The following is a 72,089-nucleotide window of genomic DNA, read 5'->3' on the forward strand; positions in this document are numbered from 1 at the left end:
TACTAATAATAAAAGGAGTGTTCGTGTAGTTGGAAAGTTGCTTCTAGTCAGTAGACCAGGGGGCCCATCATAATAAACTGTTAAAAAAAATGCCGCCCATTGTGTCTAATAAATAATCATAATCTTAAAAGTTAGAACCCCAAATACTCAAGTACTTTAGTATTTTGTAATTGTTATGATTATTCATGAGATGATACAACATATTATACGATTTTTTTTTATTTTTTTTTATATATAATGCATTCATTACAATGCCTTAGAAATACTTTATAATAGATTATAAATAGGGGCTTCATAGAAAATGTTACCAAGAATTCTGTGCAGAATTTAAATGTTTCTTACTAGATCTGGAAGTGTTTACCCCATCTATACTTTAACAGACTGTTCAGCTTTAAAGATTGTTTCTATAACAATTAACTAAATCTAACCACAAACAGTCATTAAAGATGAATGAAGATTAAACACCAACCTCCTTGTTCCTCCTGTTTTATTCCCAAAGGTTCTGGTTCCTCTTGTTTTATTCTCAAAGGTTGTGGTTCCTCCTGTTTTATGTTCAAAGGTTCTGGTTCCTGTTTTATTTCTAGTTCACTCGTGTTCTCCTCACTCTCCACTTTAACAAACTCCATCTTCACAGCAGCAGATCTCAGTTCAGCTGATACTTCTCCAGATATTCCTGCTCGCTTCAAAACCTAGACACAGCTGTAAGGATGACAGTATTAAAGGTATTTACTGACTGGATTCAAAAACTGTATTTTTTTCTGTTTACAGAAACTACATTTCTCACAGGCTGAACTAAAACAGAATCACAACAAAACAACAGAGAGCAGTGAAACTAATCTTCTTCTTCTTAGGTTTAATGGTGTTTGTCAAACAGAAGTTTGTGTCTTAGTGCCACCCGCTGGACTGGAGTGTGAAGCGCCGAAAGGAGGGAAAATATTACGGGGAAATTACTTTGTGAGTGTACAAGGTGCGCTATTTTTTTCTTTAAAAAAGCCGATCTGCGCAAATAAATGAAAATGACTTCAAATTAAGACTCACATCATGGTATTTGATCAGCATCAACAGTCTTTGTCAGTGAATATTAAAGGAGAAAAAAAGAGAATAATTTGCTTTCCTACAATATACAAAAAAGTATTTAACCCACAATGCCCAAACCTCAGTCTACAGTTTAACCCCAGTTTAGTCCCTACAGGATGGACAAGTACAAAAACATTTGTTTCTAACTTTAGATTGAACAGAAAAATGTGTCTAATCTTGATTTCATTTTCCCATCCTCTCTGCCATTCCTTTATTAAACTTGATTATGATCTTTTCTGCATCTTTAATTGGCAAAGACCATGTCAACATATTTAACTGTTACTCCTCATCTTCCCTTTGAAACAGTGAACAGTTCAGTTAATAAATACAAGATACGTATCTTGTATCTATTGTATTACAATACCTGCTTTACTAGAAACTTAATCTCTAGAAGTGCATTCGTTATATTAGTGTTATGATTTTAGTGAAGTTACAAGTTTTGAAACAAAAATACCAGCAATATCCAGTTAGACCTGTAGTAAACTCAGAAGAGAAGATCAGGAGACTCTTGATTGAGATGTTACTGTGTGTCGCTGCAGTCATCCAGACTGACTAAATCACTCAATCACTGGAGTTTAAGACAGATTTCAGGATCGTCATTAGAAGATAAAATATGCAAAGGATGTAAGCAGTTACAGGAATCTGCCCAGCTTTATAGTGACTCTAATCCAATCAGCAGAACTATAGACTCATTATCACAGAGATCAGGGAAAGTCTCACCTTCAGCCTCTGCATTCATATTTAACTCAGATATTGATCAGAAACAAAGACACCAATTAAAGAAATGAGGCAGAAACATCAACAGCCAATAAAGACAAAAGATGACACTCACCATCATTTCACATTCATATTCACACACTCCTAAAGCTAAATATATTCATTTAAAACAAACTGATCACATCCCTTGAATACTGTGTTTAAGCTTGTGATCTGAGAGCTTTGTCTTCATCTGTAAGAACAGCCTCCTGAAATCTGAATAAAACTCCAGTGATTGAGTGTTTTAGTCAGTCTGGATGACCACAGAGACACACAAGACCAGCTCAAACAAGTCTCCTGATCTTCATTTTCCTGTAGGTGTATTAAAGGTATTTTGTTTTCAAAACGTCTAACTTCACTAAAACCATAACACTAATACAACATGACATATTTGATTTTTTTTTCTGATGAAAGTACTTCTAGTTAAAGTTTCAAAAAAACTGTTTATTGTTTATTATCTTATATTTATTAAACAAACTTTTCAATGTTAACAAAAGAAGATGGAGTAACAGCTGAATATGTTTTTGCCAATTAACGAAACTGAAAAGGTAATAATCAATGGACTATATTCCTTTTAAATTTGCCATAACACAACCTTTGTAAACGTTACACAGCAGCATTGACTAGTTTAATGTGAATTTAATGGCAAGGTATATAAACAGAAAGCATAGTGTTATAAATGAACATTAATAAAATAAAGAATATTATTAATAGATTTACAATGTTAGTAACTTTAGAAAAGCATCATCACATGAGTAAGAAATTCTATTCTATATACAACCCAGATAGCACACATACATTAAACATACAAATACATTTACATTTATCAGATATATTTGTATCAAAAGTGACATACAAATGAGAATCATTCACTCTTTCAAAGATTAACCACAGCATTTGCAGTAAAACCATAGTAAAAACTAAATCAATATTTTTACTACAATAACCGTTTAACAATGACTGTTGCATTAAAACCACAGTAAGTACAAAACTAACCATTACTATAGTATTTGCAGTAAAACCATAGCAACCACATTTATTATGATTTAAAAAAAACTATGGATACTACAGTCATGCTTACCACAGTTTTACTGTAGTATTACTACAATTCAACTATAGTAGAACCATGGCATCAAAACCTTATGAACCCAAAAAAAAAAAAAAACTTGTTTACTACACTTATAGTTGCTACAGTTTTGCTATTGAAAAACCATGGTTAACTGCTCTATAATTATATACACATTTCATAATACTTCTCATTTCAAAGTAGGTTTACAGAAAATGCATTTTTCCAAGGTTACAATGTAAAAAAAAAAAAACTTTAATCAGCCAGAGGTGACTGAGACTTACTGGGAAAGATCTTTTAGCAACAAAGAAATGTCCATATGACAGAATCTCAAAGATAAAGGTAATTATCTATTTTCATTGCCACATCAGAATCTAATCTATCTTCATGGCAAAAACCAATGTACAATATTACAAGAGCTACATGAACACAAAATAAAAACTGAGCAAACACTACAGCAGTTAAAATGTTTTAAGTTATATGATACAAATTTTAAAATCTTTTATGATAAAACATTACTAAAGTCTCCAGTGAAGTGTTCAGTTAAACACAATCATTTAACATTATTAAAGGGTAAGGTCAACAATGTTCAATCCACTTTGTATGTTACAAAGTTGTTAATATATGTAAAAGATTTCTCTGAGATCCCCAGTTTATTTATGAGCAAAACTCTGCTGCATGACGGAAAACGCAGTATTTTGTCATTTTGTTGATGCAAAAAGTGTTTTTGTCAAAATTCATCATTTCATTATGAGTCATCCTGCAGAGTGTTGCTTATAAGTAAAAAGGGATTTATAGGTAAACAGATTTACAGATATTAGAAACACTGCAATAATACAAAGCGGCTTGAAAATGTATACCCTTAAAGGCAATATAAGGATAATATTTCACAGTTTTGTGTGTCCATGTACAGCTGGCATCATCTGAAAACTTGAGTGTTGCCGTCTTCTGAAGTCTTCACAAGTAAGGCTGGATTCGATCTTGAACTGGTGTAACCTCTGGTAACCTTGGGATGGGCATCCAGAGAAAGAAACAGGAAAGCAAAAGGAGAAAGTTTAGCATAGCAGCTTTACATATTATTTCAGACAAAGGATGATTTATTTAAATTACATATAATTGTAGTGCAATGTTTTGAGATGTGTTATGTGAATGCTTGGCTAAAAATGTGTATTTTTATTTAATTTAAACAAAAAGATTGTACCTGACCCCTGGACATTATCAGGAAGACTATTTTAAAGTTAAGGAATAAAATACAAAAAATGTGCTTATATACTTTAGTGGACTTTGATACATTCTCACTATTATCAATAGTCCAGAGTTTTGTAACCTCATTAGAGGCCAAATACTATCGCTGCTGTTGCCCGTATTTGTGTTTATTGTGATCTGGTTTAATCACAATAAGAATTTTTATAGAACCCTTGGTAAATATATTATTTGCCCTCAGTATTCAGGGAACAGACACGGAATGGACTACATATGCCACAGTATAATTTTAAGGGTTAGTTCACCCAAATATGAAAATTCTGTCATTAATTCCTCACTCTCATGTCATTCCAAAACTGTAAGACCTTTGTTCATCTTAAAAACACCAATTAAGATGTTTTGGATGAAATCTGAGAGCTTTCTGACCCTGCATATACAGCAAGGGCCCTGACACGGTCAAGGCACAGAAGGGTAGTAAAAGCATTATTAAAATAGTCCATGTGACATCAGCGATTCAACCTTCATTTTATGATGCTACGAGAGTACCAATTTAGTTTCTTTTGTGCACAAAATTACTCTCAGAGTTTCATAAAACTACAGTTGAACCACAGATGTCACATGGACAATGTCAACAATGTCATTACTACCCGTCTCTGTCTTGGTGGTACCCTTGCTGTCTATGCAGGGTCAGAAAGCTCTTGGATTTTATCAAAAATATCTTAAATTGTGTTCAGAAGATGAAAGGAGGTCTTACGGGTTTGGAACAACATTAGCGTAAGTAATTAATGACAGAATGTTCATTTTTAGGTGAACAAGCCCTATAAGTGGGAGGTACATCATAACTGTAATGTGCACTTCCTTTCAAAAGTTTACGTCTTTGAAATAAGACACTTCTGCTCACCAAGGCTGCATTTATTTGATCAAAAATGAAGTAAAAACAATAATATTGTAAAATATTATTACAAATTAACAGATTTTTGTGAATATATTGTGAACTTAATTTCTTTTTATCAAAGCTGCATTTTCAGCATCTTTACTCCAGTCTTCAGTGTGACATGATCCTTCAGAAATCATTCTAATTTGGTGATTTGCTGCTGAAAAAACATTTTTAATTTCTAATTATCAATGTCTTATCATTATCAATTATCAAAAGTTAAAGGAAACTAAATAAATGCTGTAAATGAAAAAAAAGAAAAAAATATATATATTTTTATTCATCAAAATATCCTCTTGCTTAAACTCAAACACATGATTAATGATTTCTGAAGGATCATGTGACCCTGAAGACCGGAGTAAAGATACTGAAAATGTAGCTTTGCATCACAGAAATAAATTAGTTCTCTAACTATATTAAAATAGAGAACAATCATTTTAAATTATATTAAATTTACAATATTACTGCTTAACTGTATTATTTATCAAAATACACAAAGCTGTGGTGGGCAGAAGAAACTTTACCATACCAAAACTTACGAAACAGTAGTGTATGTTTGATATTTTACTTACTAGATCATTGGTTTACAGTACTTTGGAGAAGAAGGTTCACTCTGAGTCTGCTGATCTGCCACAGGCCATCATCATGGAAGAATCTAGGAACAAAACATGCAATTTGTCACAGAGACCACAATATTTAGTATGCAGTTGCTGGTTTATTAGAAGGTTAAACAAGTTAAAGTACAGGTACAATGCAGAAAAAAAGAATACATAATATACTACAATTATATAACAATATGTTTTTAGTGTTAAGTAGTTACATTTGGATGTGAAAAGCTTCTTAAAATTACTATAATAAATAAATATTAATTTAGCAAAATAATTTAACAGACACATGGTTATATAGGTTAAATATATTGTGTGAAAAATGCATATTAAGTTATTTTTATGAGCTTCTTCGGTTCACCTGTATTTCCTGCTTCTGTCAGCAGCTCTATTCAGACATTTTGAAAACTTGGAGCTTCCCTTCTGTTGTGGAGGCTTTATTTCTGTCCTCCTGAAAGAACATATTTTGTCAGTATGTGTTTACCTTACAAGATCAAGAAGCATTTTCACTTGTTTTCAGCCATTTAGGTTCAATAAATGAGCCTACTTCCAATAACCCACAGACAATCTGTCAGCAAAAAAAATAAATAAATAAAAATAAAAAAAGTTTCATAAGCAAGAGCTCAATCTCTAGAGTTAGCATACCTCATCTGTGAGATGCTAACAAACTTTTTCGAAGACATTAAACCATTTCTACGAAGTAAATATTCAACAGAAACGAGTCAATTACAAGTAAGGAACAGTTATATGTAATACTTGTGTGATTTTAAGCACTAAACTTACCTAAAAGCAGCGACGACGACAACAGCAGCGAGAGACGGAGTTTTGTGTCAGGTGTCTTGCTGCCGCCCCGTTTCCATGGCAACCTCTCCAGCGTAAACTTAGATATTCAACATATTAAAATACGTCAAAGTCACGCAGTATTTACAAAAGTAAACATCTAGAATTGAATCATTACATTATTAATCTAGTTTCATTTAATCATTATCCAATCATGAATTTAAAACAGATTTTTAGTTTAAAAAGGAACCGCAACAATAACGTTAGCATGGCTCACCGTAGAGACGGAGACTTTCTGGCAGCCTGAAACAGTGAAAAACACGATGAAAAACGTTAGTTAGGACAAAGCAGTGTAACACTACTGAAATAAAAACTAAAAACAAACTCTGAACTAAGCTTTTTGCTGCTCAGCGTCTAACGTTAGCTCGTCCCCTCAGAAAAACTACTGGAAACACAGTAATCCGTTAACGTTAGCTTAACAAGTAAAAGTTATTTGGAAATGAGCCCAATTCTCAAGTTGGGCTCAAGGCAAAGTCTTTTTACCTGTACTACAGTGCACCAAGCGCCTTATTAGTTATAAAGTGTCACGGAATTAACAAAATATATTTTTTCCAATTTAACTCAAGTGAAAACTTACCTGAAAGCCACGGATGTCGCCGGAGGTGTAGCCATCTTTCTGGTGGGTTGCTAAGAGACGAATAACCGTACAAATTCAAACAGAAAAGTGCGGCATCGGCCTTTTGTCGTGAGCCGACTCAGAGCCGATGTTTGATGAGCTGGCAAAATAGAGCAGTGACTGAATTACACCCGCCTACGCCTGGCCGATCCTTTTTAGATCTAGAGTTTATGAGGCCGACGTTCTGTTCACGGGCCGACGTCGGCCCGACGTATGTGTGCTGTCTGGGAACATTTCTATGATGTGTTTGTGATTCTAGAGAGCAGTGCACCAATGGGACTTTTATTTTGCTCTGGTGATGTGACGTCATAAATATGCGCTGCACTCCTCATCTGTTGTCAGTCGCTTGAAGAAAGGTTTGTGCTTTTAAAGTTTTTAAACCAATGGACATTGTTGCATCAATTAAAGCGTTTTACAAGCCATGTAAAATAAATGCATCATTATTAAATATAACGTAATGCTTTATCTAGTGTTACTTAAAATTTAGTAACAGAGAAGGTAAGTTTCATTTCGCTTTCTATATCATGAATCAATTGTGTGATGATGAGAGAAACTGAGAATCCGAATCATTTGAATCGAATCATTTGTGAAATGATTCAGTGATTCGATTCAGCGGCACGTGGACTACAAACCACAACAACAAACACAAACAAGTGGAATCACAACCGAGAATGATTTCATTCAAGTTTAATATATTAGATATGATGTACAAATAATTGAATACCAAATATAAATCAAAATAGCTTAAAATTATAATCTAAATATGAACCTTTGATGTTATTTGTATATATTTTATACTTTTTATATACAAGTCTATTAACTCTCTGACTGTCTTTGTAGTGCACTGACTACTAAACTAGGAGCTGATTGAGACACACAGAGATCTAGTTTGCATAGATTTTTCTTTCTAATAATTATTCTCATCTTAAACAGGACACAGTGGACAAACACACAGAAAAACTCCTGGAGAATCAACAGAGATCCATGTGACACACTATTATAAAGATGGAGTTTATTAAAGAGGAGACTGAAGACATGAAGATTGAAGAAACATTCAGAATCAAACATGAAGATACTGAGGAACAAACAGGTTGGTTTTTATTCTCAAAGCTGAACTCATTCATTTGATCCTTATTAAAATTAAAACATATTTGTGTAACATTAAACACAGTATCTACTTTTGATTAGAAAACAATGAAAGCGGTATCTGACAAAAAAACGTTATTTTGCTTGAAGCAAACAATGACACTTCAGTTTTTAACTTGACATTTGTTTTATTAAGTGATTTTTCTGCTATCATCAAAAGTGTGATATTAAAATGTAAATAGCAGTGAATGTTCATTACAACAAGCAATAAATAGTCATATTTCAGAAACACCAGTCTGTAGCTTGTTAACTGAAGATGCAGGACAGCCACCTAGTAGTGCATTACAATAGTCCAGTCTAGACGTCATGAATGCATCAAATAACTGTTCTGCATCTGAAACAGGTAACATGTTCTGTAATAGTTACTCATTTTGTATTTTAAATATGAAATGATGTTACATGTACTTTGTTACTCTCCAACTCTGGAGCCAAACAATAAAATAGAAACCGAAAATCTCTCATCGTAACCTTTGTGAGTTTAATTAGGAAATATTTCTTACTTGAATTCTGCTTTTAAATTCTCTAACGTGAAGATGAACATGGCAGATTATGTGTGGGTTTTTTAAAAGGAGTGTTTTTTTTATCATTATATGGTAGTTGTGATAAAAGCACAACAATATACATGTTACAAATAATTGTTTTTAATTATAGCTATAATTAATGATTAAAATTGGAAGGAAATGTGTTTAATAGAGACAGATCAGTAGCAGTATTTGTCTCAATGAGACTGGTCTTCATAAACAATTGGCTACTTGGTAAAAAGATGCCAATAAGCCACATATTTTAAATGTACAATCTTTATGTTTTCTTACATTAATTTGAAGATTCAATGTGAAATTGTTTATTGTCAAATAGTTTTTTAATTAATTGACAGCATTAGTCTAAGTGTTTTGATGTCTGTTGCTTCGTGCCTTTAAAGGAGAACTCCGGTGTGATTTTGACCTAAAGTGTATTGAATCATGATACCGAGTGTGAACGTACCTTGCATATCTCATCTCGGTTTGTGTCCAGCAGTCCGAAATCTGGGGTCAGTTAGCCGATGCTCACAACAGGTTGTCAATGAGAGTCAACAGGGCATCGGAAAAGCCATGTAAATAAATCACTGTTTTACGCCATTTACGAGGCACAAAGTAGCTCCACACTTCATTGGTAGACTTCCAAGGGCCTTGACATTTAAAACGAGACATTGAGAACTCAGAAAAAGCACCGGTAGTTTATTTACAAGTAGATTTATACAGACATTTTCCACCAGGAACAGACCGGTTGCCGCCATCTTGAATTTAGTCACGATAAGTCGAGTGTCGAGCACGAAGGAAACTACAACCTGATACGTTGATAACCTGATAAATTCCTTGGTGCTCGACACTCGACTTATCGTGACTACATTTAAGATGGCGGCGACCGGTCTGTTCCTGGTGGAAAATGTCTGTATAAATCTACTTGTAAATAAACTACCGGTGCTTTTTCTGAGTTCTCAATGTCTCGTTTTAAATGTCAAGGCCCTTGGAAGTCTACCAATGAAGTGTGGAGCTACTTTGTGCCTCGTAAATGGCGTAAAACAGTGATTTATTTACATGGCTTTTCCGATGCCCTGTTGACTCTCATTGACAACCTGTTGTGAGCATCGGCTAACTGACCCCAGATTTCGGACTGCTGGACACAAACCGAGATGAAATATGCAAGGTACGTTCACACTCGGTTTCATGATTCAATACACTTTAGGTCAATATCACACCGGAGTTCTCCTTTAAACTGCTGTTTACTTACATTTTTCTTATTTGACCTCAGACCTGATGACACTGAAAGAGGAGAGTCAAGAACTCAATGAAACAGAAGAGAAAGATCAAAATGAGAAACATGATTTCAAAACTGAAGAAAGATCAATTAGTTGCTCACAGAATAAAAAAAATCCTCACCAGAAATAAATCAAAAAACACAAAGTACAAACCTTAATTCTAACATGAGAATTCAGACTGGAGAGAGACCTTACAGCTGCCAACAGTGTGGGAAGAGTTTTATCTTAAGTGGACATCTTAACAGTCACGTGAAAATTCACATTGAAAAGAAGCTGGTAATATACCCTCAGTGTGGAAAGAGTTTTACAAAGAAAAAATACCTTACTGTCCACATGAGAATTCACACTGGAGAGAAGCCTTACTCCTGCAAACTCTGTGGGGAGAGTTTCTCACGAAAAGGAGTTCTTGAGACTCACATGATAATTCACACCGAAAAAAAGCCGTTCATATGCCCTCAGTGTGGAAAGAGTTTTACAACGAAAAATAACCTTACTGTTCACGTGAGAACTCACACTGGAGAGAAGCCTTTCATCTGTAAACTGTGTGGGAATAGTTTTACACAGAAACAATACCTTACTGTCCACATGAGAATTCACACTGGAGAGAAGCCTTTCATCTGCAAACAGTGTGGGAAGAGTTTCTCACGAAAAGGTGTTCTTAAGACTCACATGATAATTCATACCGATAAGAAGCCATTCATATGTCCAGAGTGTGGAAAGTGTTTTACACTGAAAGGTACGCTTGATAACCACATGAAAATTCACACTGGAGAGAAACCTTTTACCTGCCCTCAGTGTGGAAAGAGTTTCTCATATAAAACAAGTCTTGATGTTCACTTGAGCATTCACACTGGAGCGAAACCTTACACCTGTGAACAGTGTGGAAAGAGTTTCACGCATAAAGTAAACCTTAAGGTTCACATGACAGTTCACACTGGAGAGAAACCGTACAAGTGTGTTCATTGTGAGAAGAGTTTCACATGTCAGAGCAACATGAAACGTCATTTGCAAACTCATTCTGGAAAGGAAGTGCCATTTTCTTCAATGCAAGAAGTTTAGAAAAAGGAGCAATTTCTAGAATCATTTGCTCATTCATTTTGAAAGACATTCAAGTGTAGTCAAAGTAATAAAAACAAGAGTGTAATGAGAAAAAAGCTGTGTGAAATCAAGGATGTTCACACCAAAGCTAAATGTGGGATACATTTGATCACTTTCATGCATCCTTCATCTCTTTTTGTTTATCATAAGGCTTTTTTTTTGTACTGTGGCCATACCTGATCATCTGCTTTACTGTAATTTCAAATATTAAGTGATTCCAGTAGATTCCCTCAAAGTGTGACTATGACGAGTATGTCACTCAATTCCATGTGTGGATTTCTCTGTATCAAAATATTAGACAAACTTTTACCTTGCTGCATACCTGCAAACTTGTCGCTTTTCGGCGATAATCGCCGTTTTCATTGTCAATTGGGTCATTCACGTGAATCGTGTAGAACCGGAGAGTTTTGGTAGGGAGGGAGGGGGGGGGGGTTGGGCTTGACATCTGGGCCGATCGGAATCTCAACTGAGCTTGCGCCTGTCAAGAGAGGGAGGTGGGGGTGGGCTTGCGTGCCATGTAGGCCATTATTGGACAATTCTTATAAATGACATTTTTCCTGGACCAATCTCAGCGCTTGCTTCAGTATCTTGAAACACACTGCCATCTGTGTTCGCGCCTGTCAAGAGACACCTGACCTAATGTGGAAACTGATGGAATGATGGAAATTGAAATGACCGTATGCACGGAGCGTTCTTTAGAACTTCTGCATGAAGATAAGCAGCTCGTAAACTTCCGCTAAAGCTAATTTTATATGTGCTATATATTAGGTGAACACTCTTGAGACTCATCTACTGCCTCGTTCTTATCAGAAACTGAGAAAAATGATAATTGCAACATTATAAACAATGTTAGCGGCGTGAACATTCAGTTTACTATTATTTAACAACATATCATTTAAATGCGGAGCCTGGTAATCCCGTACTCTCTGTATCTGCATAGTTGTACATTTAAATACTGACAGCTAAACACTGTCATAACGTGTTTAGGCTAACGTTAGCTAGCAAGCCATATTTCTCTTCAAGGACATCTTAATCGTATTCTTGATAATCACTAACTTGCCTTCAAAGTCATGAACACATTTTTAAAATCTTATCACAATATTTTAAAGCCTTTATTATTTTCCAACTCTACAGTTGTGAAATAAAATGTACTTCAAGGACTCATTTTTCATTCATAAAAAACTGCATCGGACAAAATGACTTTTCGCAGAAAACAACTTTTTTTTTTAATAATATGGAATTACCCATATAACCAATAGATGGCAGCAGAGGATTATTTATTATGCAGCTGCCTTTTAAACTCCCTACATTTTTCAAGACAGCTTTCTTTTTTATTTATTATACAATATCTAGTATAATAAATTGTAGTAATTGTGTGTGTGTGTGTGTATATATATATATATATATATATATATATATATATATATATATATATATATATATATTATAGCAAGTGCAGAAAGACATTAAGCTCACACACAAACAGCCTATAAGGGTGAATTATTTAAATACTTATATATAGTTCACTACAAACTACGTTAAATATTGATGGTATAAAAAATAAATAATGCACTCAATGTGAATCGATAATTCCTATATATTGAAATATTTCATATAATTTAATAACTACATCTTTTAAGTTTTATCTTGAACTGTAAAATATATTACATAGTTTGTGAATGTTTTTCAGTTTCCCTCCATGGCGTTTGCGTGCGTGTGTGTGTTTGTGAAACCCTTGTCCAGGCTAAGAAGGAAAAAAAATAATGTTTTTCAGTAAACCCCCCCCCCCCCCCTTCCAGAGACTGTCACCTTTTTTTCTCTGATGAGTTTGCAGGTCTGTTGCTGGGAAAAGCAACAATGTAACTGGAAGATTATAAATTAATTGACATAAACTGAACAAAATGACTTGTTCCCATTGATTTTAAAGGTCCACTGAAGTGCCTTGAAACACGCAGCGTTATTCTATGTGGTGACGTACTTTTAACTGAAACAAAAACATATTGCCCAGCCCCGCCCACTAATTTTGAATAGCCAATAGCGCTCCATTAATATCTGCTCGGGCCAGAGCCGTTGAGCTCGTAAAGCCGCATTTGTAAGCTTATGACAGCCACAGACTAATAAATTACCCCACAAATTCAATATGAAACTTGCTAAAACCAAATAGTGCTCATAATCATGCTGAGGCTGTGTAATTTAATACATGCTGTCCGTACATATGAGCGCATATGATCTCCTCCGGGTTAATGCGTCTCTGTGTAGGGGGCGGGACATTACGGACTCTAGAGAGCATTTGATTGGACAGAACGTTTGATGAGAAACTGAAGTGCACGGTGATATCATCCAAATCCTTGATTCATATTGGAGGAAGTGACAAGACTGTAAGTTTTGACTGTTCATATCTTGTAAACGCGAATTTTGTCTTTGTTTTGCAGCACACTAGTTTATAGATAACCTTAAGGCTAATATATTCATACTAAAAGCCAAAAAACTTTAATTTTGATTTCAGGGGGACTTTAAGTGTATTTTAGCTAATTGTTTAGTTGATCTCAATTTACTGTTGTAATATCTGTTTACGTTTATGGACTTTATCAGAAGCATTGAAATATTATTCTAGGTTTGTGCAGGTCTGTTTTTTAATCTGCACAGTTCATTCTTTGTTGTACTTTCAGTAGCCTGTATGTACAGTAAATATTATTACTATTTCCTTTATAATTCATTTGCTACAATAAACAATCCTAAGCAGTTGGCCTTCATTCATTTTCTTGTTAATTATACATTAAAGAAAGTATTTTTAAAAAATTGATTAATCAGTTGTATTCAGCAGTAACACATTTTCATACCCCTCCTCCATCTATGCACAAATAGCTTCTCATCAGCCGATTTTATTTATTTTCTTTTGGCTACCCAGCCAAGCTACATTATACAACTCATAACTTTAAGCACATACTTCAAACACTTCTCATTCATTCTCATTTGCACAGCATTTTTTTCTGTTGCCAAATTACACAGTTCGGTCATACACTGTTCACACAGTGTGTAAAACTTTTCACTTTTTGCACTTTCAGCCCCTACAATCTCAGTACTTTAAGAACCTATCAGCTCTTGTCTTGATTTCATGATGTGGTCCACTTCTTTTTGTACAGCTTATAGCCTTATATCACTTACCTTCATAGTGTCACGACTATATGCAACACAGAGGTTAGAATTAAATGAAAGTTCTTTAATAAAATCCACAAAGGGTAATCAGGGGAACATATATCCAATACAATATAAAGACATTTAAGACAAACAGTAACAAAGAAAGGTGAAAAATAAGGCAAAATCAGTCCGTAAACTTGATATAACTCCCCTTTCCCAGAGGGTACATCTCACGCAGTAACATAATCAACTGGGGAGGGGGATTGGCCCCCTGGAGGCTGCTAACTGAGGGAGACATAGAAGGTCTCTAGGGCAAATCAAGGACCTCAAAGAGCCATGGCAGATCAGTGAGCTTTGGGAGCCAAGACAAATCAGGGTACTTTAGGGGCCATGGTGGATCAGAGAGCTTGGGGGAGCCATGACAGATCAGCGTACTCAAGGGGCCTTGACAGATCCAGGTGCTGCCCGGGGGGCCATGGTGGATCAGGGTGCTGCTTGGGGGGCCATGGTGGATCAGGGTTCTGCCTGTGGGGCCAGGGTGGATCAGGGTGCTGCTTGCGGGGCCATGGTGGATCAGGGTGCTGCTTGGGGGGCCATGGTGGATCAGGGTGCTGCCTGTGGGGCCAGGGTGGATCAGGGTGCTGCTTGGGGGGCCATGGTGGATCAGGGTGCTGCCTGTGGGGCCAGGGTGGATCAGGGTGTGGCTTGGGGGGCCAGGGTGGATCAGGGTGCTGCTTGGGGGGCCATGGTGGATCAGGGTGCTGCCTGTGGGGCCAGGGTGGATCAGGGTGCTGCTTGCGGGGCCATGGTGGATCAGGGTGCTGCTTGGGGGGCCATGGTGGACCGGGGAGCCATGGTGCATCAGGGAGCTGTACAGACAGTTCGGGGAGCCATTGTTGAATTACAAAAGCTCGGGAAGCCTTGGCGGAGCAAACCGTTTAGGAAGACATGGTGGATCATGAAACTTGGAACGCCATGGTGGAGCAGCCTATATGGCCTTGGCCTCAGCACTCAGCCCGGCCCTTAACCACTTACCAAACTGACATTCAATTCACTTTTAAGGCGAGACACGGCAGGCAAAAACATCGTTTTTTTTTTTATTGGTCAATTTTAAGATTTTTGGATATTTGTCTTCAATAACATGTCTTCTTTTAGACTTGTGGTGAAAAAAAGTCTGAAATACACATTTAGTTCTTTATTTTACTGCACTTTGTCTGTTTGCGTCTGTAGATTTCTCATAAATTCAACAAAAGTTGGCGTTCTAAATCAACATGCTGCTCCGCGATCTCTGCCTGTACCCAGTCATCACGTAAACTGCTGGAAAGCTCTCTCTCTTCTGTACAATGCTGTCGAATCCAAATATGGTCATTTCCTTTTTATCAGCAACCAATCGTGAAAGTACAAGAGGGGATTTAACTCTAAATGCGCAATCTCATTGGCTGAAGATAATTTCTGACAACGTGATTCGTTCAGAATCGTCACATGGTATGCTTTGACACTTCCTTGTTTGGTTTAGCTTTCCGCGGGATCTTTTGAGTGAATGAATGAAAATGACTTTGCGTCAATCCTCGAAAAGAGTACAGCAGTTGTCACTTGCAAGGGGGAAAAGGAAAATTAGTGATGGACTACCTAGTGAAATGCCCTCAGGAAGCGCATCTGAACGTAAGCTGTCGATGGGAAACCAGGGTGGTTTAGATATAAGCCAATCTATAAATAAAGTGCACTCTACACAACAGTGGCTGCTTGTTCATGTTGCACGACTGAATGAGCTGATTGGTGATTTAACTTGTCCGAATTGTGGTATGTCAGGGCTAAAAATTAATATAGATCCACAGAATCAAGGGTTCTGTAGCAGTTTATTGCTCGTGTGACGCGGCAGCAGAGGAATCGAGAGACATTGGATCCATGTGCAACAGTTTATTATAAACAGACAAATCAAACAGGCTTAGGTCAACAACGGCAGACTGGTGTGGTGAAGGTAAATCCAGAAGATAAGTCAAAGTCCATGCAAAGGGGTCGAGGCAGGCTGAGATCAATAGCAATAGTCCGTAGAGAGAGCGTGGGTCGATAAAGGGCAGGCAGAAGAGGTTCACACACAGTAGATACAGTCCGGTTGGCAGCAGTAAGACAGTCCGATGAAAAACGCTCAGGATTGGGTACATAACCGACAAAACTTTGCAATGAAAGAGCTGGCGTGGCACGCTCTTATGGCCGCCATAGAGGAAGTGAACCGGGTACCCCGAACCGGAAGTGAGCGTTCCCAGGTACGGGATTATGGGTAACGTAGTCAATACTCAGGTGAGGGTTCCCGCTGACGCGGGACAGAGGGAGCCACAGAGACCGCGCTTGTGACAGCTCGAGTGCTGTCTGTGTAAAGATGACAAGTACCGCAGGAGCGTGTCATTATGTTGTGTTGCGGTGGTCAGTTTTACTTTTACAGTCCAGATTTCTGTGTGCTGTATCTATAAAAACAAAAATGAACAGTTATTGATACAATACACATTTCATTTTAGTGGCAGAAATTTAGAGAGGTCTTGAGTCACTTCACAGGACAAGGGAGCAGGTCAGGCAGGCCTATGCAGATACTGATGCAGATGTGGCAGAGATGCTGAGAGAGGATGCAGATGCGGTGATAAATATCAGTGTGTCTTTTGATGGCACTTGGCAGAAAAGAGGGTTCACATCACACTATGGGATCGGGGTGGGCATCGATATTTTTACGAGACTGGTGATCGACTTTGAGGTTCTATCCTCCTATTGCCATGCTTGTGCCCTTAAAGAAGCTGCCAGGCATGAGGGAAAGATTACAGATGAGGAAATTGACAGCTGGAGAGAAACGCATGACTGTGCACAAAATTTTAGGGGCTCAAGCAAGGCTATGGAGCAGGAGGCAGCGAAAAGGATGTGTGCCAAGTCCTTGAGTCGCCACCAGCTGAGATACATTCAGATGCTGTCAGATGGGGACAGTGCTGCATTCAGGGAGGTGGTATCCCTCAACCCATACCCTGGGCATGAGGTAGTAAAATTAGAATGCATCAACCATGCCCATAAGCGTATGGGCACAGCACTACGAAAATTAAGTGCTGAACGCAAATTGGGGGGGAAGGGTCTGGGAAAATTAACGGCCAAAAAATGTAAAACATTACAAAATTATTACAGGGGGGCAATTTTAAATAAACAGGGTTCCATAGAGAAAATGAAAAATGAGATCTGGGCTGGTCTCCTCCATAGCATGTCCTGTGACGAAGTCCCCTTGCACACCAGGTGCAACCTGTCCTGGTGTTGGTATAGGAGGGCGGAGGAAATTGGAGAAACTCCAGAGAGCCACAGGCTCCATGCAGGAAACAGGGCCAGAAGCTGATACCTGTATACCACCGCATGTCAAAATGCGAATGAGTGCCTCAACTCCGTCATTTGGGCCCGCTGTCCAAAAACAGTGTTTGTAGGTAAGAGTAGAGTTGAGGCAGCTGCAAGTATGGCCATTTCAGCTTTTAATGAGGGGGCCTCTGCCATGCTTGCCATTATGGATAAGCTTTGGCTGGAAAGCACTGTCGTTACCGTCACCACCATCAGGGAAACCGATATGCTGAGGATCACAAAAGCTGAATCCATCCAGTCTGAGAGTGTAAAACGTTGCAGAAAGACTCTGAGCACAGCTAAAAAGCTGAAAAGGCATCAGCAAGAGAGGGGTAAGGGGCCTACATATGGTGCAGGCACGGTGAGCTAGGCTTTCAACCCTTTAGGTGAACTTTGTGTTCCGATGGACATAGATGACTAGAGTTGCAGTTCTGATGATAAGTTTGTGTCTGTATTTGTGGTTCCCTGTGGTTAGTTGAAGGTCTTGTTTGGCAATGTTTTATTCAGTAGTCATTGTTCCTGGTTTACATTGTTATAAACAATTACTTGGCCAGTTGTTTTGCTTGTTAGCAATGTTTTCGTATAAAAATGTGTGGAATTTTTACAATATAAATCTTTAAAGCCCATTTTCTCAAAATGACTTTTCTCTCATACTCCAAGTCCGAAATCTCCACTTCAGTAGCACCTATATACACCAAACTTTTCAGTCTTGTACCTAGTTATATTATGGAGACAATTACAGAGGAATTTGTAAATATATTATTCCTAGCCTGATTTCTATAACATTTTATTCCAAAAAACATGGCGAAAATACATTTTTTAAGGCTATTGACAGTATATTCTGATTTACAGGATAACAAAAGTAGATATCCATAAATCCCTCTGTAATTTTTTCGCATCTAATATGTGAACACAGTGAAAAAATAATTTTGAACCTGGCTTTATCCAATTCTGAGATTTTGTTTTTTAAAATATAGACAAATTAGCGCATAATTTGCATATTTAAACATAAAATTACAGAAACTTTGTAATACATTTTTTTCTCATCTGAATGTAGGTAATCAACTGGGAAAGTTTCATGATGATATCTGCTAGTTAAAAATTTGACCCTATTCACCTGTAGTGTCTCCCCTTAAGTCAACATAAAAAATTTATTTAGACCTCTTTAACGTGTAATACTAATGTTAGCATTAATAAAACAATTCTTGCGATCAGAATAAAATATTGAAAAAAAAAGGCATAACAACAGTATATTAAATTAAATAAAGTTTATTTAACATCCACAAACATTCCTAAACTGAAGGTTTCACACTTGCTTTTGCTGCACTCCTGCTAACGGAAATGGTCTTCCACATGATAAACAATCAAGTTAATAATATAAAAAACTCATAAGCTCACTAAAAGAGCCCCCCCTGTGGTAGTGCAGACTTTCCACCATCAGTGATGAATGCTTACAACAAAATATAAATAAAGTAATAAATAAAAACTGTGTTTTACTTTTCAGATAAGTTGTTTGCTCCGAATAAATCAAAGAAAATGTTTTCAATTGACAAAACACAGAATATAAATGACAAGATACCATGAAATAAAAATGTAAGATACTCTAAAATACAGATTTGTTTAAAGGAAATTTACACTGACCCTCCATTTATATGACCTACCAATGCAATGACACACTGATGCTCCATTTATGTGAACTACCAATGCAATGACATGTTTTCGTGTCACAACACTGATACCCCATAGCGTAAGCTCCCAGTATTGTAACATTTTACATTGACAACCCATAGCGTAAACTCCCAATATTTCTAGGTAGTATACTTTTGACACAAATGTCTCTTCATAGCAATTATTCTGTTGTGCACAAAGTACTTCACTGCTATCCAGTCTCTGTCGTTATTCTTTAGAGATTGGTTTTTATTTAGGAATCTTTCGCAGTCATTTTTTCCAGGGACTTTCATCTTCTTTAGGAAGTTTTTGAAGTGGTGTTCAATCATTTTACTCTCCACTTCTGTCCAGGCTTTTCTGGATTTTCCTATTAAAATAAATAAGATTAAGTGGACAAATTATTAATAATAATTAAATAATTTACATATTTCAAAAGTAAAAAGGACAGTAATTACATGATAAATGTGGATGATATTCATTATTATTAGTTGAATAATATACTCTTTTGATTTAGTGGCAGTGGTGGTTTCCTCAAGTATGCAGATGCTTCCCCTGATACAGTCTTTCTTGAAGTGGCAGTCCCTTTTTCGAGATAATTATCCTTTGCCATCCTTTTATTAGATTCAGCATCCTCCAATTCGGAATCACTGGTGCCCTCTTCAACTGTAACAAAACAATCAAACACATTTTTAAAACTGAAAGTAGATTTTTACAAATCATTGACACTTTGAATTGTTTAAAAAGACAGGTACATACAAATAACTGACTTACAGTTGATGTTTGGTGTTATGTCCTCTAGGGATTTTCCTTTAAATTGGCCTATTCCACTTTGCAGCACAAAAAGAATTCTGCCAACTTTTGCCATTTGCAAAGTTTCTTCTGGCAGTCTGTAAAATTCTCTATGGACCTCAATGTCATGTCCCATGAAAGTTGCTAGTTGGTCTAGGTCATGGGTTTGTAAATTTAGTAGCTGAGAAACTGTGGCTACATGTTTTCGCAACTTTGTGGATGTAATGTTTTCAGGATTTTTAGCCCCACAGCTTTCTGCATAGCGTTTTAGGCAGTCACAACCACGGATGCTTTCCTGTGATCCATAAAATGGACGGGCAAATATGTAGGGATTACTAGAGGAAATCCCAACATGTTCCCTAGTTTTAATTAAAAGGTCCACAGATTCCTTCACATTTGCTTGCAATAGTATTGGCACTTTACGTCCTCTTTTTCCCCGTACCTCTACTCTGGTTAGGTTCTCACATAGTTTTTTCTCAAATGCTGACAGGCTCTCCAAAATTTCATCCTGCATCTGGTAGTTGTTTCTCTGCAGGTAGGTTTGGATTTCCATCCTGGAAACCTCACCTTCACGTCGACGATTGAATAATATCAGCTGTGTTAAAGTCACCTGGGAGAGATCACTCCATGATCTTTGTGATGGGTGGTCAGTGAGTGCTTCTTTGTTTGTCTCCTCAAGACACTTTAGGTGATCCTGGAGCTTTTTAATGTCTTCTGCTAAAGGCAGCATTTGTGGGCTGTTCCACTTTTTCTGATATAATGTTTTCAATGCATTTGATGAAACATGGATTGTCCATTCCAGTTCAATTAATTTACTGAAGTGCTCAGCTCGGCTCTTTAAGGCATCGTCCTCTTGACGTAAAGCTTCTCCCTGCAAAATATGTGACACTTTCACAAGGGAGTGTCGCAGTTTTAGGGCTGTTGATGGAACAGAGAAACGGTTCGTCGACCTATCAAATCCAGTCATGATTTTTACTGCCTCCAGTACTGTGTTAAACTTTCCTGGATTTATCAAGTCCTTTAAAGTAACAATGCCTTTGTCAAATTTTCTTGCCGTCATAAGAAGTCTGGCAAGTTCTCTCATCTTATTTCTAATGTCTGCCCGGTACCGTGGAACTTCTCCATTTCTGAGGAACATCCTTTCACCAAGTGAGAGAATCAGCTGGTCAGATTTCACCACTTGAGTTACTGCATCATTTGTCATGTCTTCAATCATTTTTCTTAATCCACTGGAAACTGTACAGTCCATGGGTAACAACAGGGAACAACTTGCTTGAACTTTTCGATTTACTGGCATACAGTCTTTAACTTGTAACTTGCAACGTTTGTGATGTCTCCAAAGGTCTGTTTTGACATACATAGCATAGCAAAACTTGCACGGCAGATAATCATGTGATGTTGAATGAAAAGTTGCTTGCCTTTTTGGTACAATTACCCCTTTCCCAGTGGAAAGGACTGAAATGTTATGATGGTAGTTTCCCATGTTTCTGATCTTGGTTAACAAAAGATTACGCATCGCTGAGCCTTTCCTTTGTGCCAGTGCCTTTGCAACTTCAACTTTTCCAGAATGTCTCTGTGTAAGATGTCTTGCAATTTTTACATAGGCCTTCTCACAGTAAAGACAGTAATTCTTTTTGTCATAGATACGTTGATGTGCAGTGTTTGAGGATGTTTTTACTGTGATATTTTGTTGGTGAGAGCTACAGCCAGCATCTTCATCCATTTTCCTCTGAAGTGATTTTCCTTGGATAACTTCTGCTACTTGTCCTTTAGCTTGAGCTTCATACATTTCTTCTTTTGACACTTCTTCTTCTGAAATGATGTCTTCTTACACTTCTTCTGAAATGTCTTCTTCTGACACTTCTTCTTCTGACATTTCTTCTTTTGACACTTCTTCTTCTGAAATGTCTTCTTCTGACACTTCTTCATCTGAAATGTCTTCTTCTGACACTTCTTCATCTGAAATGTCTTCTTCTGACACTTACACTTACTTACAACATACAATACCTTTTATCAACGATGTGAAGAGAAAAGGAAAGTTTTTGCACATACATGTAATAGACTCCAGGCATTCCTAAATGGAGGGACGTTCTTGAATCGTTTTAGACAGCATTCTACGTATAACTTGTGTTTGTCTTGACCATATTTCTTCACATTGAAGAGTGAAGTTACCCATTCTGACATTTTGGGAAAGCCCAACTGGATCCTTGGAGTAGGGTAAACATGTCTGAAATGGGTGTTGCCCATCTGTCAGGATGTAATGCACCAAGCATCCTGCTACCTACAATACAGAAAGCTCATTTCAAACACTGTCCAGTAATGACCACCTAATTGAAATGTACAGAATGAATAAAACATAATTCAGTGAATTCCTGTTGTGGTCATATAACATATAATTTCATTTTCCCTTTCACTGCACAATTGCACACTGGTTTAAACTTTGAACTAGTTTAAATAAAGAACACTTTAATGGGATATCATCCTCATCCAGGTTAATAGGTTTTAACTTTTTTTTTAAACCTAACTTACCTGGATATCAGATTCTTTCTTGTACTTGTATTGCATGCCTCCAACATCTTCATAACTTGACCAAGAAAATTATCCAGCCATTTGAGAGTGCAATGTGGCTTGGGCCAGATCCAGTTTCCTGCTTGCTCCAAAGTCTGCGATGTATAGTTTATTGGAGATATCTGTAGAAAAGTACAAATGTTCATAAAAACCCACATCATCATATGCTCACGTATTTTAAATGCAAATACCTGCTTATAAATCTATATTATAGGATAATCACCGCTACGCCACAGACAGCTCTTACCAAATAAAATGTTTTCAGGCTTCAGATCTCTGTGCAAAATTCCACATAAATGCAGTTCCTGAAGTCCTTTTAGCAATTGCTGGCAGATCTCTAGTCTTCGGCTGTCTGTCAAGCATTTTCTTTCAGGAAAATCCTTGTTTTCAATCAGCTCCATCAAACTGTATTCACAAAGAGGGGAGACAAAATAAGCAAAGTAAGAGTCTTCCAACACTTTAATAGGTTGTAAAAGATGTTTTGCTTGTAAAATATTTGAACAAAGGAAATTAGCCATTTCTATTTCAGTTTTGGCAACATGTTTTGCCACTCGTTTCACTGCAACTTTTTTTTTGCAAAAGAGTCCTGTGAATATCTCTGCAGCATTGCATCCATTTGCAATCTTCATGTCTGTGTTGATGAAAAGGTCATCAATTTGCATCACGCCAGGCTTTGAGTCCAGGTTTTCAAATGATCCCATCCATCGTGATTCCTGTAAAATGCATAAAAGCATAATGGGAAAATAATATAATATCATATTTAACGGTAAAATGAACAGACAGTGTATTCCTTAGACAAATCAATTAATGAAACAGACATCTGTATATATATTTACCTTATTTGCATGTTTCTCTCCGCATGAGGAGGTTTTCTGGGAAACAATCTATTAAAAGCATTGATATTTAGAGTGTCAATGCATTTATCATGGTTACAGTAATTAGTTAACAAACTGACAATTAACTACTTCAACAGCATGTATTTGTCTTAGTAAGTAAATAATAATTTGTTATCATACTTATGGATTATAAATTAACATAAAAATATTTTTAATAACATTAACAAAAATGAACAAATACTGTAACAATAGTATTGTGTTAGTTCCTCACTAATTTATATTTTAAAAACTAAATAAAATTTGCACAGCAGTATTGCAGAGGATAAGAGATTACTGGCAATTTGATGAAAATTATAATATTAGAAGACGTGGTACATACATGTCTCCGTGGGCAGTCAGGATCTCCGTAGTGATACATAATTTCTTGTCCTGCATTTATTGTTGTTATGGCAAATGCACACAGATGTGGTCTTTTCTCTTCATCCATTACCTATTGGTCAAAAAATCACATAGACACTTACAAGTTACATATTTTGTAATCATGTAAAAATCATGTTACATTCGAGATGGGATTGTATAAAAGAAAACAGGGAAAAGTATAAGAAAATACTTATAGACTTACTATTTTAATTTTGCTATTTGGCTTTATGTGATCATCATTTATAAATCTTCCAAGTCTGTCTGTATCCTGGCTGCCATCAACACTGTGTGGTCAAATGTTTTTAGAAACAATGTTGAATTTTTAAAATGCATAATTATCTTTAATTATCTCATTAATTAGTTCATTAATGTCTTACCAGTAAGACTGTCCCTGTAAGGAGTAGAAATACAAAAATACTGCATCTTCAGCTGAGTACTCTTTGAAAAGATCCTCTCCTTTAGATCCAGTGATATGTTTTCCAGCATACTCCAACAGGAATTCTCCTGGCTCAATGTTCTTGGTGGCAAATACCCCAAAACCTAGTAAAGAGAGTATTCATAAGATTAACATAAAAGCATTGATTTAAATAAACTGGCTAATGTTTTTAAATATTAGGTAAATCATTTAAAATAATTTATCATTAATCTTTTTACATGTGCAAAACTCATATACACTGTGTATTATGTTACTAAATATCCAACAACCGTATTGTTAAACAGTCCATTTTCTTTCCAATTGAGAACTACGTGAAAAAATAAAAAGAACAAAAACACACCTACACAACAGATATTAAAGTAGAGACATCAGCATCTTATCTTAACATAAATCCTGGCATGCGGTTAAAGCCTAGTTCAGACTGCATGATTTTAGCCCCGATTTTGACTCGCCGACAGGTTTTGAGAAATCGCCGACAAATGCCCGAAATCACAGGCAGCTCGGTGCTCGTTCACGCGAGTGACAATCACACAGTGTGAACTATCAAAGACGCGATCTGAGAGAATCGCCGACGTGTCGCCGACACCCGTGAGATATTTGGCATGCTAAATATCTGGACCTGTCGGCGATTCAAAATCATGCCGTGTGAAAGGTGATCTGACTGAAAATCACATCGGCGATTACCTACAGCCATTGAGACAGCAACATCCAGGCCAGCGGGAAGTTGGGGGAGGAGTTACGAAGGTATAGACCACAGTATCAACAAGAATATCTTCGGCTTCTTTTCTTTTCACTGCAAATGAGTACAAATGCTATTTGTATGACAAGCTTCTTGCAGGCTACCATTTTTTTATAATAATACCAGTCTCATGTGAGAACTTGCACGCCTGACCTCGCGTTGTTTCCATGTCACTTCTCGCGTGTGTTTGGTTGACAAAGTTGTCGGTGATTCTTTCTTATTGTAAAGTCATGCAGTGTGAAACCCCCTGTCGCCGATCCGTCGTGCAGTGTGAACACAGCAGCGACAGAATGCTACCCCAGATAGTCATGCAGTGTGAAAACATCTGTGACGCGATTGCTTTGAAAATCGTGCAGTCTGAACTCGGCTTAACAGATAGCTAAAACCATTGAAAACACTATGAAGTGTCAGAGCAATTTTTGGTTTAATGATTTTACTACACAAAGAGACACCAGTTCCCTGTTATAAAAAGAAAAAATAATCACAATGACACTAAAACATCAGCTTTAGCCATCCAAAAATCTCTATAAAAGATGTTGAAGGTATAAACTCAAAGCTTTATGTTGACTGTTGTATTAAATATCTTTAGTTGAATTAAAGTATCAATGTTATGATGTTATTCAATTCACAAAATATAATGAAACAAACTTACAATATTTTATACATTAAGTCAACATAAAAGTTTAAGTTTAAACCTTAGTAATCTTTAGTGAAAGTAAGAAATGACAAAGCAAACTAAAAACACATCGCAATTCACCATCCAACAGGGGACCAAAGTAAAGTTGTTCATCAAAGTCATTATTTCATGATATTTGCATATACAGTCCACTTTTCTCCAACTGAAAACTACTACAAAACATAAAAACATACAACACACCTACACAACAGATATTAAGTAGAAACATCAGCGTCTTATCTTAACATGTAACACTGGCAGGGGGTTAACCGATAGCTAAAACCTCTTCACCATCCAACATTCATTAGCTACTAAACTGAGTTTTTGATTTAGTTTTGCAAAGCCATGTAGTATTGAGGGTAGAATCGCAACTTACCTTTTTCTTGACTGATTAATCTTTTTTCAAATGAGTCTTTATCCTTCCCAGAAGCAATGAAGTGCAAAGCTTCCTTTTCAGGACAAACTCTTCCAGGTCTCATTTTCTAAAAAATTGAAGAATATTTTATAAAAGATCTGCAAATGGCAAGGATTAAATATCATAATATAAAGAATGTGCAACTTACCTTTTACTTTGTAGAGAAAAAGATGAGATAAGAAATGACTTAGAAAAGCACTATTTTTCCTATGTAGTCCCTTGTAGGGAACACAGTGTAGATTAACAAATGAACTAGATTAACAAAATGAATTTTAAATTCTGAATGTAGGCAATGTAGGAAACAATATAGCAGAAGCTTATAGACTTCCAAAGTTGTGGTCTTCCAAATAGGAAAGGAGAGGAGTCTGTGAGGACCACAGATATTTATACACTGTATCTGGGCAATGATTGGTCCTTTGGAAAGGCCAGAATTGGCCTCATTTTTTGGTATAGTAATGCAAATTTTTTTCTGTAACTGAAATGAAACAGGCGTTGAAATAAGACTAATGGGTGGGACTAATGTTGAGTTTCAGCTGTAAATGTGAAAATTCTGTCATCACTTACTGACCTTTGAGTGTATACATTTATTTGTTCAGTTGAACACACAAAAAAAGTTATTTTGAAGAATGTAGAAAAGTTCTGGGGCACTTTTGACTACCATTGTCATTTTCCTAATATGGTAGTCAATGTTTGGTTGAAAAAAAGGAAAATTATTTAAAAGAATGCTTGTAATAGCAACAGTTCTTGGACCAGGAAAATTCATTTTCCTCACTTAGTATGACAAACTTACATTTGTGAGTATAATTACATTTGTCTATGCAGTTTAATACAGATAAACACAGCCTTTAAAGGTAAACAGACCTTTAACAATTGCAGACAAGTATTTCATAATGTCATATAGATTACATCTAAACAAATCTGAAGACTGCTGTGCTTTTTGTAAAAAGAAAATTAAACAGAGCTCTTCCATTGACTTGCTTGTGTTTATAGAGTCTTGTTAGTAATGTACAAATAAATAACCTCTAAAAAAACTGTAATACATTGGTGGTAAATGGTTGTAGAAATGCAGTGAAGCTGAAACATGTCTGGTTGTTTCAGAGGATGATGTTTTTAAGAGTCTAATATATTTATATATACCAGTTATATGTTTCTTTTAATGTCACTCTGCTAATTTCCAACAAGTTACACATCACAATCTATGATATTATTAATGTTTTTACTTAAAACCCACTTTAAACCATCAACAGCTTGTAACAACTTCCAGCGGGAACTATCAATAGCCGCTTTTCCACTGTCGGGCCAGTGTGAGCCAGTGCTAAGAGCGTGCCGGGCGGGGCCAATGGCCTCGAGTCGCAAGCACCAAGACCAAAAGTAAGTTGCGTTTCCACTATCGAGCCAGTAGCCTCGCTGCGCAAACCTAAAGCCCGCCCTTTACACACCTCCTTGAATCAAACGTCACGAAACCCCTCCCCTTTCAGCGGGGAGATTGAAAGTAAGTCACCGTAGTGTGATTATCGAAGGAAGAGAGCCGAAGCGGCTGTTTGCTCCTTTCGGTGTTTTCTTGGTGGAAGATGAGGCAGCGAAACCAAGATGCGAAGGCAGAGGCTCAGCAGCGTTTACGGCGAAAGCTTATATTAGCTGCAAGGCGAAAAAGAACAATAAAGCGACGTGGAAGCCGGATACAGCGAATGCAGAAACGTCTTGTAATGTTGGTGATGTCTGTTCTGATGCAAGAAGTGCTCTGCAACAGTTGTTTATGCAGCAGCAATATTTGTAATATGTTACATTAATAAATCACGTGGAAAGAAGCTTTGTTTTTATGACCTACACACAAATCTTTTGTCTAACTTGGTATTACATTAAACTAAATGTTGCATATTATCTACACACTACTGCAAAAAATAACTACACAGTTGTACTTCTAGTATAATTTTTTATGCTTTTATTTAGGTACAGGTACAGTGTATGTTAACAATTTATCAAGGTGTGTTGGTGAGTTTCTGTGGGGTTTTTTGGACGATGTAAAAAAACTTATACATCAGATCTCATTTTTATAGGATCGTATTTGCATTTTTCCAAATTTAAATACGAGTAGATACTAATCAGACATGCATTTGAATGTTTTCATCACATAGTTGTCTGTAACAACATTTAATAGTGTAACTATTACTGAATAGGACCTGATTTACACAGGACACAAAAGGTGCCCCATCAGATAACCATTTAAGTAATGTGCCTATCAAAACTGCATTTCCATATAATATATATATATACTTATATACTTATATAATCCAAATACATAGAAGAGTCCTGTATAAGTAATACAGCGAAATGCGCATCTTACAGCAGACACACTCCGCCTTTCATTTTGACCACGCCTCAAGCCCCGGCTGGCCCGCTTTGGCCCAAGGTTTTCGTCGGGCCGAAAAACCCGGGCCATTGGCCCTGAGGAAGCACCGACGAGGCCCGATCAGGCCCCGGAAGTGACAGTGGAAACGCGACTGGCTCTGGCACGCACTAGCATGCCCGCTTTTGGCCCGACAGTGGAAACGCGGCTACTAACAACTGAATGCACATTTTGTACTCCTCACAGTGATCAGATTTTGAAGCCAAAGGCTTTAGTCCTCATACAGATGAATTTGCATCCCCATTCACCTTCTTGTCTAAGGTCTGCAGCTGCAAAATGGCCCTTTTGCATTTCTTGCAAGGTCCCTAAGCAAACCTTTCACACATCCAAGGAGTGTGAGACGTAATCCTCATGATTCTTTTATTATCATTCCTTTGTTTGATTTAGCCATTTTCTCCTAATCTGGCATTTTAGTGTTGCTAATTCCCCTAGGTCACATTTTATTTTATTTCTTTTACAAGCATTGTTTCTTCAGCATTAAAACTTTAATGGACATAATATGTAACTATTTAAAACTCTTGTGATTTTACTTAGCTGCTATAATTGTGCAATCATGGTTATTGTTAAAAAAGAAATGTTAGTGTGATATAAAATGACAATGTTTTTGTTTAAAATAGCAGGCAGATATTTTAGCAAAGGCAACTATGGTTCATATGTAGTGGAAAACGTCACAGAGACAGAACTAAAGTTCTAGAACCGTGCTATTGTGTATATTTAGACACTAGATTGTATTCATTTGTTGTTGGCATAATGCTTAAAACTATTTCTTTGGAATGTGTGTGTTATGAAGCAGACGGGACAACAAGGTAAGTATAGTACAAATGGTGTTTTATTTATACAAGCAGCAGTGCCGGAGGTGAATGGTGAGTTCGTGAAGGTGAGTAAGACTTGAAGTGATGAATTCAGAGCTGGATGGAAACGTGAAGAGAGTAACAGGTCCTTTCCGTTACAGGTGGCGAGACTGGAGGATTCCAAGAACGAAAGCCAGAGGGGCACAGAGAGTTCGGGGATCCGCCACCCTCCGCTGACGCGGAAGTCAGCTTACGGCCACACACCACTGACGACTGGATACTGTGAAGACACAGAGGACTGGCGCTTGGAAGACTGGAACGAGACAGAGATCAGGTAAGTACAATTGGGTAAGTAATCTTGATAGTGATACTCGCTAAGAGACACTGGAAGTCCGCTTTCTCTAGAACGAGCCCGGACAATGAGTGGTGTGTGGAGAGTGGCTTTTGTGTGCTGGTGATGATTGAGTGCAGGTGTCCATTAATCAGTATTCAGGTGAAGGTGATCTGGGAGTGATTGTGGGTGCAGAACCTGACCAATCCGTGACAGTGTGGTTAATGATTTCAGGCAAGGTAAATTTGTGTTTTCATAGGATAATCAGAGTTGATTGACAGTGTTTTTTTTTTATTTAATGCCTGAGATAGACATCCAAATGGCATTTGTATTGTACCGCTAGATGTGAAATTTTTGGACCTGTGAAAGATGGACAAGATGTGTATATTTGATTTACATTGCATAATTGTGTACAACACTGGGCCTTGTAAATATTTTCAGAATTTTCACTACAGAGTGCAATTGCTAAATAAAACATTTAAACTTTATAATAGTTTTCTAGTGTTATTCGAAATCTAAAAAATGAATAACAAAAGTATTGTTTATCTTCAATAGTATGTATTTACACATATATGGTCAGTGATGTAAAAGGATTTTGAACAATCCAGAAATACAAAGAAACTTATGGAATTGCCCAAACAATGTGATGTAATAGTGTAATCTTCTTCTTCTTTTTTTTTTTTTTAGAAAATGTAGTTAATTAAAAGAAATTTCCAGAAAAAGCAATTATGGCTATGGTTAGACAGTCGCACCACATAATATTTTGACACTTTACATAATAAAAAAGGACATAAAAGTACACCAGGCGATTTTTTTTCTAAAAGTAAAAGTGGGAAATTGTACTATATCTCAGTACAATCAATATCAATATAAGTATAACACATGTTGTACCCACACACATATATAACATTATTATTAATTATCTGCTCTCTCTCTATGTATGTGTGTGTGTGTGTGTGTGTGTGTGTGTGTGTGTGTGTGTGTGTGTGTGTGTGTGTTTGTATGACTATCTTTGTGAGGACCTTCGTGAGTTTTTAACCTTTGGAGTGAGGACATTTTTGCAAAGTGAGGACATTTTGGCCGGTCCTCACTTTTTTTTCACTGTAATGGCCTCTAGAGGCTGTAAATAGGCTTCTCTCAAAGTTTCAGGGAGGTCCTCGAACAGATAGTAAACTGAGAAAAAAGTGTGTGAATTTACCCCGGGCGTACACACACATTTTGCTCTCTAGCGCCCCCCCGGTCTCGCCACAAGTACTGCATTTTGCTCTCTAGCGCCCCCACTGTCTTTTCACGCGTACTGCATTTTCCATATATTTCAATGCATTATAATAGGAAGTTCTTCACATTTGCCACAGATCTTCACAAACTGAAAGATAAACTGAACAGGTTTTGGTTCAAGGTCAAGATTACTTTAACCACATGTTCTTCCTATTCTTGTGAATGTGTTATATCACGGAATGAATTTATTTAATTTAGATGTCCAGTTTCACTTACAAAATACTTTTAGGCCATAAATTAAGAATTGATTTGCTAATTTTGACCACATTTAAAAAAGGGAAGGCTTTAAGCGAGCATGGGACAAAAAACATTATTGTCTCTACTGCAGTAAAGCACAATCCAAGATCTCCAGACATTTGGAAAGAAAACATATGGATATTAAAGATGTTGGATATGCCTTTAGTTTTCCATTAGGTTCCAAAGAAAGAAAAGTTCTTTTGGAACAGTTAAGAAACAAAGGCGATTTCAGACACAATACAGATGTTTTAGAGAAAGGATCAGGACAAATAGTAACTTGGAAACAGCCTTCAGCTGATGCTTCTATTAAGGATTACCTGCCATGTCCTTTCTGTTTTGGGATGTTCAGAAAGAAAGATCTGTGGAGACATCAGTCGTCGTGCAAAACAAAACAATCCTGTTTGAAAGATCAAGATGATAACCAAAAAAACACACGAGGAAGAGTGCAAAGCCGTGCTGCATCCCTGCTTCCAATCGCAGCATCCTCTGATGGGTGTCAGAAGATCATCAACACAATGAGACAAGATGATGTGTCGTTTCACATCAGAAATGATTCTTTAATTTGCAAGTATGGAGAATCGCTGTATGGAAAACATGGTCGAGTCAGATCGAGGCACCAGTACATTGCACAAAGAATGAGGGAGCTTGGCCGATTCATGCTGGTTGCTAAAGAAATGGACAACACTGTCAGAGGTCTTGAAGATTTGTGTGCACCTGCAAGATTTCAGTTTGTTGTTAATGTTGCCAAGCGTCTTACCCAATTTAGTCCAGGCAAGAATGAGTATGGAAAACCTTCAACAGCAGTCAAAATTGGATTCTGTTTGAAAGGGGCTGTAGAGGTCCTGATTGGGCAGGCTCTTATGAATGAAGATGATCTTTCAGAGAAGAAAGCAAAAAAATTCTTTGAACTTTTGGAGAAAAACTGGAGGAACAGTGTTTCTATCACCGCTCACCAAACCATTCAAGAAAAAAGATGGAATAAAGAAGATGACATCCCCCTCACCAAAAATGTGATTGCTCTGAGAGACCATCTCAGGATGGTAGAAGATGAAGCAAGAGCAAAAATCACACATCAAATGAATTTACGAGCATACAAGGCATTAAATGAGACCGTTCTAGCACAAGTTATTATTTTCAACAAGCGTCGTGAAGGCGAAGCATCGTGCTTAACTCTCGACACCTACAAGAAAGCGAGCACAAATGCCATTAATGAGGATATCTACAGTACTTTGTCACCGCTGGAAAAGGAGTTGAGCAAGATACTAACTCGCATAGAAATCAGGGGCAAAAGAGGAAAAAAAGTTCCCGTTTTCTTGACCGAGAGAATGAAGGAGTCAATTAATTTGTTGGTCCAAAGGAGAGAAGAAGCTGGCGTACCTGCTGAAAATCCTTACCTGTTTGCAAGACCTGGTGCGATGACAAACATACGTGGATGTGACTGCCTGCGAAAATATGCAAAAGAAAGTAAAACAGAAAACCCTGAACTCCTAAGATCAACTAAATTAAGAAAACAGGTCGCCACACTCTGCCAACTCTTGGACCTTACTGAACAAGAGCTGGAGCAAGTTGCGAGGTTCATGGGTCATGACATCAGAGTTCACTGTGACTTTTACAGACAGACGGACAAAACATTCCAAATTGCCAAAATAAGTAAGCTTCTGTTTGCAATGGAGCAAGGCACTGAAACCCTAAGAAGGAACCTTGACACACTACGTCCTTCTGTAAACGGTATGTATGCACTATGTATGTTTATTGCTACTGCAGTTGGATGTTGTACCCTACATCTGTTTAAATACTGGCTCTGGCCATTGGAGTCATTAAAAGAACACTGTTTACTTTTGGGGGGTAACACTTGTTTAAACTGTCATAGAAATGTACTTTCACATAGACCAAGGGCTGGTCACAGACAGAGCTTAGCAAAAGTCAGGCCATAGTTCAATTAGGACATTTGAGTAATTTTTTATAAACATGCTTAGGAAAAACATCACTGGTGTGCATCTTAAGACAAAACAAAGGCACTGGAATGTTTTAAGATTAGTCAGTGCAAGTTGTTTTCAGTTGAATCAGCTCGGATTTACATTTTAGTCTAGGACTAGGCTTAAATCTTGTCTGTGAAATCAGGGGAAAACGTGTTACTTATACATGTAGCTCACTTAATCAAAGTTATGAGTTTTGGACCAAGATCAAACACTAGTATTAGATTTTTTTTTATCTTTTATAGGTGAAAGTCCCGCATCAACTTCTGTCTCACAGAGACAAACAAAAAAAGGAAGGCCGAAGAGAGGAAAAGAGGCAGATGAAGGTATAATTTCAATTTTAAATTGAATACTTGTCTGTATAAACAGTAAACTTGTCCAGTAAACGTGACATTAATTGGAAGCACCTCTTGTAAAATGACATTCAATACAAAACCACCACTGTCACCTACAGCGTAAATAGTGGTTCTCATGAAATGAAAAACATTAAGCCACTGAAATAAAGCCATGAAGCTTATAGTTTGGGAAAAGTCTAACTAGTAAAATGTGTATACGTCACGTCACAGTAACTACTAACATGAATAATCTTACTCCTATAAATGATCTCCTCCACTGCATCAGGCCGCATCATGTTCTTCATGTCACTTTTTGTTTTTCAGACACATGTTCTGAGGGCTTCTCTCCTCAGAAAGCCCATGAGAGATGCAGTGAAGATGAGGGTTCAGATACAGCAGGTGAGTTGGTGTTTGTGATGAAGTCCAGGTAACCATAAACACTTGAGTGTTGTCAGCTTTCACTTTCAGTGCTTCAGTAGTGAACATCCCACAATCCCTGAGCTTCACAGCTGGTCTGACACTAACAGGAGCTTCACTGTTTGTCTGTTTCAGGTCGAGAACAGGCCAAGAAGTCCTCCTCACCAAAGAAGAGGAAAAGAGTGGCTGAGCTCTTTTCTCCTCAGAAAGCCCCTGAGAGATGCAGTGAAGATGAGGGTTCAGATACAGCAGGTGAGTTAAAGTTTCTCCAGTCTCTGTGTACAGTGCAGAACCACACTAGATTCTGAACACAAACTCATTTCCACTAGATTCTAAGCCACAACTGTAGTCTTAGACTAAAATATAGGCACAAAGTCTGAGCTGTTTGAACTGAAAGAAACTTGCACTGACTGACCTTTTAAAATATGCCTGTGCCTTTGTTTTTGTCTCAAAAAGCACACCAGTAATTGTTTTTTTTTTTACTTTAATTTTTTTCTAAGCATGTTTATAAAAACTACTTAATTGTCCTAATTGAACTATGGCATTATCCTGGCTCAGTCTAAGCCCTGTCTGTGAAAGCAGGCCTAAATGTTAAGAGGAACAAAGCAGTTTTTCTGCTAGGGCTGGGTGATTATGAAGAAAAAAAATTGTCTTAAAAATACTGTGATATTCACCTGAGCTAAATTACTACTTATGTTATCACTATTGCATTTAAATTACCTTTCTAATTACTCTGTCTGACAAGCAATTTAGATACTCTATTTAAACTGTTAATAACATCTTAAACTCCCTATAAACCTTAAAGCATACTTTTTTATTGTCTAACTCTTTATTATTTCAAAATGGGAACAGGGAATAGTCTTTTTTTTTTAAACAAAAAAAACAACAACACTAAAACTTAAACATTTTAATAAAAAAAAGTAACAATCTTTGGTTAACAAATAAACTTTTAAATTTTGAGTAATTCTAACATTAAATGTGTCAAGCTGTAAGCATTGAGCTTTTCCGAGTAATGAGTATCATTTCATTTCATACGCACTGATATACTGTACATGTATTAGCAGACATTAATAATTTACCTACTCTTAAAAAAATGATAATAACATTTTTGTACTGTCATTCATGCAAACATTCTTTTTTATTAGCACACAGTACATAAATAATATTCCAATGTTTTATAAACTAATTTCTTATTGCCTAGCTTATTATAAGCATCAACATCTGATCTAAAAATTTCTAGACGTTCATTCAGTGCTTTACATCTAGATTATTCATCATATTTAAATATAGGAGAGCAAAAACAGTCACATTTAAGATAAATGCAAAAAAAGTTACCTAAATGTCTGAATGTACATCATATTTAGCATATTCCACTCATTAGCTCACATTTCAGTTGTTCAGGGAAAGCTCAACTAATAAAATCTATTAGTAAACATGTTTTCACAAACTTTTATAAAGTAAGAATACATTACAGAAATAATATCCCTGCTGAATAAGGCCACGTCAGATCATGTTGCTCTTCAGAGATAAATTCCGGCTTATTCCTCATTGCAGTTCCTCAAAAAACTATGAAAATTAGATGAAACTAGAATTTTTTTTCTCTCTTTTTAGTAACACATTACACCCAACACTGGTGAAGAGCACTGTCGAATTGAACAAAAGTATTTTTAAGTTCATGGTGAAGGTAAACATTCTAGTGGTGACTGTAAGACTGTCATACAGCAATATCTTGACCTCTTCTTTTTGGTATTGTCATTCAAGAAGACCCATTTCATGATGATAAATTCTATTTTCTTAATTATAAAGTGTAGTGCTGTTTTTAAACTTGTAGTCAATCTATAATGTATTTGTCAATCATTGATTCAAAATAAGTTGGTTCATTCTGTACTTTTCTCCTGTTTTTAGAGGTCCAAGGTGTCCTAATAGAATTTAGAAATTGTGTAAATAAATGTAATTAAAAATGTATCTATCTAATCTTGATGTCAGGCAGTGTTAGGTTTGATATGATGTTTGAATGAGGCTCAGGCGTGATCTGAACCGCTTCATTAGACCAGTTCAAAAACATCTTAGAATACTCCACAGATAATGCTCATAGAGACTGGAGTCTGAGGTTTATCTGTAGTGATGCTCCGATTGATCGGCCACCGATCATGATCGGCCGATATTGGCTAAAAATAGCTTGATCGGTGAACCCCAAAAGCACCGATCAAAAAAGCCGATCACTTGAGGCAAATTACTCGCGCAACTTTTTCACACTAGCTATGCCTATTAGAAGCTAAGAACGCACTGATTCAAATGTTATGTTTTTACAATGCATCACACAAACAACTTAGACACTATGACCAAAAATCTCATCTTTAAAAAAATTTCTTTTTTACCAAGAAAATGATTTTGGGTAGAAGGAATGATCACATGTGACTGATTTCTTCCAGGAAGTATGAGGGGCCAATAAAGCATGTGCAGTATGAATATCATCTCTGTATCTTATTCCTGCTTGAAGAAATAAGCAATGTTGCAACTGTCCCCACTCTCCCCTAATCCTTACATCATCTTAAAAAGCAGCTACAAATAACAAGCAAAGAACATTTACAATATCAAAGAACTTCATCACTAACTAGTGTAGCCTAGTCTAGTGCGAGGTGCACTTTTTTTTCAACATAGTTAATTTAGAGTTCGTTTCATTTCTACAAATGGTGCAAACTCTGCTAGATTATAGATAAAAGATTCCCATTCCCCTGCCATTCTGTGATCGGCAGTAATCGGCAATCGTCAGATCATGATCTTGGTGATCGGTAATTGGTGATCGGCCCCAAAAATGCTGATCGGAGCATCTCTATTTATCTGTGTACACTCACAATAAAAACTAAAATAGTGTTAGTAAAAAAAGCAGCTAGCACTTTCTGCTGTCTCTCCTCTTCTTCTGTGAACTTATTTGTGCTGGAGAGAGCATTGTAAATATAAATCAAAACTATATAGGCTGAACACTGTTTTATTTCATTTGTTAATCTGTTACTTGAGTAAAATATATCTCATGTATTTTTGTGATTTTGTGCATGAAGTCTGTTTACAGAAAGTCTGCTCTTTAAGGACTGTTAATCACTCAGTGCTTCAGTAGTGAACATCCCACAATCCCTGAGCATCACTGTTTGTTCTGTTTCAGGTCAAGAACAGGCCAAGAAGTCCTCCTCACCAAAGAAGAGGAAAAGAGTGGCTGAGCTCTTCTCTCCTCAGAAAGCCATTGAGAGATGCAGTGAAGATGAGCGTTCAGATGCAGCAGGTGAGTTGGTGTATCTGATGAAGTCCAGGTAACCATAAACACTAGGGGTGGGACGAGACGAGCAGTTTCCTATCGGAGATTCGTTGCGCCGTATCATACCACTATTGGGAGGATATCGCCAAGTTCTTGCAAGACACATCGCATCTGGTGAGAACTTGGCGATATCCTCGCGATAGTGGTATGATGCGGCGCAACAAATCTCCGACAGGAAACTGCTGACAGGAATTTCAAATGGTTTTCAACGGTCGCTTTATCGCGTCCAGTGTAGGGCAGACTTAAGGCCGCGTCCACACAGCTTTCAAAGTAAACTCAATCACGGATTAGTGTGGACGGACAAGCTCGATACATGTGCAGTGCTACCGATTGACTTGCCCTCTTTCAGCATTCTTCTCGCGCATACACCGGACAGTCCGTGCGGTCTCAAAAACTTGCCTGCACGCAGACAGGGTGCGCGGGGGTCTGCAAGCCCTCCTGATGATGAAAATGACGTAATGCAGACGGCCGAAGTATACTTTGGTCTTTAAGCTGGTGCGCCGTTTGCTGTAGGCAAGTTTGTTTAGGTATTCGGCCCGACTCTGTTTTCTGAAGCTTTTTTTTTAAAAATCGCTTGTTATTTGTTTTTATTTATACTATTATTTATTGTTAATTACTTGCCTGTCAGTTTGTGGCAAAATATTTTGCAGTGTTCACATGTTGTTTATTACTGCATGTAATTTATTAAAATGGTTTAATTTCAAAAAGTTGATTTCAAAATGCACCTACATTTTTTTTGGAATGTTTTTGTTGAATAATATAAAATTTTTCCCAATATATTTTATCATTGAGGCTTTATTTAAAAAAAGTCTAAAAAAATCTTGTCTCGTCTCGTGGGATAAGTGTCTAGTCACACCCCTAATAAACACTTGAGTGTTGTCAGCTTTCACTATCAGTGCTTCAGTAGTGAACATCCCACAATCCCTGAGCTTCACAGCTGGTCTGACACTAACAGGAGCTTCACTGTTTGTCTGTTTCAGGTCGAGAACAGGCCAAGAAGTCCTCCTCACCAAAGAAGAGGAAAAGAGTGGCTGAGCCCTTCTCTCCTCAGAAAGCCCCTGAGAGATGCAGTGAAGATGAGGGTTCAGATACAGCAGGTGAGTTGGTGTTTGTGATGAAGTCCAGGTAACCATAAACACTTGAGTGTTGTCAGCTTTCACTTTCAGTGCTTCAGTAGTGAACATCCCACAATCCCTGAGCTTCACAGCTGGTCTGACACTAACAGGAGCTTCACTGTTTGTCTGTTTCAGATCAAGAGCAGGCCAAGAAGTCCTCCTCACCAAAGAAGAAAAGAGAGGGAAAAAGGGCTAAAGGGAAAGCTAAGGGTACGTTTTTACTAAATCTTTGCACCTAATAATTTTGATAACTGATGGATCTAAAGATTATTAGAACAATTATTTGTCTTTACAGCACCCCTGCCCTCCACATTTTGTATCTCTTCCTTAACAGATACACCCAATTCAGGTCTTGCAGTCTCTACTAATGAGCTGATGAGTTAATGATTCGTAATGATGCATTGATTATAAAAGTGTTGACCACTTCCATAATGTCTTTTCATGGCAGGCTTTTCATTTTACTTGGAGTTTAAAACTATTAAAATTGGCCCACAGTTTGTGTATTTTCTTCAAAATAATCTATAGTTTAAATGTATTATTTTAATTGTTTTTATATTACTAATAACATTTAGTTCAACCAAAAAACAAGACACTCCTAAAGTGTCATGTTTATAAAAAAAACAAAAACAAAAAAAACAACAACAATGAATATGACTAGTCTACAGCAGTGTTTCTCAACTGGTGGGTCGTGGAGTGTACAGTCCAAAAAAAAAAAGAACATCAACAAGAAAAACGTAAACGTTGTTTTTAATACACTCATGGTGGACTTACAAATTTTCCAATGCAGTGTTTTGTGAGTACATCCCCTATTTACACTACTGTAGAAGTTTGGTAAGATTACGTCCACGTTTAGTGGTGCAATTTACGAGATACATCACATGTACCATGTACAGCTGTAGCAAGCCATTCGACGAGCTTGAATATCTCCGTCAATGTTCGACTAAGGAAAAAAAAAACTTCGGATGGGGCATTTAGCTTCGGAGTGCATAGCAATGTAGTCAAATCTACTCTGAACCATCGCTTTAACAGTTATAGGCCTACTCCCCATGATAACGGTTGTTTATGTAACAAAAAAAATAAATTTCACTTTGTGTCATTTTTGTATATGTTTTGGTGGCTCATACCAACTTAATTGTATTAACATAAACTAGTTTGGGACTGCTATTTAATAGCTTTATTGAAAAGCCTTTTTTAATAGCCTTACCTGTTTATGCAGTACTAGTCACATCATTTACAGTCTTAACTTAATTTCCGTGAAATCAGAAATGTAACAAATCAGAAATATATCAAATTTTTATCTATCTATCTATCTATCTATCTATCTATATGTGTATATGTGTATATATATATATATATATATATATATATATATATATATATAAAATACACATACTGTATAATGGGTCGCAGCTTGGTGACCATGGGAAAATGTGGGTCCCGGGGCCAATCCAGTTGAGAACCACTGCTCTATAGTATTCCTGAACTGCAATCATTAAGTTTGCCATTTTTCAGTGTTTCTTCAAAAATCAAGATGACTGATAATAGGCTAGTTTTATGTTGATTTAGTTTCATTTATTTTTTTTTTATGGTTCAGCAATTTTAAGTTCAATTCTTAGGTGACTTTTTTTTTTTCATTATTTTTTTTTTGCAAAAAAATTCAAAAGTACAAACCTCTTTACTTGTTTATGACCATTTGTTCACTTCATATTTGTTAATGTTTATGACTAATCCTGTTAATCTACATGTGCGTTAATTATTTATTATTGTTATCATGTGGAATGCTGGCTTGTGGGGTGTGCGTGCCATTTAAAATCTCCCCAGGTCAGCAGTCCCTGGTGTCCAGTGTAGGCAGAAGAGACTGAACGCCAGTGGGCGGGGCCTGTGGTGCGGTGATTTATAGCTATTGGTTGATGTCTTGCTCTAGAGGCGGTCATGTGCAGATATATTTGCCCATGTAATGTCATCAATGCCAAAATATCCAAACAAGCTGCTTTTGGAGCTTGATTAATTAAATGCTTTTGTTTGTAATGAGGAGGGCATCTTAAGCTATGAAACTTGCAGAATGTTTTAATGGTACAAAGACCTTTTTTGTTTTGTTAGTACTGATGTATACTTAAATTGAATGAATTGAAACAAATATTATTCTGAGGATAAAATTAGGACAAAATACATTCTGTGACTGTGGACAAGTAAAAGCAGTTAAAGAAAGCTACATTTTGGTCTGTTTTTATAGTTCTGCAATCTGTATTGTCTTTGTCATTTGTAGAGATATCCGGAATAACACTGAGGAGACCATGGAGTGAAGCAGAGAGAAGGGCGGTAAACAAACATCTAGCAAGGTTTGTGGCAGAACAAAGAGTTCCTGGAAAAGCAGACTGCATGAAGTGCCTAGAAGAAGAGAAGGTCCTGAAGGAACGATCTTGGAGAGATGTTAAGAACTTTGTTTACAACACAATTGTTACGGTGAAACGGAGGTCTGCTTCACGAATCCTTATGTTTTAAAAACTTTAAATCATGTCTGTGTTCATTTCAATGTTCATTTCTGTGTTAAATGAACAAAACAGAGCAGTTCACTCTGGTTCATCTGTTTCGGGCAAATGACACAAATAAAACAGTCTAACAAACGTTTAAGTAGACTTTTTTTTTTTTTAATCAATTTTTTTTTGCATTCCTCTAGTAGCTTTATGGTGACCAACAGTAAAATGCTTAATAACTTTTATTTATATAGCGCTTTAAACAATGCAGATTGTAGCAAAGCACTGAACATTATCAAATAGGAGATTAGAGTGACGGTAATGTATAATAACCAGATTAAACAATTTCTATACTAAAAAATCTTAATGCAAATAGAAATTAAAAATATACTCTGAGTCATTACTGAACTCATGTTTGTTCAGTTAAGTTCAATAATAACTTGGAGGTGTTCATACTAAAACAAATAAATAGATAAAAATAATGTACTTAAAATAACTAAATCAGAAACGGACTCAATAGCGCCCCCATGAAAATGTCCTCACTCGGCTGGTAAAAAACTGCTTCTTTTCCTTTGTTTTTTAAAGAATTTGAGGTGATAATGTGAATCACAGAGACATCTAGTGTTGAAATCTAGTAAACATTTACCTGTAGATGCAGCAGAAATGGTGGTCCTCAGTTTACAGGTTAATTTACCCGGACCTCACTATGACTGTCAAACAGGAATGTGTGTGTGTGTGTGTGTGTCTGTGTATATATATGACCTGTTTTGAATTTAGAAAAAAAATTATTTCTTAAACATGTTTTAAACAAGTTCTTAATAGATTTCACTGTTGCACATTTACAGTCTTTTTTTTTTACAGTAATGTGTATTTTGCAGTTTGTTTACATGGTGTACAATGGATGCACATATTTATGACTTTGTCACGTTGTAGTAAGGAGATCTGGGTCCAAAATGCAAGGAGTATATTTAATAACAATAAACACAAATAAACAGAACAAAACAAAACCAAAAGGCCAACACGGCACACACGACTGGATCTGGGCAGGAGCAGGATTAACATAAAACTTGAAACAGAGACAGGAACAAACCATACGGTAGACAGTACAGGAGACAATGCAGCCAGGATGAGTAGTGGGAAATGAGTGTTCTTATAGACCAAACAATTGTGGACAGATGTGAGTGTAATCAGTGCTAATGACTAGACATGAGTGTACAATTAGGGATGTGGAGTGCAGGGAAGGGAAAACAGCGACCTCAGGAGGCTGAGGGGTAGGGATGGGAATTGATAAGATTTTTACGATTCCAATTCCATTTTCGATTCTGCTTAACGATTCGATTCTTTATCGATTACCTTATCGATTCTCATCTGGAAGAAAAGGGACAACAAATTGTTGATTAGCATAGTTAAACTGTCTCTGTTTGGGGCTTTGTACTTAGGGCTGAGAATCTTTGTCATCTCCCTAGAAAATATATAATGGGAATGAATGAGTCCTGCAGCTTTATTAGCCGAGGACATGCTAACGTTGTTGTTGCTGCTGCTGCCGCTGCTGGGTTGAGAACTGTTAGTCCGGAGCGGATCGAAAACGCAACATTCTTTTATTGTTATTGCATGCTGCGTGCGCAAATGTTTTAGCATGTTAGTGGTATTTCCTCCCTTTGAGGAAATATCTACGCTGCGAGTATTGCAAGTTGCCCTATTTTCGTCTTTTTTGGTGAAATACTACCAGACTTTTGAGCGTTTGTTCCGCTTAGGCGCCAGTGCTTATTGACTGAGCGTAAGCTACGCAATGCGCGTGATGACGTCATTCGTGCCCACTGGAATCGTAAAGGGAATCGTTTGCAAATTTTGCAAACGATTCGATGGAATTGAAACACTGGGAACCGGTTCTCAACAAGAACCGGTTTTCGATTCCCATCCCTACTGAGGGGAGACCCACAGCCCAGATCATGACATTACCCCCCCTCTAGGGAACGGCTTCCAGACGTTTCCAACGAAAAACAAAAAAAACAAAAACAAACCATCTGGAGGGAGGAGGAACGGTGGAAGGTGAATCAGGGGGAGGGATGGCGGGCCAGGCCCGTGCAGCGGAGGAACGTGAGTTGGCTTCGCCGCCAGAGGAACGCCAGCGGCCAGAGGAACGTGAGCTGGCATAGCTGCCAGAGGAACGTCAGTCGCCAGAGGAACGTGAGCTGGCATAGCTGCCAGAGGAATGTCAGCGGGCATAGCTGCCAGAGGAATGTCAGCGGGCACCGCTGCCAGAGGAACGTGAGCCGGCATAGCCGCCAGAGGAACGTGAGCTGGCATAGCCGCCAGAGGAACGCCAGCAGCCACCGCCGCGTCCGGCACAGAGAAAGCGGTCACCGCCGCGTCCGGAACAGAGAGCGCGGTCACCGCCGCGTCCGGAACAGAGAGCGCGGTCACCGCCGCGTCCGGAGCAGAGAGAGCGGTCACTTCCGCCTTCCCACGGAAGAGCCACTCCACCCCCACTGCAAAGCGGGAACGCCGTCGCGCCGACTCGGCCCTACAGGCCTCCATCTCGGCCAGTTGAAGGTGAATGACCTCCTCGAACCGAGCGGTCGCCGCCTCAAACGCCGCCGCCTCCTCAGAAGAAAAAAAAATATTCCTCCCCGCTGGACCCATCGTTGCTGGCTGCATTCTGTCACGTTGTAGTAAGGAGATCTGGGTCCAAAATGCAAGGAGTATATTTAATAACAATAAACACAAATAAACAGAACAAAACAAAACAAAACCAAAAGGCCAACACGGCACACACGACTGGATCTGGGCAGGAGCAGGATTAACATAAAACTTGAAACAGAGACAGGAACAAACCATACGGTAGACAGTACAGGAGACAATGCAGCCAGGATGAGTAGTGGGAAATGAGTGTTCTTATAGACCAAACAATTGTGGACAGATGTGAGTGTAATCAGTGCTAATGACTAGACATGAGTGTACAATTAGGGATGTGGAGTGCAGGGAAGGGAAAACAGCGACCTCAGGAGGCTGAGGGGAGACCCACAGCCCAGATCATGACAGACTTCTTGTTACAGTTCATTTAAAATAAAAGTTGTTTAAAATAAACAACAGTGTGCACCCTATTATTAATGTAGATGTGTATTTCAGTAATAAACTTAAGTAGGAGAGTTTCAGTTACCAGCATTTATATCAAAATATGGATCCCATGTCTGCAAAACTAACATTTTAAATTAAATATTGATAGCTAATCGATATCGAATCGAATCGAATCGAAACCATAAAAATAAGAATCGAATCGAATCGCTGAATTGGTCACAATACCCAGCACTAATTTACACAGGGATCAAACACACTTTATTTGTTTTTGTTTATGCTACTTTTTACAGGCTTATTTCTGTATTGATTTTATTTGGCACAGTGTGATTTGTGTGTCGTTTCTAGCGTCTTTCTAATGAAGTAAACATTAAGTGCAGCAGCAACAAACACCTGAGGAAAAAAGTTTGAGATCTGTGAAGAGAATTGATGGGAATCGTTTTGAGCTTTTATTTCTACTCTTTTGACATCTTTAGGGCCGATTTTGTTAGTTATATTATATGGTAAAACAGGTCAAACTGAGCTTATAATGAGTCACGTGAAACATTATTATATATATGTGTATGTTAATGTAGTTGAATAGTTTGGTGTATATTGTTGGTTTCTGCACACAAAACTTATTGCAATGAATAAAATTATTAGAAAATAAAGCTATATTTAGATTAATATGAACATCCTGCTTTAGTTATTTAGCTGTGGTAGTAATGAATAAGAATAATGTTTGTTTTCGTTTTATTTGTCATATTGAGATTAATAATTGTATTATCTTTAAGTATAACTCTTTTAGCATATATCCAGGTCAAATGATCTCTTTCTAACAGCAAACACTTAGAATAAATTGAGATGATCCTTTGACTCTAAATGTTGTTGAATGAGGCTCATCAGTATTAACAGCTACTGGAAAGACTCTTTTATTTCATGTCAATAGCTCCTGTTCTCACCTCATTTCTTATGCTGATGTCTTCAGATCTTCTGTAAATTGCCACTTAATGCTAATTTCATTGGTGTCAACAGAAGGTAGGCTATTGATTGGCAAATATTTACATTTATTTGTGTCTATGCTTTCCAAATGCTTTTCATACAGTTCTTTACTACTTTTATAGCCATTAATTAAGAAACACAATGTTAAAATTAAAAATAAAAATGTGTGAATTAGCATCTGTTACTTTATGATACACAGACTTAAATGCTTACATCTGTCCATTAGTATTCAGGTCAAAGGCAAAAATGGGTTTATATAACAAAAACTAAATGTGTGTGTATATATACATAGTGAGAGAGAGAGAACAAGAATCATTCAATAACACATTTAAACACTATTTAAGAAGCACAGTGCAGCCCAAAAATACTCATTAATTGACTTCTTTTATCTTTATACTATTGACAATGTCTTTTGGACCACTAGGGTATACTCAATTGTCTGCAAGAAATATTTAATCTATGTACTATATGATTTACTGTACAGAATAACTATGCTTTTTGATTAAAAAAAAAAAAATATATATATATATATTAGGGGTGGAGCCGAACCCGAATACGGTATTCGGAAAGGCACAAATAGCGTGTTTTTTACGAATACTTATTTCGAACAAATACTTAAAAAAAATATTTGTATTCGGGAACAAGAAAACTTTATATCAAAAAGCTGCGTTTCCTCATGAGACCGCAGTCAGTGTATGCCCGCATGAGTGAGTGACATTCAGGAGTCGGGGGGTGGGGTTAAAAGAGGTGACTGACACAGGCTGCTTCACACAGCAACAGAGAAGACTCGGCTGGGTGAAAAAAGACTTCACTGCATCACTATTTTTGTTGAATAGATTTTTGTACCTTAACTGGGTTCTGGACGCAATTTATAGCTTTTGGGGAAGCAGAGTTTGATCGGGAGATTATTCCATTAGGGGCCGTTCACATGCGCGCTCAAGTTTGTTTTTTCACATGTAGACGCGCGGTATGCACGCTCATAATGGAAGCGACGCGGACACGGTGCTACGCGCTTGTTTTTTCCAGGCGCGTCCGCATCCAGATAAATACATCTCAACTTTTCAGAATTCCACAAGCGCAGCGCAGGTCATGTGACCAGAACCAACCAATCAGCTTCACCCTTTCCCTTAATAACATTGAAAAACAGTTGGAGGAACAGCTTATCATATCTGTACAGGAATAACCATTTTAAAATAAATTTAATAGCAGAGCTACTGCAAGTGATTTTTAATGCTGGAAATCCATTTAAGCTTTGCTGAAGCTTCCGAGTCTTCATTGAGAGATCCGGTCATGGTTGCTTAGCAACGGCAGATGCCACGGGAAAGAAGTTCATTCAGAAAAAGAACGGTTCTTTTAAGTATTATTTGTTTTTATTCTGTCTGTTCAGCGTCCTCCAACAAGGATGGGTGGTGGTGGGGTTCATAATGTTCGCTATGGTATTTTATTAGTTGTTGGTTTAACCATGGATGAGGTAAAGGCTGTTATGTTATTTTCTTTTCAATGGCATTCCTTGTTACATGTTCAAAAACATCAACCAATATTGCATATACATAATTATTATAATGGATATAATTAAAGAGTAAAGTGTAACGCACAAAAAAAACAGGATTTTACACCTATTTTGAATTTTACTCGAATACAAATACAAATACAAATACTTTTCCCCCTCAACAAATACAAATACAGATACAAATACCGGCTGCTTTGCACACCCCTATATATATATATATATATATATATATATATATATTGCAGACACTAATTTTACATCTGGTTTTTCACACTATAAAAACAAACTCCGTAACGGCTATATTTTTTATTTTGGCAGTTTAGCTCCTCCCACACTGGAATTCATCATCAGTGAAGCTCCTCCCATTGCAGTTCAGCTATAAATGCTGGAAGATTCCCATCAGTTCAAAAGTGAAGACGAGCATCAAAGCATCAGGAAGAGCTGAAATCTGTACAGATTTATCCAGTCATCCAGAACACTGCAGAATGAAACACACTGAAGAACAAACAGGTTAGTGTTTATTCTTCGTTCATGATAAGTGATGCAAAATTCTGGGAATTTTCAAAGTTGAAAAACTTCCATTAGAATTAAAAGGAATAAACTGGTTAGGTTATGTTATGTTAGCTTATAACAGGAAAATTAACTGTAGTTTTGCAGCATGAACTTAAAACAACCAGATTTAATGCAAAGAAAACTGACCATGTGCATATATATATATATATATATATATATAAAATAATTTTTATTTTTTTTAATAATATTGGTGGCTAGTTGCTGGGCCCCATTGATGTCCATAGTATGAAAAAAATACTATGGGAGTCAATGGAGGAACAGACATTTTTGGTTATGAACATTCTTCAAATTATCTTTTGTGTTAAGGAGAACAAATAAATTCATATGGGTTTAGAACAACATAATAGATGACAGAATTTTAATATTTGGGGTAACTGTTCCCTTAACTTGCTGCTAGCCTTTATCTCAAAAATAATTTAACTTCTCTAGTCATTTAGCAACTGGTCCTAAAGTCATAGTGTATGAAATCTATTCAGTAATTTATTTTTATTGCCAAATTTCCCATTAATTCCCTTTAATTCCTGTAAATTCTGTCCAACTTAAAATATTTCTAAAATTAAGTTCATCTGGAAATTTTCCACCCCTTTGCAACCATAATCATGATGCTGAAGAACATTCATGTTAGAAAGCATTGAGCACTTAAACACATTCAGATAAAGCTAAAATATTTTAATATATATAATATAATAATTATAATTAAATAATTAAATAACATAATTTTTTGTTAAATTTCGTACACAAAATGTATAACCAATCCCCTCCAGTTTTTTGCGATTCTGCGATCGCTGAATTTAACACAAAATCAACATAATGTCACATTTTTTTGCAATCCTGCATAATTCGTAATTTAACCGCAAAATAGTCGCAAAAATTTTTTTAAACAAATATTTAAATAATAATATATATATATATATATATATATATATATATATATATATATATATATATATAGATATAGATATTTGATCGACATTTAGACTACTATTTGATTTTCTATATTTAAAAAAAAAAATTAAAAAAGCTTTTTTATTTTGTGCTAGTTAAATTAATTTTTGGGATACCAAAATCTGAAGAGTACCTGCCTAAAGGGCTACCAGAGATTTTGACATTTTGCGAGCCCTGGACAGAAATGGCGAACGCGTGTTTCTATTTATTTTCCACTGATTTAGGTGATTTAATTAGCTTAACCCTTTGAGCAGTACGGTCCCACATATGGGATTCTAATTTCTGTGCCCCTGGGAGTACGGTCCCACATATGGGATTTAGAACGTTCGGTGACGTCACGCAACTGACAAATTCAAAATGCGCTTTGGCGCGATGGCTGGCGCTGAGCCAGAGAAGGACGAGCTCTACACTTGTCATACAATCACAACTATGCAGTGTTTTTAACCACATAACGCTTATTTTAGGTTTCAGACATTTAAATACACATAAGTACTAGTAAAACGAGACATTAAGAGTTTGTAAAATACACACATAGGTCTATGGAAGCAGCAAATAACCATCTATTCAAATATAATTTGCCAATGTGTTTTATTTCTATCACATACACATAGACAAAGTAACTAAAAGGTTCACTCTGTTCCTCTTCTAGTTCACCAGCCACTTACTTGCATGTATTTCGGGAGAAACGGATGAATGTACGTGATGTAAACGCGGCTGACAGGACTCTCTGAACTGCAGCGCGAACAAACATGGCCGCGCCCATCTCACGTTTCAAATCACGATCCAGATCATTTACATAGGGTTTTAAACGACGAATCATACTAATTCACACATATTTGTGAATCGGAATATTAGATAGTTCATGGCATGGTAAGCAAGTGTGTTAGTATTCTGGATAAAAAAGGAAAAACGAAATTAAAGCGATCTATCTGTCATACAGTGTTATTGTGGCTGTGTTGTGTCACGTGACAAGCATGACGCGTCGCCATGGAAACAATAAGGACGAACGTTCTAAAATAACGGTCGCTTAAAAAAAACTCACTCTCGGGGGTCCACTAGAATATTTTAAACTCACCACTGAAAGGGTTAAATGATAGTTCTCACACACAAAAATTTAATTTGTTTCTCAGTCATGCACTTATTTTATAAAAAAAAATACACTGCAGTGATCCATGTTTTACAGCAGCTGTCTTATGTCTGTTATTACACTAGGACTTCCTTTCATATTTTGCTCTTTAAAATGTTTTTTTTTTAAGACCTGATGGAAGAGAGTGAGGAGAGTGAAGAACTGAGTGAATTGGAGGAGGAGCATCATGTCAAACCAGAAAAAAAAACTTTGAGTCACTCAAAGACTAAAAAGACATTTTTAAAGAAAAGAACAGCCAAGAAATCTGTCTGCACTCAGTGTGGAAAGAGTTTCACAGACAAACATAGTCTTGAGCGTCACATGAGAGTTCACACTGGAGAGAAGCCGTTCACATGTGATCAGTGCGATAAGAGTTTAACATCCAAACATAGTCTCAAGCGTCACATGAAAGTTCATACTAGAGTGAAACCGTTCACATGTGATCTGTGTGGATTTGAATTTGCAGAAAAAGGAAACCTTAAAAAACACATGACAATCCACACAGGAGAAAAGCCATTTACATGTGATCAGTGTGGGAAGAGTTTCGCAACCAAACATTATCTTGAGTTTCACATGAGAGTTCATACCGGAGAGAAGCCGTTCACATGTGATCAGTGTGGGATAAGTTTTGCACAACAAGGAAACCTTAGCGGACACATGAGAGTTCACACAGGAGAGAAGCCGTTTCCATGTGATCAGTGCACAAAGAGTTTCTCACACAAACAAAGTCTTGAGCGTCACATGAGAGTTCACACTGGAGAGAAGCCATTCACATGTAATCAATGCGGAAATCAATTCAAAGAAAAAGGATCCCTTGAAAAGCACATGAAAATCCACACTGGAGAGAAGCCGTTTTCATGTGATCAGTGCGGGAAGAGTTTCTCAGACAAACCCTGTCTTGAGCTTCACATGAGAGTTCACACCGGAGAGAAGCCGTTTCCGTGTGATCACTGTGGTAAAAGTTTCAGACAATCATCAAACCTTACAGTACACATGCGAATTCACACAGGGGAGAAGCCGTACAAGTGTGATCTATGTGAAAAGAGATTCGCACACAAAAATGCTCTTGAGGGTCACATGAGGATCCACACCGGAGTGAAGCCGTTCATGTGCGATCGGTGTGAAATGAGATTCTCAAATAAAGATAGTCTTGAGTGTCACATCAGAGTTCACACTGGAGAGAAGCCATTCACTTGTGATCAATGCGGAAAGAGCTTCACGCAAAGAGCACATCTTAAAACACACTTGAAAGTTCACACTGGAGAAAAGCCACACACGTGTGATCAGTGCGGGACGAGTTTCCCATACAAAAACGGTCTTACTGTTCACATGAGGATCCACACAGGAGAGAAGCCATTCAAGTGTGATCAGTGTGGCAAAACATTTCATACGTCATCAAATTTGAAAACTCACCTGGTAGTTCATACGAATGAGAAGCCACATTCCTGTTCTGTATGTGGAAAGACATTTTCACAGCTGAGGAATTTACTTTTACATCAGAAAACTCTGCATACTGGTGTGAGAGAGCACTTGTGCTTTGAGTGTGGGAAGACTTTCACTACAGCGAAACATTTAAGACTACACCTGAGAGTTCACACTGGAGAAAAACCTCACAAGTGTTCATACTGTGACAAGACATTCAGTCAGTTAGGAAATATGAAAACACATGAGAAGATGCACAGCAGAGAGAAGCGTCATACCAGGTGTGATCAGTGTGGGAAGAGTTTCTCTTCTAAAAGTCGCCTGAAGCTACACATGAGGATCCACACAGTGGAGTAACCACATCTATTTGGGCAAAGGTTTGTCCAGTTACTTTCTTTATTCACACATATTTCTTTGAATTTTCCATAGCATAGTGGCCAATGAACTTGTGCCATATAGGAAAGAATTTTCCTTTTCACACGGAGCTTTTATTCCAATAACGTGATATTTAGCCCCTGGAATGCAAATTTTACTAGGGTAACCAAGCCAAAAACATGTATTTCATGTCCCCGGGGGACCCCCACTTTCGAAACACCTTTGGGCAATTTTTGAGTAGCAATTGGGTGGGTTTTGTTGTGAAAACCTTGCAACCCTGATCCTGACTTGCCATCTACTCATTGGATGCACCTTTAAAGTGTTTTGTTTTCGATCTGAATTACTTGGTTTTAAAGTGAAGTAATGATTTAGAGCTTTCTATAGATATTTCGTGTATGTGAGGCAATTAGCTGGGGGTCGGTTCATTTTTGTGCAGCGCTCCTGTTCAACAACAAGACATCAGAAAGCGCATTCTGTTTGTTTTCTTTATTTTACAAAAACACATTTTGTTGATACTGTGAGTGCACACAAACTAAGGTAGACCCTTCACAGTTCCAGATGATATACAGTGCTCAGCATGAATAAGTACACCCTCTTTGAAAAGTAATTTCAATGAACAAAAAACAATTTACAAAATGTTGACAAGACAAAGTTTTATATAACATTTGTTTAACTTATAACATGAAAGTAAGGTAATTAATATAACTTGCAGAGAACAAAATTTTCAGTTTTACTCAAATTAGGGTGATGCAAACATGAATATACCCCACTAAAAATATCTGAATCAAAGCTAAATTTTAGAGTACAAATGTCTAATTTAACAAGAATTCAACCATAGTTGAGTCTAACTATTCATTACGCAGGTGTCCAGCAAACAGTTGACTATAGAAGTGTGTTACTTAAAGAAAACCCCTTCACATCTCATTCTGTCAGCAATGGCACCACATGGAAGAGAAATGTCAAAACTATTTCTTTACACCAGAAAGGTGAAGGCCGCAAGATCAGCCTATCGTTACTCATCAACCAGAATACTGTAGCAAAAGTGGTACAACATTTTTTTAAAAGATGAAACTGCAACCATCTCGTCCAGGTGGTCCACGGAAGTTAACACCTGAGCAGGTGCATCTTCTGACGAGAAGGGTTGAATAAAAATGCATGCAAGTTAACTGCAGGTATCTAAAAAAGTAGAAAGCCACACAATACAGCGTAAACTGCAGAGGAATGGCCCACCTAGACATGTTATATATAACTTTTCATAGTTCCTAGAACTATTGGCAGAAGTTACTGCTTTTTTTGTGTATTCGCACAACAGGAACTAGGAACTCAGTTTGCGGGAACTGATTTCCCAGATAACAAGATAGATCTCCCAGATAGATCTGGAAAGCAGACGTCTGTAGGATGTCAGTTTTACATACATTTTAATTAATAAACACCGTAAAAACTTCTTATAGATGTCTGTTTGACATCTGATAGGAAATGTCCAATAGATGTATTGCAGATGAGCAAACTATGTTTTGCAGATGTAAATGCAGACATCAAATATAGTCCAAATACGTCTCTGAGATGTACGTGCGCTATCAGGGTTAGCTCCAACTTTTTTAAACAGTTTTAAACAGTTCTATAGGAACTACCAGTGATCCAGTGTATGCTGATTGGCCAAACAGGCACAAAACACTGGTTACTTGGCTTTTTTTAAAAACCATGTAAACATTTACTCCATGAACATGAAAAACAGGGGTAATGGCATTTACCTGTTCTCTGCAGCATTGTGTTTCTTTCTCAGCCTCTGTGATATGTAACAGAATTTCATGCTGTCTGAATCATGTCAATTGTGCATTCACTAGTTCGCTTTTGCATATAATAAACAGCGTAAAGTTAAGCGTGTTTGGCATGCTGTCCGGGAGAGGGCTCCGAGCTCGGTAGTCATTCCCGAGCCCGGGGCACTCCCCCTGCCCAGGGAGAGGGGTCCGAGCTCAGCCTTTGGCCCGAACCCAATAGCGCTCCCCCCCTGGCTGGAGGTGAGGAGAAAATAAGCAGGGGGGGTGGGAGGGATGCTGGAATCAGAGATAGCTGAAGGTAGGACTGCTTGGTTATTTAAAGGGACTGTAGTAATGGGATAGGGAGAGTGATTGGATAGGGAGTGATTGCTGATGGTGAATTGGCCGTGTTAATTATCTGCGCGAGCTCCTCCTGAAATTTGTTAATGAAACATCACTTCACTAGTTCGCTTTTGCATATAATAAACAGCGTAAAGTTAAGCGTGTTTGGCATGCTGTCCGGGAGAGGGCTCCGAGCTCGGTAGTCATTCCCGAGCCCGGGGCACTCCCCCTGCCCAGGGAGAGGGGTCCGAGCTCGGCCTTTGGCCCGAACCCAATAGCGCTCCCCCAAAGTGCAAAATAACTGCAGGACAGCAGCCAGGTGGCCCCCCAAAAAGCTTAACTTGAGCTGGAGGGATGCTGGCCGATTAGCGGCGGGGAAGCGCGGGAGGAGCTGCTGCGGGCACTGCTAGGGAAGGAAAAGCAAAGAGAACCTTATGTGGGGTGGCAATTAGGGGGAATGAAGAATGGCGTTTTCTTGGGGGTGGGTCCTGCTGTGGCGTAGGGGAAACATGCTAGGTGCTCTAGGATGTGTGGGCTTTGCTGCGCTAAAGGGGACTGAGCGGGGGCTGCCGCGTGAAAGGGGGAATAAGCGGGGCGCTCTAGACAGAGCGGGCATTGTTGCGGCATGGGGAAATAAGCAGGGCGTTCTAGTGTGAGCGGGCATTGCTGCGTGAAAAGGGGAATAAGCGGGGCGCTCTAGTCAGAGCGGGCATTGTTGCGGCATGGGGAAATAAGCGGGGCGCTCTAGTCAGAGCGGGCATTGCTGCGGCATGGGGAAATAAGCGGGGCGCTCTAGTCAGAGCGGGCATTGCTGCAGTGTGGGAAAGTAAGCAGGGGCTGCGGCGAGAGCGGGCATTGCAGTGCGTGCGGGCACTGCTGTGGCATGGGGGAATAAGCGGGGCGCTCTAGCAAGAGCGGGCACTGCTGTGGCATGGGGGAATAAGCGGGGCGCTCTAGCAAGAGCGGACATTGCTGCGGCATGGGGGAATAAGCGGGACGCTCTAGCGAGAGCGGGCAATGCAGCGGCGTGGGGAAACGAGCAGGGGCTGCGGTGAGAGCGGGCATTGCAGTGCGTAAAGGGAATGAGCGGGGCGTTCTAGAATGAGCAGGTGTTGCTGCGGCATGGGGGGAGCGAGCGGGGTGGCTTTAGCATGAGCGGGCGTTGCTGTTCTGTAAGGGGAATAAGCGGGGGCTTGAACAGGAGCCATGCGATGTTGAGCGTGACGGGAAAAGCGGGGCGAGCACTGCTGTGCGTAAGGGGGGCTCCAGCGGGGGCGCGCATTGCTGCGTGTATAGGGGATAAGCGGGGGCTTGAACAGGAGCCATGCGATGTTGAGCGTGATGGGAAAAGCGGGGCGAGCACTGCTGTGCGTAAGGGGGGCTCCAGCGGGGGCGTGCATTGCTGCGCGTATAGGGGGATAAGCGGGGGCTTGAACAGGAGCCATGCGATGTTGAGCGTGACGGGAAAAGCGGGGCGAGCACTGCTGTGCGTAAGGGGGGCTCCAGCGGGGGCGTGCATTGCTGCGCGTATAGGGGATAAGCGGGGGCTTGAACAGGAGCCATGCGATGTTGAGCGTGACGGGAAAAGCGGGGCGAGCACTGTTGTGCGTAAGGGGAATAAGCTGGGGTTTTAACGAAGGCAGGATGTCCCAAGGAAAAGGGACGCAGAGGGGGTGGTTGAAGCGGCTAGAGATGGCGTGGACGGGGGTGGGCTGGCGGTAGAACGGGTTGGCCGATTAGGGTTTGGTGTGTTTCCCTGATAAAAGAGCGATCTGCTCGAATGTAGCTCTTGAAAGCTTCAGATGACCAGCGGCCAAGCGCTTGGATCTGCTGTTGGGAGAGACCTTTTTTTTTTTTTTTTTGGCGGCTGTAGGTGCTGCCTATGCGAAATGAATGGCTGGAGAAGTTATCGGCTGGGGTACCAGAGAGAAGCAAGACAGACTTCAGGTGCTTTTGGAACCAGAAGCGTGTGGCAGGGCGGTTGGTATCATCAGTAAAGAGGGGTCAGAGGGGAGGGAGGATTGGGATTTCCTGTGGCAAAGGAAGGCTAGGAGGGTTTGGAATGGTTGGAGGGGAGTTTGGAGGTTAAAAATATAAATGAAATGGCCCTTCTTTATTTGGTCTGTCTTGCTTTGTTTAATAAAAGTAAGAGATGGTATCGCCGTCTAGCACGGTTAGGTCGGAGATGGTGGGGTGAATGGCTGGGTTAAAACTGGATGTAATGGCGAGCTCAGAGCATCTGAGGAAACCGAAAAAAGCCAGGATGAACATGGCGTCCAGTGTGCGGGCAGTGTGGATGGAATGGTAGCCTTTGCGGAGGGAGGAGATGCATTTGGTCAAAATATTTAAAGTGATAGGTTGTCTGGGGTCTGGGCGGTTGGGCTGGGTTTTTTGGATGCCTTTGATGAGAAGGGAGGTCTGGGAATTAGCTATATGAGGGGAAGGCGAGCCGTGAAACAGTTTATGAAAAAACTGAATACCGCTAAGGTATGCTTTGATGGAGCTAGCTTGGAGGTTTTTATGGGAATTGAGGTGGGAGATAAATGAGGTGACAGTGAGCAGGGAAAAATCGGGGAAAGGTAAGCTGTAGGCGGCGTGGAAAGTTTTAAAGCATTTCCACGCTGTAAGGTAGGATTGGAGAGTCCTGAGGGAGACTGCTTGGAGAATGGAGTCGATGGATGCTTCGAGAAGAGGCCTTAGGGGGAGGGTTATGGGAATATCAGTTCTGAATAAGGAGGGACTGGGGTTGGGAGCGGGTCCGCTTCTGGAGCCAGCGATCTGAATTTCTGAAAAACAAAACGAGAGAGAGAGTCAGCGATTTGATTCTTTGACCCGGGGATGTGTTTTGCAGTTATGATAAATTGGTCACGAGCTGAAATCCAAATCAAACATCTGAGCAAAGGCATGAGTACGGGGGAGTAGGAACGGCCTTTGTTAATGCAGTGCACGGTAGCTGCGTTGTCGTATTGGACGACGATGCTGGTGGCAGACCATTCTTTGCCCCATAGGGAAGCTGCGGCCACTAATGGGTAAAGCTCAAATAGTGCTGAGGATGATAGCTGGAGGGGTAAATTTGCCAACTCTGGGGGCCAGGTAGAAGCGAACCAGCGGCCCCGGAGGAAACCTCCAAAGCCGACGGAGAGGGCGGCGTCGGTATATAATTCGATATCAATTGGGGAAGAAACCAAATTGCTGTAAAAGAACGATAGCTGTTCCACTGTTTAAGGAAGGAAATCCATAAGCTGAGCTCCTTGCGGCAAGAATCAGTTATGGAAATGCGGTCCTCAAGGGCGTGGGCGGAGGAGGAGAGGGAGAGGAGATGGGAGATAAAGGGGCGGCCTTGTGGGATGATGCGCATCGCGGCATTTAGATAACCCAGAATGGATAGCAGCTCGCGTTTTGTACAGCTACAGTTTGTTAACAAAGTGGAAGCTACTAGAATTGTTCTGTCAATCTTTTCTTTGGGCAGGGAAGCCAGGAATTTTTGGGAATCTAAATTGATGCCCAAAAATTCGATGGAAGTGCTAGGACCCTCGGTTTTGTCTTGGGCGAGGGGAATCCCGAGCTCTGAGAAAAGCTTTGGGATGTCAAGAGGTGTGCGGCTGGGACGGAATCTGGGGGTGAGATGATTAAGAAATCGTCTAAAAGATGAATCAGATAGGGTAAACTGTAATTGTTGGAGAGGATCCAGCAAATTGCCTCCGACGGCGTGTCGAAGATTTTTTTTTGGATTGCTTTTGCAACCAAATGTGAGGCGGACGGCGAAATAGAATTCGTTTTCCCAGCAAATGCCAAATAAGTGCCAGAAATCTGGGTGGATGGGCATAACTTTGAAAGCAGAAGTAATATCGACTTTGGCCAACCAAGCGCCGCGACCTGCTTTTTTAATCAAGGTAGTGGCTTGGTCGACGTCGTGATAGTGAAGAGAAAACTCTTCGAGTGGAATGAGGCTGTTAATGCTAGGGAATGGGGAATTATGCGGAGATAAAAGATCAATGATGAGGCGTTTTTGCCTGAGAATTTTTCTGGTGGCAACGCCGATGGGGCTGACTCGATAGATACTAAAGGGAGGAACAGAAAAGGGGCCTATCATGAAATTTGAGTCTATTTCTTTTTAATTAGGCCGTCCACTATTTCGGGTTCGGTGAGAGCGGAGTGGAGATTTGGGCAGATGAGGTTTTGGGAGGGGAGGCTCAGGACGCCGGGGTGGAATCCATGTGTGAGACCTGCTAGTATCTGGGTCCTGATGGAGTTGGAAACTGGGGGAGGTTCCTGCGCTAAAGCGTTTGGCGGGGCTGGAAGGGGTGTGGCTGAGGCCAATGAGAAGGGAGGACGGGCCTGAGGAGGAGGGAAAGTGGCTACCGGGACCGGTAGTGGCGGTAAACCTGAGCTGCGGCCGTCTCCTGGGACGGAAAAGAAGGGGGGAAAGAGAGGGGGAATGGCGTGCGTTGGAGCCTGCGAGGGTAAAGGCATGCTCGCGCTGGGGACGGCTCCTGGGGCGGAGGAAACAGAAGGGAAGAGAGGGGGAATGGGGAGTGCCGGTGCTTGTGGCATGAGCGGGGGAAGGCTCGTGCTATGAGCGGAAGGCGGTGCTGCGGGCCATGAGAAGGGGAGAGAAAGGAGGGGCAAGGGTTGCGGACGGGAATCGGCTGCTGGAGTGGGCGAGCTCGTGCTGCTGCGGCGGCTTGTGGAGGCGATGGCCGGCTCTCTGACAGCATGAGCAGCGAGCTCCCGCTTCGAGCGGGATGGGCGTGGCTGGAGACTGCGGTGTCCGGGGCGTGGCCCAAGCTCGGTGACGGCCTTCTGCTGCGTCCTGACGTGGAGTAGGGGGCTCTGCGGCCCGAGCGCGCTCTGCCTGAGGCCCTTGTAGAGCTTGGCTACGGTCCATTTTCCCTTGGCTGGGGCGCAGGAGAAGGCTGAAGCGTAAGAAGACGCTGGGGAAGATGCCCGACGTCTGGAAGATGGTGGAGACGGCGTAAGCTGGCGTCTCGGAGCAGTGTTGTTTTTTGACAACCATCTTAGATTTAGTCTTATGGACTAAATGCTTGTTAGTTTTTTGTCCAATTTTAGTCGACGAAAGCCAAAAGGTTTTAGTCTAGTTTTAGTCTAAAAAGGGGAAAAAATCTTTTAACAAATTAATGTAGGTCGATAAGTATTTGCTGTTGGGTAGTGTCACAAGTTCTGAAAATAGCAGATCTAGTTCAACACGATGTGAGCTTCCGGATCGACTATTTTCACCAATAATTGCAATAAGGAAAGTTTTAAAACATAAAAGAAAAACAAGGATGGAATGCTAAAACGGCTTGCCATACTAGTATGGCAAAGAGTATTTAATGCTAAAACGGCTTGCCATAGCGGCATCAAAATGTTTAAGGTTTTGATTGGCATGCACAATAAGCAGAAATGTCATGCATTTTAAACGTCTGACGGACCACCCGTCTCATCAACGAAAACTCACGCACGTCTCGTCATGTTTTAGTCATCAACGAGCCATTTTTATCTCGTCATCGTCTCGTTATCGTCATGAAAAGTGGCGTCAACGAAATGATTTTGCCATCGTTGACTAAAACAACACTGCTCGGAGTGCGAGCAGCAGCGGTGCGTGAGGGCCTGCGGCCCCGTGATGCAGCGGCGGGCTCGATTAGTGGATCCTGCGGAGCGCTGGTGGCCTGAGCGGCGACCTGGATGAAGGCTGGATGAGCTGCAGGTTTGTCTGTATCAGAGGAATAATCCTCGGAGGACGAGTGAATCTCGGACATGTTGCGGTGATTGGGAGTGCCAATGCTGGAATCAGAGATAGCTGAAGGTAGGACTGCTTGGTTATTTAAAGGGACTGTAGTAATGGGATAGGGAGAGTGATTGGATAGGGAGTGATTGCTGATGGTGAATTGGCCGTGTTAATTATCTGCGCGAGCTCCTCCTGAAATTTGTTAATGAAACATCACTTAACGTAAGGTCTTCGTAATCATGATACCCATGACACACAGTAAAAATCAATGTGTCCTCCAGGTCTTAGAACTCAGTTCCTGGAAATATATGGTGTGAAAGCATCATTTCTGGAATCTCTGTGAAAGGGGCTAAAGTAGATCATAATGGTGCACAGTAGCTGTCGACCAGATTTGATGGTATTAAAATGACTATTGAGCTCATCAGTAATCTTGACTTTCTGCTGTACTTTACATTTCTTATTTGTCTCTCACTTGAAATGTCACTTGATTTAATATCTCTTCTAGACCTGATGAAATGGCTGAAGATTAATATGAGAGTTCACACTGGTAGAAAGTTGCTCAGGCATTCGAACTGAGAAAGTAACTGATAAGTTTCAGCTCATCTTGTGCTGGATTTTACCTGTTTGGCACCATTTGGTTAAATTGCACTTTTTTGAGTTCTTGACATTTCTAATGTTTTTTTGTTGTTGTAAGAAATGAACGATTACTTTGTCTTTTCCTTATAGCAAAGTCTGATTTGTCTGTAAGCATATTTTGGCATCTTTGTATAGTCTCACCCAACACAATTTGTATTTCAGTTCTACACTTTTAATAAATAAGTCTGATCAAATCTAAAACTTAATAGGTTCAGTACAACAATGGTTTATTGATTTATATGATCAAATTACTTTTGACCTAAATTGTTTGTCACATTGATTTAAATAGGATAATCTTGTACAATAATAATGTGAACATACAAAGAGTGAGAAAATATATTCCTTTCACTGTAATTAACAACATGAAGTGCATTAAACATGATATTACATCAAGGTTTCCTAAACTGGGGTTTGCAAAGCAACTGTAGGGGTTTTGTGAGTTTAATAAAAGGCTAACAAGTAATTAATCTTTTAAGTTTTAATCATAAAAATATAAAATTAAAAAAATCATTTTAAAATAACAATCAGCTCAGTGCCACCTTGCGGTCCAGAGATGGCTGTTTTTGCATGTAATTTCCTAAGTTTGTCTAGAACTCATTAGAACATTTTTCCCAGTTAAAAGATATTTTCATATCAACCATTTTGGCCGACAGCTAGTCTGAAATTTTGTTGTAAAAGACTATATTTTTGTGAATGCATTTGTTATACCCCTGGAAAAGGGGAGAGAATTAATCATTCACACTCGACGATGCTTCTCCACTGCCAACTTTATGCATAATGTCTTTTGATAACAATTAACAATTAACTATTTTTCAAAACAGTGCTGTTTCCATTTTCTTCTTAATTCACAATTGGTACAATAAGTGGTTGATAAGATATGTTATTTGGTTATCTATAAATCAACAATACCTCAGTGAATTAATACATATTTAATGGAATTTCAGAATTATCTGAAAACCTACACCGCGTTCCAAATTATTATGCAAATGATATCTTTCTCTGGTTTTCATAATTAGTCAATGCAAATGACAGTCAGTATAATTTTTAAGTCATCAACCATTAGGGTATAATTCGAATTTTATTGAACAAACCTCCTAATGATAACAGTATTTATTTCAAAAATAAAAAACTGAAAATGCACTGTTCCACATTATTATGCACAACAGAGTTAAAACATTGTATAGGTTGTAAAGAACTGAAAATGGGCATTTGCTGAATTTGCAGCATTAGGTGGTCATATTTACTGAAATCAAAAGCTATTTCAATCAAAAACATCCTAACTGGGCAAGTTACATCTTACCATAGGACCCCTTCTTTGATATCGCTATCACAATTCTTGCATCCATTGAATTTGTGAGTTTTTGGAGAGTTTCTGATTGAATTTGTTTGCAGGATGCCAGAATAGCCTCCCAGAGCTGCTGTTTTGATGTGAACTGCCTCCCACCCTCATAGATCTTTTGCTTGAGGATGCTCCAAAGGTTCTCAATCTGGTTGAGGTCAGGGGAGGATGGTGGCCACACCATGAGTTTCTCATCTCTTATGCAGATAGCAGCCAATGACACAGAGGTATTATTTGCAGCATGAGATGGTGCATTGTCATGCATGAAGATGATTTTGCTACGGAAGGCACAGTTCTTCTTTTTGTACCATGAAAAAAGTGGTCAGTCAAAAACTCTACATACTTTGCCGAGGTCATTTTTATACCTTTAGGGACCCTAAAGGCGCCAACCAGCTCTCTCCCTATGATTCCGGCCAAAAACGCCACCTCCTTGTTGTGGTCGCAGCCTTGTTGGGACATGTTCCATCCACTACTCCATCCATCTGGACCATCCAAAGATGCACGACACTCATCAGTAAACAAGACTGTTTGAAAATTAGTCTTCATGTATGTCTGGGCCCACTGCAACCATTTCTGCTTGTGAGCATTGGTTAGGAGTGGCCAAATAGTAGGTTTATGCACAACTGCAAGCCTCTGGAGGATCCTACACCTTGATGTTTGCGGGACTCTAGAGGCACCAGCAGCTTCAAAAACCTGTTTGCTACTTTGTAATGGCATTTTAGTAGCTGCTCTCTTAATCTGATTAATTTGTCTGGCAGAAACTTTCCTCATTCTGCCTTTACCTGCACAAACCTGTCTGTGCTCTGAATCAGCCTTAAATCTCTTCACAGTACAATGATCACGCTTACGTTTTCGTGAAATATCTAATGTTTTCATACCTTGTCCAAGGCATTGCACTATTTGACGCTTTTCGGCAGCAGAGAGACCTTTTTCTTTCCCATATTGCTTGAAACCTGTGGCCTGCTTAATAATGTGGAACATCCTTCTTAAGTACTTTTCCTTTAATTGGGCTCACTTGGCAAACTATTTATCACAGGTGTCTGAGATTCGTTTCAGTGATCCAAAGAGCCATGAGACACAATACCATCCATGAGTTTAATTGAAAAACAAAAAACTGTATGTTTATGACACTTACATCCAATTTGCATAATAATTTGGAATAAAGAGAAGAAAAGCAGAAAAACTGCAGCTAGTGAGCAACGTCCAGAGCTCTGAACGAACGGTCTTTATATGCGTGTATATATATATATATATACACAAAACAGAAGTTTTAACCGGAAACGCAGACACGCAAGACCATCAAACGCAATTTATGCCTGCTACCCTACATGTTTGTTTAACATAGTATTAAAACAACCTGACAGCACTGACAACTGTGACTAATAATCAAACACTTTAAAGCATGAGCAAAATATTTAATCATACCTTTAGCCTCAGTAGAGCTGCAATCTTCTCTTCGATGAGTGAAACCTCCTCAGCAGTAACTCTTTCCATTCTTCTCTGAACTTTCTACTAAAGTCATTTTCGAATGCCAACTTGATCAGATGCGCTTTTCGTCCATGCAACATGCTGCGTCGGTGCTCAGAAAATACATCCTTCAACGTTGAGAAAGAGTTCTCGCACATAGCAGTCAAGCCCCAAATGTTAGTGCGTGTTTTAGGGCAGTCAGCACCACTGGCATGGCTTGGAAAACGCTGGAGTAATTTGAAAGAAGTTTGACCAAAGTCATTTTCTTGTCCTTGTCTTTGCACAATGTGTGCCAAAACTGGCGGGCAACGGTGAACTGAGACTCTACAATTTCGGTGTTCGTTAAATCTAGTAGTGGTTTCAAGTTTATCCAAAGCTGACATGTACTGGCTATTACGTTCGCTGAAACGCACGGACATTTCTCCGAGAATAGAGTCAATAATGTTAAAAAACAGCCGCATGCACTCCTGTTCAATGTTCGATTCACGCTGACCATCACTTCATTTTACAATATAGTCCTGCAGAGACTTGCTGGCCTGTCGCTGCCGTTTTAGAGCAGTAGGAACCGCATCATCTGAACTTTTGATGCTTTCAGCCCACAGTTAACTGTTCTTTTTTCAAAATTGAGTAAATAGCTTTTCATTGATGTATGGTTTGTTATAGGACAATGTTTGTCTGTGATACAACTATTTGAAAACCTGGAAGCTGAGGGTACAAAACAATCTTAATTTTGAGAAAATCGCCTTAAAAGTTGTCCAAATGAAGTTCTCAGCAATGCATATTACTAGTTTATAGTATATTTATGGTAGGAAATTAAAAAAATATCCTTATGGAACATGATCATTACTTAATATCCTAATGATTTTGGCATAAAAGAAAAATCTATAATTTTGACCCATACAATGTATTTTTGGCTATTGCTACAAATATTCCTGTGCTACTTAAGACAGGACAGGGTCACATTTATGTATTATTACAGTGGCCCATGCTGTGAAGCAGTTTTAAGGAAGAAACAGAAAATAAAAGACCATTTTAATGTTCAAAAGATAAAAAATATTTTCCTTGGACCTATTCATTTTGATTAGAAATTGTTGTGTATTAAATTGTGAAACCTAAAGATTTTCTTCTCTCTGTTAAATACAATAATAAAGAACAGCTGTTATGTTAAACTCTGAGTGGTCACTATTGAAACTATATGTGGCCCCTGATGTATTGTATTGTAAGATTGTAGACAACAGGCTTTACTGCAGAGTATAGAAATAAAACAAACATATTAAGGAAGGAATTTTATTTCACTATTTTAAATATTTTAAATATCAATTTAAGGCAATTTTTGACCCTTTTTAAGATCCGCAGAAGTAAAATGAACAGTAGAAAATGAGTAGGATTTGACAATGTACGGTAGAATATTAAGGCATAGAATGACATGATTTATAATTCAGATACAGCGTTACACAAAACAACATTTCTTATACAATGGAATTTCAGCCTTTATAACATTAAAAGGGATAAATCGAGTTTATCATTTATTATATTTATTTAAAACATAAATATTACTGTCTTATTTGTTTATATTTTTAGAAGGCACATTAACTTCTTTCACATTTACAACTCTGTGTTTGCTGCATAACAACGTAGGTCGATAATTGCAATAATTTGACCATAAAGAGCTGAAAAAATGTAGAAAAGAAAAATTCATTCTCTGTCACGAGGGGGCCTTTAAGAGCGCTGAAATACTACGGTATCCATAGGAACGGCTCTATACAAATCAACATTAACGCTGTTTTATCAGGCAATAAATGAAAATGACAACCAAACGTTTCTGAGGACAGTCGGTTCCCCTCAGATACATTCATACAGAGACATCCGTGCCGCATTTTGACTTTGAAACGTGCAGTGCACATATTTATTCATTGACATCATTGCCTTTTGAAGTTTAATCCAGCCCTATCGCGATTATCATCTTTCCGTCCCCAAACGTACGACCTCCTAAATTATAATGAAGTATTTCTAATACTATATTTGAACCTTTTTATGGCCTTAAATTTGATTGATTTGACTAACTAAATTGCAGAGTATTTTAAGGACCTGCAGGTGCCCTCTCCTTTATAATACCCCGTCGGGCAGCCGGTGAAACTTTCTGGTCGCCCGACTGGAAAACACAATAGCCCCAGGACGTCGGGCTAGCGATTTTGCGAGCCCTGCATTACATAAAAAAAATACCAGGTGCTGTAAGCTTTTGCCTATTCTTCACTATTTATATAATATGCTGGCTTTTACGGAGGCTGATCTTTAAATAGCCCACTCTTTTGAGCAGCCCTTGCTTATGGCCATACCGCGCTGAGAGCGCCCGATCTCGTCTGATCTCGGAAGCTAAGCAGCGTCGGGCCTGGTTACTACTTGGATGGGAGACCGCCTGGGAATATCAGGTGCTGTAAGCTTTTGCCTTTTCTTCACTATTTATATAATATGCTGGCTTTTACGGAGGCTGATCTTTAAATAGCCCACTTTTTAGAGCAGTCCTCGCTTATGGCCATACCACCTTGAGCGCTCCCTAGTGGTGACAGGAAGTGGTACAGTGAGAGAAGCAAGGAGGAAGAAGGAGTGTGTTCGTTTGAGTGGAGTAAAGGATTCAATTCTTTTCACATAGTTTGGAAAAACTGCTCCAAAGGAGTGCTTGCGTGTTGGGGGGTCATTTAATCCTCAAACAGTGTCGTGCTGTTTGGGGATAAATACCTCACACAGCAAGGAAGGAGAAATGGCTGGACAACAGGAGACGGGAAGAGGTTGAAACATGCAGGACAAGAGAGATGGAGAGCGCAGCTATGGAAAGGAACTGACGGTGCTGGTGGAGATGGAGGGGGAGGACAGAATCACAATGATGGAACTATTAAAGAGTGTGAAGGAAGAATGCAGAGGAGTGATCGGTTGCAGGTATAAATCTCCAAAAGAGTATGAGTTAACAATGGAAGATATGAAGGCAAAAGGAAAAATTCTGGATGGTTTGAAGATAAAAAACAGTCGTGTAATGGTGAAGGAAGTGGATTGCATGGAGGTGGTTGTTTCTTTCTTAGGACTGCCTATGTATATTCAAGATGAAGAAATATTGAGTAAACTAAAGGATTGGGGAGTAACAGAAGCGTCTAAAATCAAGAGGAGAATGTGGCCGGGAACTGACATTGCGGATGGGACAAGGTTTTTAAAAGTTAAGTTCAATAATGTTGTTAAATCGTTGCCCTATTCAACGAAATTTGAGACGCTCGGAGGGACGGAACACTTTAGGGTGATACATGACCGACAAGTGAAGGTTTGCCGTTTGTGTATACAACCGGGACATGTTGTGAGGGACTGCCCGAGCTTTAGGTGTTTTAGATGCGATAAACAAGGACACTATGCAAGAGAGTGCAAAGAGGTGAATTGAATTGTGAAGTGTGTGGAATGCGGCCAGGACTGTGCGTGTGTGAAACGCCGGCTATGATGGAAGAAAGGAACGGCGAGGGGATAATGGAAGATCTGTACGAGGAGCTGGAGAGTGAAGAAAAAGAAGAGGAAGAGGTAATTGTTGAAGGAGAGATGAGTCGAAGCATTTGGGGAGAGAAAGAGAGAGCGACAAACAGGGGAGATACTAAGAGTGAGAGCAGCCCAGAGGAGGCGGGCACGGGGCAACAGATGAGACAGAGAAAGAAGAAAAAAAGAACAGCAGGTAAAGAGATGGATCAGAGAGGTCTGGAGTGTGAAGATGGAAACGGGGAGAAGGGGAAAAATGACAATGAAGAAGGTGGTAATGCTAAAAGTCAAGGAGAAAAACATCTGGAGAGAAGAGGAATGAAGAAAGACGAAGGGGGAGAAAAGAAGAAAGAAATGATAGAAAATCCTGTGAAAAACGGAGAGGAAGACATGGATATATGTGAGGGGAAAGGTATATTGAAAAAAAGAAAGAAGGAAAGACTGGAGGAGCAAAAGGCAGAAAGTAAGAGCTTGATTTAATTGGAATGAGTATAAATCCCTTAAAAACTGTGATAATCACTATGTGGGGTATTTTGCACATTGCGTGTCTGAACAGTAATGGGCTAAGAGACCTAAAAAGGTTTGAGAGGGTGAAGAGACTGTTAAAAGCTGATGTGCTATGCTTACAAGAGACGCATTGGACAGGGGATATAATGGACAATATAAAAAAGAGTTGGGAGGGGGAAATTTATGTGAGTCATGGAAATGTAAAAGCATGTGGAGTGGCGATTATGATAAAAAGAGACAGAGTGCAAAATGTGAAACAAATTTATAAAGATGGAAATGGGAGAATGCTAGGACTTGAATTTAAGTTTTGTAATGAAATGTTTAGGCTTATAAACATTTATCAGTCCCTCCAGTTTTTCGCGATTCTGCGATCGCTGAATTTAATGCAAAATCAACAAAATGTCGCATTTTTTTGCGATCCTGCATAATTTGTCATTTAACCGCAAAATAATCGCAAAAAATGGTTATTCAAATATTTCAATAATAAAAAGATTTTAAAATATATATATATATATATCATGTTGATAAAGACGCTGCTCACGTGATGTCTGTGAGCTGTCTGTCTGCAGGGCTCGCAAGATCGATGTCCCGGGGGCTATTGTGTTTTTCAGTCGAGCTACCAAAATGTTTCACTGGCCAGCCGACCCGCTATCGTAAAGTAGAGGGCTTCTGTTGTTGCAAATGGAACGCCATAAAAGTTTTGAATTTGTTAAATAGTATAAGAAAAGTCTTAATTATAATTTTAAAAGTCAGTTAGGGACGGAAAGACGAATCACGATAGGGCTGGATAAAACTTCTAAAGGCAATGATGTCATTGAATAAATATGAGCCCTGCACATTTCAAAGTCAAAACGCAGCACTGATGTCTTTAAATGAATGTATCTGAGTAGAACCGACTGTCCTCAGAAACGTGTCGTTGGCATTTTCATTTCATGCTGATAAAACAGCGTTAAAGCTGATTTGTATACAGCCGTTACTAGGGAAACGATAATATTTCAGCGCTCCTAAAGCGCCCCCTTGTGACAGAATTTTTAATTTTAATTTTTTAGAATTTTTTCCAATACATTTTTCAGCTGTTTGTTTTTATGCAGCAAACACATAGGGTTTTTAATGTGCCTTCTAAAAAATCTAAACAATTAAGACAGTAATATTTATGTTTTAAATATGATAAATTATATACTTGATTTATCCCTTTTAATGGTATAAAGGCTGAAATGCCATTGTATAAGATATTGTTTTTGTGTGAATCTGTATCTGAATTATAAATCATGTCATTTTATGACCTAAAATTCTACCTTACATTGTCCAACCCCACTCATTCTGTTCATTTTACTTGTGCAGCTCTTAAAAAGGATCATACATTGCTTTAAATTGATATTTAAAAATTCTGCAGATACACTAAAGAGTGAAATAAAATTCCTTCCTTGATATTTGTTTATATTTGTGTATTGAAAACATATTTGATTGACATTTAGACTCCTGTTTGAATTTCTATATTTAAAAAAAAAAATTAAAAAGCTTTTTTATTTGGGCTAGTTCAATTAATTTTTGGGCTACCAAAATGTAAAGAGTATGTAAAGAGATGCGACTGAAATGAAGTAGGCTATGTACAGTATAAATTTCTACACCTGCTGTTAATGTTTACAAAGGTCACATAAGAATATTGCCCATAGGTTATTTTAAAAGTTCAAATGTATCAGAATAAACAAATTTTATGTTTGATTTGTGTTATGTATGATAATTGAGCCTCTAACATAATACCTAATATGGTAAATGTGATATCCTAATTATTAATAAATAAATTAAATAATTAAATAAATCGCAAAATTTTTCGCAAATTTCTAGGACTTGCCACCACAAAATTTATAATTTTCATCGCAAAAATCACAAAAAAAAATCGTGAAATCCTGGAGGGACTGATTTATGCACCGAATATAGAGATTGACAGAAAAGAAGTCTTTAAGGAAATGAAGACACAATGGAAAGAGAAGTGTATAGTAGTTGGGGATTTCAACGTGTGGTGCACGAGACTGGATGCTTCCAGTAGTGCTAATTTTAAATCTGATGGGTCAAGAAAGTTCTTAACAGAGTGGATGCAGAATGAAGACATAGTAGATGTGTGGAGGGAAGAGAATCCATATAAAAGAGAATTTTTGAGAAGACAAATGGTGATGGGTAATTTGAAACAGAGTCGTATAGATTTATGTTTGGCAAAAAGAGAAATGTTAAAATATGTTAAAAATGTGAAATATAAGTTTGTCAGTTTAAGTGATCATGCTGTGATGACAGTCAAGATGGGTGTAACTGAAGAGGAGAGGGGAGGGGGTGTGTGGTGTCTGAATGCAAATCTGTTAAATGAAGAGGCTTATAAAGAAAATATTGTAAAATGTATAAATTATGAAATGCAGAATTCTCTATTTGAGGAAAATGTATGTGAATGGTGGGAGGGAATGAAAGAGAAAATTAAAAAAAGAAGTATTAGGTATTCAAAACAAAGATTTTATGAGGAGGAGTAAAGCAGAAGCTTTGGAAAATGCATTAAAAGGGGAAGCGGAAAAAATAGAAAATAATCCTGAGTACAGTGAAGAGTGCTTTTGGAGGTTAAAAACAGAATTAGAGGAGTATGAAAAGGAAAAAAGCAAGGGAGCAATAATAAGAAGTAGAGCTCAGTATGCTTTAGAGGGAGAAAGAAGTACAAAATTCTTCCTAAATTTAGAAAATAAAAAGCAGAGGAGAAAACACATTGTAGAGTTAGAAAATAGAAAAGGCGATAAAATAAATGATTTTGTTGGGATAATAGGAGAAGTGGAGAATTTTTATAGGGAATTATTCAAGAAAGAGGGTGTAAAACAAGAATGTGTGGATGAAGTCTTGAGTATTGTGAACGTGAAGCTAGATGAGGATGAGAAGAATATGTGCGAAAGAGATATAGGTATTGAAGAAATAAAAGATGCAATAAATCAGACAAAAAAGAATAAAAGTCCGGGCTCGGATGGTTTGACACATGAGTTCTATAAGGCCTTCATAGGGACTTTAGCACCAATACTGCTAAGGTTGTATAAAGGTATGGAGGAGAGAGGGGAAATGCCGAGATCCATGGGCTTAGGAATAATAACTATCTTATATAAAAATAAAGGAAATCCATTGAAGTTGGAAAATTATAGGCCTTTGAGTCTGCTTAATTCGGATTATAAAATTTTAACAAAAGTCATAGCCAATAGAATTAAACAGGTTGTAGGGAGTATTGTGTCGCCTAGCCAAGCATACAGTATAATGGGGAGAGACATTATGGACATAATATGTACAATAAGAGACGTTGTAGAAAACATGGGAAAGGATGGGGAAGGGGGGGTTGGTTTTATCTGTGGATTTGAATAAAGCTTTTGATAGAGTGGAGCACAGTTTTATTGAGCAGACAATGGCGAGATATGGGTTTGGAGACAGAATAAGAAAATGGATCAAATTAATATATGACAATGCCCGGAGCTGTGTTAAAATTAAAGCATTATCTGCTTTGTTATATTCAATAACAGCGGAGCCGCTAGCATCTTTGATAAAAAATGATAAAGAAATAAGAGGTATTCAAATTCCTTATGGAGGAGTAAGTGTAATCCACCAATATGCTGATGACACAACTTTTACTGTCAAGGATGTAGAGAGTGTTAAGAGAATAAAAATGCAGATAGAAAAATATGGGAAAGCTTCAGGTGCAAAGATAAATGTTGACAAGTCAGAAATAATAAGTATAGGAGGGGTGGAGATAAAAGGGTCAGATGTTCCATTTAAAATAACGAAAGAGTATTTAAGGATATTAGGAGTGAATATTGGAGTAAATGCGAAAGAGGCTAGAGATGCCACATGGACTGGAGTTTTAAATAAAATAAAACAAGTACTAAATTTCTGGAGGCAAAGAGAATTGAGATTAAGAGGAAAGGTAGTTGTGGCTAATTCGTTAATACTCACTAAATGCAATTATGTGATGGGAGCAATTGACATGCCAGACTGGGTTTTGAACGGAATAAAAGAGGCTGTGAATAATTTTGTGTGGGGAGGTAAAGGAATTAAAATATCAACAAAAACACGGATAGCAGACTATAAGGAGGGAGGTCTGAGGTTGATAGACTTAGAGGTTAAGAGGAAAGCAATAAGAGTTAAAACAATAAAAAAATATTTATGTGACAAAGTACAGTATGGGTGGAAGGGATATATGAATTTTTTTTAAATAAAGGTGGAGGATGTGGTGAGGAAGGACTGTTTATGGCTTTTAAAAAACCTATGACTGAGAAAATGCCAATGTTTTATCAAGAAGTATTTAGTGCTTGGGCTGAGTTTTTGGTTAATGTTAATTATGAATGTGACAATACAAATCAAGTGCTTGACCAGCCATTATTTCTGAATCCAAAAATTAAAAGGGGAGGGAAAATGCTTTATAATAAGTTGTTTATGAGGGCGGGAGTTAGGAAAGTGAAAGACATGGCATATGAATATGTTAAAGGTTTTTTGCCAAATAGAGCTATATATGATTGTGTAGTAGGATGGGATGATGAAATTGAGAAATCTAAAGTGGATTGTGAATGTGAAAACATTAAAACAAGCCTACCAGAAGGGTGGGTGCAAAGGATTGAGAAAGAGACTGTGAAAATAGGAGATTGGGGATTTCCTGAAATGTATGTTATAGATAAAAAGGGAAAAAAGTTTTTGTGTCAGTTAAATGTGAAAACGAGTTATAAGATGATGGTGAAAAAGGAAATCAAAATGCCTGCCTCTGAGGTGGTTTGGCCAAAGGTATTCCCTGGAATAAATGTAAAGACAATTTGGAGGAATTTAAATGTGAAATACAATGGACTGGATTGTGAAAACCTGGACTTTAAATTAAGGCATAATAGAATATATACAAAGGTGGTGATTCATCAAATGAACAAAAATGTAAAACGAGAATGTGATGTATGTGGGACAGAGCCAGAAACATTAATGCACATTTTTTTTGAATGCAAAGAGTTGGAGGCATTTCATACAGAACTAAAAGTGTTGGTGAAAAAAGGAACGGGGAAAGATGTGATAGGGGATGAATGGAGAAAGCTGTTTTTGTTTGGGATAAACATGAATAAAAAGGATAGGAAAGTGAATTTATGGAACTTTGTATTAAGTAATGCAAGATATGCGATATGGGTAAGGAGGAATATGGCGTATTATGATAAGAAAAAAGTGGATGCAAGGGCAATGTTCAAGACGATTTTAAGGAAAAATGTGTATTTGATGTGGAAATGTTTGCCTAAAGAGGAATTTGAAAAGGCGTTTGTGGAAGGGAATGAGCTGGTTTGTATAGAAGAGGGAAAAGGGTTATGTATAAAATTTTGATAAATATGATTTACATTGAGTCTTGCATCAAAATGTCATTGTTTTGATTTGGGTTTGGGGTTTGTATTTATGTTGAGTTTTTGAAGTGATATATACATGTCATAAGTTTGAAGATGCAAAGATGTGAAATTGAATTATTTTTGTTATGTAAATATTAATTTTGTACTTTTTGATAATAAAAAAAAAAAAGAGAGCAACCGATCTTGTCTGATCTCGGAAGCGAAGCAGCGTCGGGCCTGGTTAGTACTTGGATGGGAGACCGCCTGGGAATACCAGGTGCTGTAAGCTTTTGCCTTTTCTTCACTATTTATATAATATGCTGGCTTTTAGAAAGACGTGTTTTACCGCTCTATTTATTACAATCATTTAAATGTAATATAGAGTTTTAAGTGTTTTACATGTTTTTTAGGCCATTTTATTACTCTTAACATTTTAAGTGTATGTGTCTTTAATAAATGGATGGTTGGCCTGTCATGTGACTAGACACATGACAGGAAGCAGGAAGTACAACTGTATAAGAGAGCAGCATGACAAACAAAGGACAGTCACCAAACTGTTGGATTGAGGAGTTGCTAATTTTAGAGCTCAACTT

At 38.4% G+C, this 72,089-nt stretch overlaps 4 protein-coding genes, 1 long non-coding RNA gene and 1 other non-coding gene across 6 annotated transcripts in view; 4 read left to right on the forward strand and 2 right to left on the reverse strand.

Moving 5' to 3' along the window:
• LOC141340271 (uncharacterized) overlaps positions 1–833 on the reverse strand; it is a 10,274-nt gene extending 9,441 nt beyond the window's left edge. The window contains exon 1 of the mRNA XM_073845197.1: positions 470–833. Within this exon, the coding sequence (XP_073701298.1) occupies positions 470–626 (157 nt within the window). The 5' untranslated portion in view covers positions 627–833. The remainder of the gene's footprint in view (positions 1–469) is intronic.
• A 1,517-nt stretch (positions 834–2,350) lies between these two features.
• Positions 2,351–7,328, reverse strand: LOC141340326 (uncharacterized). The gene is made up of 6 exons (XR_012356562.1): positions 7,059–7,328; positions 6,699–6,724; positions 6,425–6,521; positions 6,003–6,092; positions 5,609–5,691; positions 2,351–3,905 (listed from the first exon to the last, which is right to left on the reverse strand). It is a non-coding gene; the product is annotated as an uncharacterized lncRNA (long non-coding RNA).
• A 708-nt stretch (positions 7,329–8,036) lies between these two features.
• Positions 8,037–50,940, forward strand: LOC141340133 (uncharacterized). Its single transcript, XM_073845064.1, has 5 exons — positions 8,037–8,187; positions 10,032–11,067; positions 49,321–50,525; positions 50,613–50,675; positions 50,763–50,940. Exons 2-5 carry the CDS (start codon positions 10,204–10,206, stop codon positions 50,836–50,838), a joined length of 2,208 nt encoding a protein of 735 aa, XP_073701165.1. The 5' UTR covers positions 8,037–8,187; positions 10,032–10,203; the 3' UTR covers positions 50,839–50,940.
• LOC141340163 (uncharacterized) lies at positions 30,499–34,204 on the forward strand. The gene is made up of 3 exons (XM_073845093.1): positions 30,499–33,524; positions 33,858–33,932; positions 34,086–34,204. The coding sequence occupies exon 1, from the start codon at positions 31,357–31,359 to the stop codon at positions 33,154–33,156; it is 1,800 nt and encodes a 599-aa protein (XP_073701194.1). The 5' UTR covers positions 30,499–31,356; the 3' UTR covers positions 33,157–33,524; positions 33,858–33,932; positions 34,086–34,204.
• LOC141342783 (uncharacterized) lies at positions 33,191–40,981 on the forward strand. Its single transcript, XM_073847320.1, has 7 exons — positions 33,191–33,212; positions 33,858–33,932; positions 34,086–34,202; positions 37,111–37,227; positions 38,241–38,357; positions 38,511–38,585; positions 40,642–40,981. The coding sequence occupies exons 1-7, from the start codon at positions 33,191–33,193 to the stop codon at positions 40,875–40,877; spliced, it is 759 nt and encodes a 252-aa protein (XP_073703421.1). The 3' UTR covers positions 40,878–40,981.
• A 13,507-nt stretch (positions 50,941–64,447) lies between the features above and the next one.
• On the forward strand, positions 64,448–64,566 carry LOC141318068 (5S ribosomal RNA). Its single transcript, XR_012352407.1, has one exon. It is a non-coding gene; the product is annotated as a 5S ribosomal RNA (ribosomal RNA).
• Positions 64,567–72,089: the final 7,523 nt, after the last annotated feature.

The sequence above is a fragment of the Garra rufa genome, chromosome 1 (assembly GCF_049309525.1).
Source record: "Garra rufa chromosome 1, GarRuf1.0, whole genome shotgun sequence".
NCBI classification, from domain to species: Eukaryota; Metazoa; Chordata; class Actinopteri; order Cypriniformes; family Cyprinidae; genus Garra; species Garra rufa.

Excerpts from the sequence above, each read along its gene's own strand:
- LOC141340133 (XM_073845064.1), top strand. The coding sequence starts at position 10,204 with ATGAGAATTCAGACTGGAGAGAGACCTTACAGCTGCCAACAGTGTGGG. Across the intron at positions 11,068-49,320 it reads AAACTCATTCTGGAAAGGAA|AAATCTGTCTGCACTCAGTG; the intron begins GTGCCATTTTCT and ends AGAACAGCCAAG. Across the intron at positions 50,676-50,762 it reads ACTGGAGAAAAACCTCACAA|GTGTGATCAGTGTGGGAAGA; the intron begins GTGTTCATACTG and ends GCGTCATACCAG.
- LOC141340163 (XM_073845093.1), top strand. The coding sequence starts at position 31,357 with ATGGATATTAAAGATGTTGGATATGCCTTTAGTTTTCCATTAGGTTCC.
- LOC141342783 (XM_073847320.1), top strand. The coding sequence starts at position 33,191 with ATGCTTAGGAAAAACATCACTG. Across the intron at positions 33,213-33,857 it reads GCTTAGGAAAAACATCACTG|ACACATGTTCTGAGGGCTTC; the intron begins GTGTGCATCTTA and ends TTTGTTTTTCAG. Across the intron at positions 37,228-38,240 it reads TGAGCGTTCAGATGCAGCAG|GTCGAGAACAGGCCAAGAAG; the intron begins GTGAGTTGGTGT and ends TGTCTGTTTCAG.